At 24.5% G+C, this 72,089-nt stretch overlaps 1 protein-coding gene across 1 annotated transcript; it reads right to left on the bottom strand.

The window, feature by feature from the left end:
• Nucleotides 1-39,568: 39,568 nt before the first annotated feature.
• Nucleotides 39,569-45,631, bottom strand: LOC129607852 (probable cyclin-dependent serine/threonine-protein kinase DDB_G0292550). The gene is made up of 2 exons (XM_055519072.1): nucleotides 45,380-45,631; nucleotides 39,569-44,025 (listed from the first exon to the last, which is right to left on the bottom strand). The coding sequence occupies exon 2, from the start codon at nucleotides 43,779-43,781 to the stop codon at nucleotides 39,951-39,953; it is 3,831 nt and encodes a 1,276-aa protein (XP_055375047.1). The 5' UTR covers nucleotides 43,782-44,025; nucleotides 45,380-45,631; the 3' UTR covers nucleotides 39,569-39,950.
• Between the last annotated feature and the right edge of the window lie 26,458 nt (nucleotides 45,632-72,089).

Here is a 72,089-nt window from a genome sequence, read left to right as displayed (position 1 = left end):
AAGATTGTTACAAAAAATAGCTTTTACCAAAAAATACAACAAATTTTTCGAGCAAAATTAACTCACATAAATATTGTATTTTTAAAACTCCTCATCTCACAGGAGGTCCCGCAGGGCTGATTTTCAAAAATCTTCCGGCACAAAATTTAGGTATAGATTTCACCGCTTCCAAACTTCTTCGAACATTATCCGGTTCGATTACATTTATCGACATTTTTGTATAACATGGTTTAAAAATTCTAGCTATAACTTTCGAAACCACACTGGTGTTCAAATATTTTCTTTTTGAGACCGTCACGAGAGTATTATCCCAACAATTTTGTAATTTCACATTTCATAGAGATTGGATGACTTTATTAATGAAGTGCGGTCACACAAAATTTTGTGCTCCCAATACAAAGTGATCTGTTTTACTATATTGGATGAGAATAGTGGTTTAGTAAGGATAGAACCCTTATTGTATTCCCACTTCCTACTCCAACTTTTCACGAGGACTATAAACAAATTCTTTGTTATTAATATAAATGCCACGAGCCTGTTTTTTTTTTGTTGTTCTACAAAAAAAAAATTACATTCTAAAAAAATATTTTCAACTTAGTTGATCCTACATAAAAAAAAACCTATAATATGGTAGCTCACACAAGTATGAAAAGGATGTATACATCAATTTAAAAATTAATGCGAAAAAACAAAAAAAAAACATTTTCCTATCATTGTTATAATTTTTAGGATATTTCCGGCACAACTTGATGCAATCAAATTTTTTTGAAACAAAAAAAAATTTTTTTTTTAAAAGTTTTTTTTTTGTACAAAGTTTGATTTTTAACAAAATTTTGAATAATTAACATTTTTTTTTTTAACCCTTTCATTCAAGTTGATATTTTAGGCAATCGTTTTCTCTGATTTTGGAAATTCGATAACATGTACTAGATTTCAATTTTTTAACTGGAAAGTGGAGAGTTTGTGAGGTTCCGCTTCTCTTTTCAGAATCCTACCGACTGGAAGCATATATAAGCGATCGCAAGCATATTTTTATTTTTAATCTAAAAGGGTTACTGTTATTGTTTACTGAAATGTTTGTTGCTTATTGTTTTGTTCAACACATGAATTTTGTTTGAATTTTTTTATCACAATCGGTTATCACAGATTTTGTTACAGTTCCCACCGGAAAATTCTAGATTTTTTTGAAATTTGTTTTAATATACAAAAAAACCACCTTTCATTCCAAAAGTGGAGTAGCAAATTATGAAATTATTGTTAAGTTCCTAGTATTGTAAAATTTTTTTTTAAATTATTTTAAAAGAAAATAATTACTGAAAATTGTATAAAATTTTTGTATTTTTTTGGGTATAACAGCATCCTTTCTCTCATTTCATTAATTTTGTATAAGCCTTTATAATAAATAAACACACATCTTGTTATACAAGTTATTAAACTATCTTGATTCGATTATAAAAAAATAATTTTATTTCACACAATGTCACAACTATTACTTAAAAATTAAATTTTACAATTACTTAAATTCGAATTGATAGTTTAATTATAATATTCTATTCTTATTAACACCAATTTTAGACTAAATCATATCTTAAAATCTAACAGTATTTATAGTAATTAAAATTAAGTTCGTTTCCGGCCTCGTGCAAAATTATAGACGTTTCGTCAGCATTTTTGATGGGAACGATAATTTCGTAATTTCTTCATGTTTAAACATGTTCGATTGCAGACGCTGTGTCAGCAATTTTCATGTGAACAGAAATTAGTATCGTACTGAAGATGTAATTTGATACCACTTGAATATGTAACTAAAGACGGTGATAACTCCTCCCCCTTCAAAGATCTGCGTCCCGTAGATCAAGCTGGAATTTTGGTGCTTCTATGACTGAAATTTGCGGAATCTCTATAGTAGGAACCACTGTTGGAGTGCGTTTTCTCACAACCTTGCTGATGTTTTTCTTGATGACCCAAATGATGATGACTGCAATGATGACGAGTCCTATAGTAATATCGGATGCTATAGAGAGTTGGCTCCTTGGTATTAGCTTCTGAAGTTGTTTTGTGTTGCTGATATGAAGATCGTGAATGTAGTCGAGGCTTAGCTTGATCTCTCCTTCTTTTAAATTTTCTTGAAGAACAGGTGGTAAAACTTGCGACGTGGTGGCAGATTCGCTTGTAAATTTCTGACCTTTTATGTGAACGGTTTCGTTGGTATGCTATATCATAAAGCTTCCAGTTAAGTGTTTGCTCGTGTTGCCACTTGTTAGCTCCCCATTGAAATTATTGAGAAAGATGATATTTTCACTTATGGTTTCTATGATTTCTTCCTTATTGTATTGAAGGCTGCAACTGGCGTTTATTCCCTTTAGCAGTTGATACATACAGTGTCCTTCGTCCAGTTTTCGAATTTTACTTCTTTCGCATATGGTGATGTTTCTTAAATTCTCGCATTTTGTCGATATGCCATATACGTCATCTTTCACGAGAAGTTCCTGATATTCGAGGTAGACTTGTTGGGAGTTTCGGATTGTTGCTCTCGCTATAATGTGGTCATAGTACTGGTTGCCTGTCTTCGGTATTGATAATATGTAGAGAATTTCTCGTCCATTGGTTACTACCTGTGGTTTTGCGTATTCTATTGCCTCAATTTCGTTGACGTAGGGTAGTGTATCGATCTCCTTCAGTATTTTTTGGATTTAAATCCTGCTAAGAAGATTTGTGTTGACAATTCCATTTTTTGCTAATTCTGTCGCTAACACGATTTCTCCCAAGGCTTCTTTTATGATTCCAAGTTTGTTAAATATTATTTGTTCGGATCGATGATCTAAGTTCCCTACATGTTCCAAAATGTGGTTAAATCTTTCTACTACTTGGTTTGTTATCCTCATAACTTCACGATTTATTTTGTACTGTTGATTATTATTTTGTATCAGCTTGTCTTGGCTTGTAACGATGTTGTCCCAGTCTGTGGCGTCTGGTGTTCCTGCCAGCCATTTCCATGCTGTACCAATCCAATTTATTGACCGTTGAACTCTTGATTTGCTGCTTCTCAATTTAGTCAGAAATTCCATTATTTGAGCCAGTTGGTGTTCTAACTGTGGTTTCATTATGCTGGTCGAGTTGATTCCATCAACCAAAGGAATGATTTGTTGTATAACCTCGTCATAGCTCTTTAAATCAATGATGTGCATAAAATTGAAATTTCCTTCCAAGATTTGACCTTGTCCTTGTTTAATGGTTGCTATTGCGCCTTTGAATTCGAAGATTTTCGGAAATGCTGTAATTCTAGTGACTGCTAGTCTAAAAAGAAACCTAAGGTTTTGATTATTAACATAATATTCTAATGTTATATGTTCTTGATGTGTGATTTATGGATTCTTTTTCCGGAAGCGGTAATAATGGTAGCTTTATTGTTTTTTGCCACAATCTCTTTCTTGTATATCGGTTTGTGCTTTGCCTTGATTTGCTTGTCTCGAACGTAAATTGTTTCACCTATTGGATAGTTTTTAGGTTCGTCTCTTTTGTTGTTTTCTCTCTTTAATTTCGTTTTCTGATTTTTCTCGATGCGTTCTGTGAGTTCATTATTAATCTTTATTCTTGCTTCGATGAGATTCTGATAGGATGTTCCACTTGGTCTGCCGAAAAAAACGTCGCTGGGCTTCATTTTTGTTACAGAGTGTATTGAATTGTTGTAGCGATCTACTGCTAAGTTGATGATTTCTTTTTGGCAAAGTTGCGGGTATTCTTTCTGAAGACATCTTACTATTTCGATAATAGTTGAATGCACCCTTTCGATTGTCCCGTTTACCTCGCTTTTTTGTGATGGTGTGGTGTAGATTTCTATTCCCAAAGCCCTGATGTAGTTCAGTGTTATAGGGCTCACGAAGCTGCGCTCATTGTCGAATATAATCATTTTCGGGACGGTAAAATAGTGTAATACCTTCGTTATTTTGTCCCTTAGATGAATAGCTGATCGATCCTTGATTCTGAAGAATTTCGCAAATTTAGAGAACTTGTCGACGCATGATATATACTTCTCTCCCTGTATCTCCATCAAGTCCATGTGCAATATCTGTGTTGGATATTTAGGTACTGGAGTTTCTTGCAACTGCGGTTTATGTGGTCGCCTATCGTATTTGTTGCTGCTGCAGATATCACAAGTTTTAGTATATTGTTTTATTAAACTGCTCATATGTGGGAAGTAATATTTTGCTAGTATTTGCTTTCTGTTTTCCTCTGAATTTCGGTGTGCTCGCTTATGTTCGCTCTCGATTATGCTGAATTTCCTTTCCTCTAGAGCTACGTCTTCCACTATGCTTTGCGTTATACGGATTTTGAATCTGTTAAAGTGATCCTTAAAGACCTTCTGCAGTATGCGGATGTAGCATTCTGGGATCTTTATTCCATTCACGAGGTTAGGATTTAATCTTTCTTTCAGTATTTTCGTGAGGGTTCCTTCATTTATTTCTGGTAGATCGATGTAATGCCTGTGGTACCTTGGATGTGGTTCTTCGTGTGCTTCTATGTATTTTCCTTGTCTTATAATGATTTGATTCTGGAAGACATTTATCGGCGTCTCGCAGTGGGGTATGAGATCAGAACTGTCCTCCTCGCCACTATGTGCTGTTTCCGTTACGCTGTCCTCATCTGAACTGCTTGCCGTTTCGGTCGAGCTTGTTGATAAGCTGTTTACTTCGGTTGGCAGCCTGGATAGTGCATCCGCGACAACATTTGTTCTCCCAGGCTTATATATCAGCTCGTAGTTATATTCCTCAATTTTTGATTTCCATCTTTTGAGCTTTGCATTATGATTCCTATTACTCAAGGTGAAAGTGAGTGGTTGGTGATCTGTAAGTATCTTGATTTTGTTAGCCCCATACAAATAATTTCGCAAGTTGTCTAATGCCCATACTATCGCCAACATTTCCTTTTCATTTGTGGCGTAGTTTTCTTCCGTGGTATTGAGCAATCTGGAAATGTACGTAATTGGCTTATCTTTTCCAATCTCACCTTGTGATAACACCGCTCCAATAGCTGTGTCGGAAGCATCGGTTGTTAGGATGAACGGCTTCTCGAAATTTGGAAATATTAGGACTTCTGAAGATATAAGTAATTCTTTCAGCCTGTTAAATGCCTTTAACTCTTCTGCATTCAATTTGATTCCAACTTCCTTAGATTGATTGGCCTTTATTTGTGCGTTTTCGCCTCTTGTTAAGCTCGTTAGTGGTTTCGCCACTTTTGCAAAATCTTGAATAAATCTGCGATAATATGATGTGAGTCCCAAGAATGATTTTAGGTCCTTCAAATTTGTCGGTGGCATGATGTTCTGAATGGCCGCCACTTTTCTGGGATCGGGTTTGATTCCTTCGCTTGTGACTATATATCCAAGAAATTCTGTCTCGGTGTTGAAGAATTTTGTTTTTTCCAGGTTGACCTTCAGGTTAGCTTTTTCCAATATGCTAAAAATCGTTTCAATGTTCCTTAAATGTTCCTCCTCCGTTTTTCCATATATGATAACGTCGTCGATGTATACGTAGCAGCTTTTGCCTATCTGATCCTTTAGAACATCATCTATCATGCGTTGGAATATTGAAGGCGCATTCCTCAGCCCGAATGGTAGTCTTAGGAATTCGTACTTTCCATTCATTGTTGAAAAAGCCGTCTTGGGAATGTCCTTTTTGTGCATCATGATTTGGTGGAATCCGGATGTCAGATCTAATGTTGTAAAGAATTTGGCCTGGCCTAGGCTTGCTAGTGTGCTTGTAATATCCGGTATAGGATATGTGTCTGGTACCGTTACTGCGTTAAGTCGTTTAAAGTCGATAACCATTCTATACTTCTTCACACCTGATGAGTCGGGTTTCTTGGCTACTACCCAGATCGGTGAGTTGTAAGGGCTTTTCGAAGGGCGGATAATTCCATCCTCTAGCAGCTTTTTGATTTGTTCCTCTACTTCCTTCCTCATATTGGCTGGGTATGGATATGACTTGGTGTATATGGGATCATCAGTAGTAGTTTTAATTTCTGCTTTCACTTGTGTGTCTATTATTTCCCTGTCGTTTATTGGGCCAAATATTTTCTCGTATTTCCTTATTATTCCCATAATTTTTTCTTGGATTGCCTTCGGTAAATGGTCTGCCCCGATTTCGATGGTGTTGACTTGAGCTGATGCCTTTGCCTTTAACGGAATTTTTATATCTGGCTTGATCCTTAAGGTGTTGTTCTTTCTGTCTATAATGGCTTCGAGCTTCTTAAGCGTGTCGTCTCCAATTATACCATCAAAGGTCTTCAATCCTGGCAAAACAAAAAATTCAATGAAGGTGTTGTTTCCCAGACTCTGAAAAAATCTTCCTCCGATCTTCTTGGTGATTGTTATATCTCCTCCAGCTGAACGTATCTTGAATGGTTTTGTTGTTGGTTTGGCATTTGTCGCGATCTCTTCTCTTACAAAATTTTTATTAGCTCCTGTGTCGACTAGAAATTTTAGGAGCTGGTTGTTTTTTGTCTTGAATTCTAAGTAAGGAACGCTTGAAAGGCGTCCGTCATAAAATTTACTTCTTGAACCTCATCATCTGCATATGCTGGTTCTTCGTCATATTCGCTGCATTCTTCTGGGTGGTCATCTACGTCGTCTTCAAGTGTTTCCATATTGAATAGCCTTTGGTGCTTATTGCTAGGCATGTTGCCTACTGATGGTGGCCTCTTGTACATTCCCCTGTAGTTGTCTGGCCGGTTCATATAATTAACCTGACGTGTTTGTATGGATCGGTCAACGTCCATCTTCTCTAACGGTTTTGGCGGTCTAGGTGGAGGTTGCGATTCTCTCTGATGTTGAATGTTGTAAGCCAAGTTCCGTTGTTCCACTGTTAATGGCTGTTCTGGTTGATACGACCTTGGGTTCCCAGCACTTGGTTGTTGTCGTTTCATGGACATTTTGTTGAATGGTACAGTGATTCTGTTGTTATCATTCCTGTTGTGTATAGCGAAGTTTCGGCAACTATAGTTCTGGAGCTCTAGACACGTTGAATATGCTTCTGGCAGAGTTGACGGTTTCTGAAGCATCAAGTACCTGGACAATTCCCCATTGAGCCCTCGGATAAATACGTCCAGTGCTCTGTTTCTTTGTGATTCTATCAATACGTCTATAGTTTCTTTTGTATAATTCTCGGTCTTGATCTTATTGATTATGAGGGAGAATTGATGGTTGACTCTGGCGTAGAATTCATCTATGGTTGATCTTCCCTGCGTCAGTGTGCTCATTTGGTGCTCCAATGTGCGTATGTCCCGTTTGTCGGCATAATGCAGGGACAAACACTGCTTGATTGCGGCCCATTCTTCGTCGAACAGGTTGTACGATATTAGAGCTGCATCTGCTCTACCTCTAATTTTTCCTCTAATAGCTTGTAATATTGCTCTGTATATGGGTTTGTTTCTGACAACTTCGTAATCTCGTAGAATTGATTCTACGCTGTGCACCCATGATACATACTGCACTGCATCGCCATCAAAGGTTTGTAAATCTTTGACACAGTCCGGAAGTCTCGATATTTGTTTCAGGTCGTCTTCACTTTTCGGTGCTGCCAAATTTGTTACCTGCGGTTGTGGTGTATTGAACTGAGCCTCTAGTTTTGCTAGGCGAATTTCAAACCGTTTGCTTTGTTCAATTTGAGCATTGATGGCTCCATTTAATTTTTTGAGCTCTTCCATTATTTGTTCCATTTTTAACTTTTTATTAAGGTAATTTCACTAATTAAATTATTCTATTACGCGGTTTTAAACTTTTAAATTATATTTTTCTTTCAAATTTTGTCGATTAATTTAAAATTTTTTGTTAAATTTAAGTTTTTAGTTGGTTAATCTTATTAATTTTTCACTGGTTTTATTTAAATTTCTGATTACTTTTGTTTTATTTTTTAATTAAATATTTCTTGGTAATATAAAATTTAATTGGTTAATCTTATTAATTTTTTACTGGTTTCATTTAAATTTTTAATTACTTTTGTTTTATTTTTTGTATTAAATATTTATTGGTTAAATTTTAATTTTTCAATTTATTATCGGTTAATTGATTAATTTTTCAAATTTTCAATTTAATTTTCATTTATCACTTCAATTTTTTTAAATCTTAATTTTTTTAAAATTAACGAAGCTTCTATATTTTTAAAGCTTATTCAGTGAGATGCAGTTAGTTTCCCTCAGTTAAGTTTTTAAGATTAAGTGTAATGAAAAACTACTTACAGGAAAAAAACGTAATTCATCTGTTTGAGTCTTGGTGAGTAATGCGAATAGCGGTTGAGTTGTGTTTGTCCTTTTTAGACGTGAACTTTTATTCTCGTAAACGTCCTACTGCGGCACAATCTTCAACACTTTTTTGTAAGTACGGTTTGCTTCAGTTCCTTTTTCTTTTTATTTCACTTCGGATTTCCACAATACGCGCACTATAGTTGGGTACACTTTTATCGCGATATGCTTATTTTTCTTCTTTTCTTTTAAAATTTAACGAAGAGTTTTGCGATTTCACGATTCAAGTCACGTTGGGCGCCAGTTATTAAACTATCTTGATTCGATTATAAAAAAATAATTTTATTTCACACAATGTCACAACTATTACTTAAAAATTAAATTTTACAATTACTTAAATTCGAATTGATAGTTTAATTATAATATTCTATTCTTATTAACACCAATTTTAGACTAAATCATATCTTAAAATCTAACAGTATTTATAGTAATTAAAATTAAGTTCGTTTCCGGCCTCGTGCAAAATTATAGACGTTTCGTCAGCATTTTTGATGGGAACGATAATTTCGTAATTTCTTCATGTTTAAACATGTTCGATTGCAGACGCTGTGTCAGCAATTTTCATGTGAACAGAAATTAGTATCGTACTGAAGATGTAATTTGATACCACTTGAATATGTAACTAAAGACGGTGATAACTTACATATAGTCATTTAAAATAAACATGGGGTTTAATTTAACCCAAAATATTTTAATGTCGTCATAAATATTCTTCTATCCATAAGTATAATAATAACATGTTTGCTTGTATATATGCCTACAATTTTTGGACTATATAAATTATTCCATCAAATTTGTTAAATATTTCGGAAATTGTGCCTTAGAAAAAACATTCTTTCTTTTCTGCCAATTTATTTTATAATATTTTGAAAAATTTTGTTCATGTATCGTATAAGTATGTACATAACATAGCTTTTGGGCTAAAAAAAAGTTTTAGGAGAACAAAATTATTTCAACTGGAAGTAATTTGTTTTCTTTTTTTAATAGAAACAATATGAGTAGAAAAAATTAAAGATTAATAATCATTTTAAAAGTTGCAACAAAAATGTTTAAATGAGATTCGGAAGTTTTTTTTTCGATACGATTAAACAATAAAATATGTGATTTAGAGTACAAAAGTCTATAACACAATATAAAGGAATAAGAATTTTTATAATTTGTAAAATGAAAGTCGTGGAAACTCAAATATAAATCCGACATGAGTGCTAATCAAATGTTTGTTTACTAACAAAGTTAATTAACATTTAATAAATATTTTTAATTGAACTTTAGTAATTCTCATATGCTTTCTGTGAATTTCAGATTAATGAAGGTGATTTAGAAAATTTGTCAATTAAAAAAAGCTTATTGCCAAATTGATTTCATCTTTGCTGTTGTAAAATATTTTTAATAGAATAACACCGAAAACACGAGTCTTAGATTAAAAAATGTTTATTCCAAAATATTTTTGTTAGTTTCCAGTTTTATTACAAAATAAATTATAACTCAAGAGTCGCTTGATAAACAAAATTGAATATTAAATTTTTCTCAAAAAAGAAAAATAAATGAATAAAATATAAGAACCTGATTAAATTAATGTTCAAAATGTGTACATGCTCTGCGCCTTTTTATGTTCCATTTAATATTTGTCGCGTGTAACAAAATAAACAAGCAACAAACTGATAAATTTCAAATAAAATTTTAAAACACGAATTGAATAAAATTTAAAAAAAATACTTTTAAAAAAATAATAAAAATTTTATTTTAGAATTTCACCCCGAGTTTACTAACAGCCTGAGTTGAGTCTCCATCACTAATAAATAGTTTTTCCATAGGGCTGGTTCCAATTTCATAATACAAAACAATGGATACTTAGTTTTTACACGCGGAAATTCTTTGGAATATGTACTGTTTTTGTCTAGATCTAGTTGAGAGAGATAATTAAGATAAAAGAGAAAAGTTCTACACTCGCCTTCTTTTTGGAGACTTTTTCGTAACAAAATTGGAGACTTTTTTGGAGACTTTTTCGCAACAAACTTTACACGCGGAAATTCTTTGGAATATGTACTGTTTTTGTCTAGATCTAGTTGAGAGAGATAATTAAGATAAAAGAGAAAAGTTCTACACTCGCCTTCTTTTTGAAGACTTTTTCGCTGCAAAAATCCAATTTTAAAATATTACAGTTAAAAGTTGTGTTATTCAAAAACTTGAGCTTTAAATCAGGTTATATAATTCTTTTAGTATAATCAATACTAAAGATATGTAAATACATTTGTATTTACATATCGTTAGCAATACTATGGTAATCTACTAATATTCAAATCTAACATAAATTTTATTTGTTCAGCAATACAATTTCGATTTGCTATGAATGATTCAAATTGATACAGATCTGTATTTTGGTAGACGTCCAATTTTTTTTTATTCTTACTTCGCTCCTTGGAGACGTATAGGGTTGGTGCACGATATTGTACGTAATCATAAACCAGTTTCTTACATCATTGAATTTACTAGGTAGATGACGAGCCTACCGTAAATTCTATGACTACCGTAAACTTCCAGTAATACAACATAATTCAGAATCATACATTGTAACTTAGGTGGTATCAACGTTTTGGAAACGATATCGAAACTTCGGACGGAAAATATGTTTTTAAGCCCATTAAAATTTTAACAACGTAAAAAATTTTGAATTGTACTTTGTGCGTACTTGTACAATTAATTTACTTTAAAATAATTGTCGTCTTTTTCGTGAAATAGATCGCAATCGAAATGAGAAACGTCATAATATTTACGTTTTAATTTATAATATACTTAGTAAACACCTACATACACACAATCATCCAATCCAAAATAATTGCGTTTTCTTATGTTGAAGTATTTTGTTCTCAACAAAACAACAACAATTTAAAAATTTTCCTCTTTTTTTTCAAATTTTAAAAATGTGATGAAAATTATTCTTAAGTTTTTTAAATTTAATTTGAATCAAAAAAAGGAATATGGAATAAGAGCAATACCTACGTACATATTACTTGCATTCATACACATACACCTTCATGCTTACATATATACATAATATAGAAAATATGTCTGAAAGGCAAAATAATTTCAACTTGAAACAATGTTATCCTCTTAAATTTTTTGTCCTTTTTTTGTATTTAAAAAAATTTTACAAATTTTTACCTTGTTTTTGACATTTAGGTAAAAATAAAAAAAACAAAAAAAATTGTTATTTTTTTTGTTGTTGTTATTGTTGTTTTAAAGGAAGTAAGAGAAAGAAGTTTAAAAAGAAAATATTTTTCGGAATGCTCTAAAGAAATTTTTGTTATGTTTGTAAATGTTTTATTATGTAAATTATGAAATGGATACTCTATTATAGTAGATCCTTAAGGAGAAGAGTCCTTATGTTATAAATTTTCTTTAAATTAAAAGATATTTAATACATTTTGTTATCAAAAGTTGAAGTATATACAAAATTTTGAGATCATAATGAAAAAATTTGAAATTTTACTTGAAATTAAAAAATAATAAAAAAGGAAAAAAACAAAACAGAGAAGTCCTTGTTAAATTTTACCACTCATTTTAAATTTAAAAAAAAAAAAAAATTATGTATAACAAAATTAAAGTAAAAAAAAAAAAGGGATTCCTTGAAATTTATTTATAATATTTTTAATTCAGAATTACTTAGAAATGATGGAAAATTTTTAAATAACTTAAAATTATAAAAATATTTTTGCTTTTTAGATGCCTATAGTAATTGAGATAAGGATTATTGAAATTTCATTAAATTAAAGTTAAATTCTTTGGGTCTATACTCTTTGCTTGCTATCTACATATATGTACGAATCAAATTTCAATTAAATTAGCAACATATCTGAATTACAACTTGACTTCCAAAATGCAGTGACATACGGTACAATCGATTGTATTAGTTGTAACTGCTGAATTAATACTTTATAAATACGGTATTCCTGGGTTGAAATACGGCTTATGAGTTGAAATTACTCAATTGTATATTAATACAATGATACTGCATTTCGGAACAGAATGCATTAGATCAGTATTTGTGTAAACATAGATGAATTTTTTTTTGCAATCCTAAAAATATGCTAAATATTCTTGCTTAGTATTATAAACAATGTTTCTTAAATAATTTTCTGTCTTAATAAATTTTCTATTATTAAAACGGATGCCGACACACTGACATTGTGAATACTGAGCGAATTGTGTACTAATAATTCACAACAATAATTTATATTAAAGGGCGTATTTATACAAAATTTTTTCTGTAATTACTGCCATCATAGAGTATTGATTATTTGATTTATTAATTCGTTTGACATAAACATGACTTATTAAAATGTCAAAATTTATGTCAATTACCGCATTTATGTTAAAAGGTAAACTTGTTTATTTTTATAATTATGCACGTGTGCTATTTAGAATAATAGCTAATGACGTACGATTATAAATTACAAAATACAAACATACATACATATGCAAGTACATTATGTGTTATACATATTCATAAAATCAAAATTTTTTTATTGAATTATTAATTTTTTAAATAAAATTTATTTTTAAAACCAAGAACATCAATCATTAATATTTTTGCCGTCAATTATTTTGCTTTTCATTTAAATAAAAATTAATAGCTTGTCAGGAGTGTTTTAACTGTTTCAATCATCTTAAATTTATTAAAAATACTATTTATATATATATACATGTATATACTACTCGTAATATACTAATTCAGATTTATAGATTTTGAAATGTGGGAAGAAAAGAAAAATAATATTAATTGCAAAATTTTAAGTTTTTATGCTTTTGTCTTTGTCAAAGATCAAAGAAATTTTTTTTTTCCAATTTCAATCTATTTTCGTGTATTTACTATGTGCATTTATGACAGCGGCAATGATTTGTTACATTTCCTATATTTGCATTGATTCACCTAAATCAATATTACAGTGATTAATGAAATTTGGAAATTTTCCATTACAAATTTATGAAATTGGTGCGCAAATTATTTGCAAATCTTAAATTTTTACAGTAAATATGCAAGTATAAAATATACTTGAATGGCATTAACATTTTTGTTATTAAATTTTCCTTAATCACTCTGCCATTGCAACACAAGTACATTGATACTTTCATTGTATTATGGTTGAAACAGATGTTTATTTGGTTGTACATTAGAGGCAACACACCCACAAATTAAACTTAAATCTTCAATCAAATTAAATTTCCTTCAAAAATATTCTTTCTGCAGAGGAGTGTAGGAAATATAGTCTGTTAAACTTCTTTAAAACATGCGTCCTAAAATAATCTGAAGAATTTCTTGAGTAATTTTTTATCTTCTCAGAAATTTTTTAAAACAATAGACCACGTGTTTAACCAAATGTTATTTTTTTATTAATTGTTCTTAGAAATCAACAGAAAAAGCAAAAAATTCTTTATAGTGTTGAGTGTCTAAAGGAGTACTTCTTAGTTTATTTGTTCTATCTTAAAAAACAAGTGAAAATTAATTTTCATTTTTGTTTTATTACTGTATCTAATTATATAATGGGTGATTTTCAAAGTGTTACTTTTTGTATTAGCTGTCATTTATTCTCCATCATTACGTTCCAGGCGGTATATACAGATAGTTCAATTATAAATCATTTTCGTGTACATTTCTGCCAAAATATGATCGATCAGACGTTCATTATTATTTAGCAAATTTGCAGTCATAGCCGGACGGCCAATATTACCAAGAAATTTCATATAAGGATCAACACAGTAACTAACAATTTTAAGCGACATGTTTTCAATATCTATTTGACAGACTCAAAAGTAAATTTAATTGCTTACGACGCTCAATAATTTAAGAAATTAAGTAGTGTTCCATGATTTGGAAGTGCTGTTCGGGCGCCAGTTTTTTTTATAATGAAATGGTAAGCCGAATTTAGTTCATAAAACGCTTGATAACTGTAACAAATTGCACACAAAGTGTTAAAAAAATTAAAATTAAATAACCCGTTACTTTTCCGTGATAACGGGTATTGTATACAATAGTTTAGGAATTTTAAACTTCTTAATTACAAGTAAATTCTTAGTAAGAAAATAAAGATAAAAAATTTAATGGATGATATTGACAAGTTCAATGTATTAAAAATTTTCGAAATGGTGTAAGTTTTTTAATTCATTTTAAGAAGAAAAAAAAGAGAACAAACGCTTAAAGTATTTCTACGCCACCTATTGAGTTTCTCTGTTGCATACCAATAAAATGTGTTTTTAGCACCTATAATAAATAAATTTGTTAAAAATTAAGAAAAATTGTGGTTTACCTATTATAGAGTTTATTTTTAGGAATTTTATTAATTTTCGTAAGGTTCAATGACCGTTTGTTTATGCATGCCATTCTCCGTATCTAATAGAAGTCTCTGTTCTGTAATATTTGGTAAAGACTCTATAGCCGTTATATTACCAATTGTAAGCTGAACATTTTATTAATTAACTTTGTGATTAAGGTCTTCACACAACTCCCAATTAATTATTATTCTATACACTTTCAATGAGTTCAGTTTTCTTTCATTCAATTAGAAAAATCAAAATTAATGAAAATTAAATAAATTTGTAAAACACTCAAAAGTCAATGTTTATATAGTCTGATTTAATAATCTTAAAATTAAAAACCAAAAATTGTGAAAAAACAAAACTTGCTGGGGCAAGAAACTCGTCTATAAGGCACAAGTTATGTTAGTTATGTTGCATTTATTTGCATTAGACTATAAGCTTTCGTAAAATTAAATAAAACTCAATAAATTGAATTAAAATTCTAAGCAAACCTCAGCTGTAACCTCAGCCTTAAATAATGTCTAGGTTCTTTTAATTTATCCCTTTTCGCTATGGCGGAGTTAAAAATAATCTTGCAAATATAAAATTAAAATTTCTTTACTTTTAACAAGTCTTTTCTTTCTCGAATTTAATTTCGTAAAATTTTTGGTTATTTCTTAAAAATAATTTTAATAAAATCTTTTATTAAAATATTGAGATTTTATTTTTTTTATGAGCCCTGGAAATATTTTTGTTTTGATAAATATGGTAAAAACACAAACAAAAATTTAAGAAGAATTTCAAAATTTAAGAAGAATTCACTCAAATATTAAAAAAAAATCATTTTTTTTTTCTATTGTTGTTTGGCATTTAAATTAAATCCTAAAAGTGAGAGTAAATTCTTGTAGACTAAACACTCGTTTCTGTTAATAAGGTTAACCAAGACCTTTAAAATATGCGTGCGGAGACAAATTGTTGAGAATATTCCTAGCATATAATATAGTCTAGTCAGTGATAGTTTACTTAATAGGTTAGGGAAAATGTGTTTTTTGCGTTAGCCGAACGTGTGTGATGAGATTGCATGAGATATAGTAATTAAATACCTAGTATACACGTTATAGGTATATTCCATAAGAAAACTGGCTGTGCTTCGTTAGGATCATTGTAATAGTTTATGCAACATTGAACTGATATCCGAAAAACTGTGGAATGCAAGAATGATAAGATAGAAAAGTCGTCTCTCTTCCGAACCAATGGCAATCTCTGATTTTTAAGAATACGCGCAAATATGAGTTCATGTACTACCAATTGGCATATTTTCGGGTCTATTTTTAGTCTCCATAGCTAGCTGATAACTTAATTTATACTAACAAATATTAAACATCTCATACAGAAAGTATATTATGAAAATCACTTTTAAAAATTTTGTAACTTATTTCATTCGCCTTGTTATATGCAATTTTTTTTTTAGTTTTAAAATTTTAACCGATTCGCTATTATTATTGTTAAAGTGTGTATGTATGCGTAGATACACATATACCCACTAAGTTATTAAAAATATTTTTGATTAAGATCTTGTTGACTTGTTTAACTGTTGGGGTCAAAACACACTTACATGCATACATATATGTGTATACGAATTTATTTATTATTTATTTTTTATTTAAATATTGGTTAATCCTTTAAAGTTATACTGACAAATAATTAAAAAATTTAAAATTAAATTTTTACAAATAAATAAACAAAAGTTAAATGAACGAAAACAAAAAATGTGAAATTTTTAAGCGAAATTAGACTAAAAACTTAAAAGTTTTAACGCAATTGCAGTTTTATATAATAGTGAATGTTACTGATCTGAAGATTGTCCGAAACTTGAAGAAAAGTAGAAAAAACCCCAAATATATATTGTTATTTTGAAAAATATTGGGCAGAACTTTGTAAAATTGTAATAGATCGGCAGATAAATAGCTCGACAGGAGAGATGTCAGCATCAATGTAGAAACTTTCTCTGAACAAGAATATATGAACGATATTCATTACAGAGGGCTTTTTTAAACGATAACAAGTCCCAAATTAAAGTCAATATACCCATCTCAAATTGAGTAATTTAGTATTGAGCCGAAATGCTTCAAGAAGCTGTCGCCATGTGATATACGTGGCTCATATTATATGTGAAATAAATTATGATAAATATGTGATAGCTACATCTACGTACATCATACTTGTTTGCTACTAAGAATGTTTGAAAGGATGTGCAACATGTTTTTAAAATAAAACTACTAGATACCGCCACCTGAATAAGGTTGAGGGCCATTACTGTAGCTATAGAAAAACCTGTAATTCTCAACTACTTACACCCACAAGTATGAATCTTAAGTGATAATTTCAGATCTACAATTACACTAAAAATTTCATAATTATTTAGAAAATATTTCATCATTGTTATTATTTAGCACAAATCTTTTAAAACTTGTTATTATTAAATTGTAAATTTAATAATAACAAGTTTAACACATTCATTATTTGTGCATGTAAATATGTTTGTAAATTATTTTGAAAAATATCACAATACAAAACGAATGTCATCATGTAATCATTTTCGTGTCAACATCATTGTGTTTACGGTTAAAAGTTTTCTTTTTTCTTTTTTTTTTTTTTTATATTAAGATGTCAAGTCATTTCAGTTTACGTTATCCAAGTTATCAGTGCCTCGCAACAGAAAAAAAAAAATAAATTTTTATTTATTTTTTTCATTATATTTATTCACCCTCATATCGCGTTGATGATGCAAAAACTCTCAAATACAATATGAAGTTTATAAAGCTCATATATGATACGCGCACGCACACATACAATAACGGTAACATATGGCATGTCTCTAACGTAATACTGTGTATGTATCATTGTAAATAATATTTATAATTGTATTGTACTATAAATGATGTACCTACCCCCAGCAAAGATTAAAGACCTTTTCGCAAAATAAGAAATTAAGAAAAAAAAATATTTAGAACAAATCTTATCTTGGCATTTAATGTTTGCATATTTATTTCGAGTTTATTTTTTTTTCTGTGTTCTTTAAAGATTATTTAAAAAAAATAATAATAAAGTTTAACTTTTGTGGTTCAATGGCTTCTATAACATTAAAAATAAGTAACGGAAATTATGTCAATAACAAATTGTTGCCTCAAGGTCATCACTCATATCATTAGCTGATATAGAGGTGTAGGATTATCGCAATTAAAAAGACAAATATTTTTTGGAGAAGACGAAATGCCGTGAAGGGGTTACGTTTACTTAAGTTTGAAGGAAAACATCTCATTAGGAATACGAAATCAAAAAAATTTATAATAAAATGGAAAACGGAAACTTTTTGTCAATTTAATAAGGAATTATAGATAAAATCCTTAAGGATATTAAAAAATTTATTATTGCTCACATACGAGTATTATTAAATTAGAAAGTCGTTGAAATGTACTTTGGCTACATGTAATTTTTGCTGTCCGGAGTTGAAAATTTTCATTTTTAATATAAATGGAAACAATAATTTCTCTTGCATTTAAAGTTCTTTATTCTACGTTGAAGCTAATTTATGATTCAAGTAGTATGGAATTCCCAAAAAAAAAATATTTAAACTAGTTGCGATTTAGCAGTGCTGCCAAATTTCAAAATCCTACTTCTTTTCGTTCTTAAATGAGCACTTAAACAACAGATAAACGGGCGGACATAGCTGGTAATAGTAGTAGTAGTAAGAGAGGTGGGGCCCACCCGTACATCCGCGCGAAGCTCATGCACTAAGCCAACAGAAAGGCTCATCGGCTACCCCCAAAAATCAACACTCCATAACCCCCATGTAATCCGAACCCTCAAACCTCCTATCTGAACCACCCAAAAACCCTGGCGAAGCTTAAAAGCCACGCTAGAGACACTCCGGACAGATCCCACAGGCCATCATAAAAGTAAGCCTCCAAGACACGCTTTCTCTTCCATATCAAAGACGGACAGACACAGAGAACGGACGGACGTATCTAGGTTACGTTAGGTTAACGTGGCCCCCCCAAGTGTACACATAGGTCATCTAGGCCCGTTGTGGCACCGCCGAATCTCTCCTTTATCGCCCTTCATTCGAACCAACCGGAACTACTCACAAAACGAACATAGCTTAATTGGCTCAAAATAATATGTTGAGCAAGAATATATTGCATACTTTATGGGACTGAAAATGTTCCTTTTTGCCTTTTTTAGTGTTACATTCGTCATGACAAATTGAATATACTTTTCTGCAAGTTATGGGTACAAAAAGCCAAGTTCTTAATAGTAGTCAATATTTTTTATTGCAATATATAACGCGGTTTCGATAAGACTTTTGGTATAAACAAGAAAATAAGATTTCTGAAATGATATACGAAGATTTTTTTTAAAGTCAACAATATGTCAAACTTTTTAAAACAATTTTTGCTTACCTTAATTTAACTAGGGTTTTAAAATTATTGTCAAAATCATAGCCAGATTAATATAGCAAATTTAAGCCCGATAATGATTAGATTTTCGGCTAAATTGATTTAGGCGATTTTACCTTATTGCCACAGACATAATCGCGTTTTAGAAAATAAATGCTATTTTCTATGATCAATAAAAATAAGAATATTTTTTTGCATACACATAAACGTGTCTAAAATTTTAAATTTTAATTGCCTTAGAAGGATGGTATAACTGCTTCCTATTCTGTTATATTGTAAGTAATAGCAAATCCATGTTATATAAAAAATATTTTCAAGTGCGAAAAAAGTATTGAATTTTTTGCAAAATATTAACGCATTTTTTTTTGTATTTTTAAAATTTTAATGGAATTATTGAAATATTTCTTATGCAATGACGAGCTTGTCAATATTCACATTACAATATTTACCTTGGTAAACGTAAATAATTTTAATTTAACCACAATAAGTTTTTGACTTTATTTTTCTGTTAACCTTGATCATGAGCTAAAAATTTATTCAAGTGATACCATAATTCACGCCTATATGCATATGTAATGGTATTTAAATTTTTAACATTGTAAAAATTAATAAGAATTTTTTTTTTTTTATTATTTAATACAAGTACATTTCAAACCACTCTTTTAACTGTTGTTATGTAATATTCTTACAATGGCTTGCTGTTGAGTATAAAGAGATTTGTGTTTGTACTCATGATTTTGTTTATATATTGCTCGACAAGTTCATAGAACCTACATGATTTTGTAAGCTAAATTTGAAAAACATATAAATAATTTTTTAATAAGTTTGGAGTGCTATAAAGAGAGTCTATAATGCCTGTAGGAACAAATCATGTTTGTTAAATGACGAGGTATTCAAATTTTGTTAATAATTTTAGAGTTAAAAGCATGCATGCTGGTTTAGAAGATGATTTGTTAAAATTGATTTCTCTACGACGTTAAAAGCTTCAACGAATTTTTGTTTTGTAAAATAATATTTTTAATGGTAATTTTTTACACTTTTTAACATTACAATGCATTATTCGATAAAAGAATAATGAAATAAAATTATTCGGATTTGAGTACTTAAATGTTACATAATTTGAAATTTAAAAAAATTTCTTTAGAATAACAAATTGGGCAATCTTATTTTGGAATATTTTGTATATTTGTGCAGCTTCTATTCCGACTTTCAGATAGTGTAATCTTATTCTAAATTATACAAAATTCTTTAGATTAAAACGACACAAATTGCGTTAACAAAACCGAACTCATTACAGAGTTTTGCCCAATGCTCCTGCCTCATTTCTCTATTTAACGTATGGGCCGTTAAACCGAAGAGAGAATCCAATAGTGTCTACAAATTTTTATTATATGCATTATACGCTATAAAATTATGGATGGGGAGCTGTGAGTATTTTAGCGAAGAGAAGTAGATCATTTCAACTACTTTATGTTAAGAAAGAAGATTATGATAAGTAACAATCAAAGTATGAGAGAGTTTTTTTTTTTCTTCATTCTGCCTAATCTGGCTTGGTTTCATCCTTGTATGGATTGTCTTTTTTAGAAAATTTAGGAGTTGCATTTGGCCAATTCACAGTCTTTGGATTCTTTTATAGCGAAATGCAACTATTGCGTTCAGTTGTCAGTAATATTACTCAGGTTCCTTATTAAAGATGACGGTGTTGCTGTCTATTTAGTTGACAATCACTAATTGTACTCAAAATATAAATGGCATGTTTATCTTATAACAGCAAATTTTTTGTTTTAAAAAATTCAATATTTTTTTTTTTGGTTTTGCTCCGTATTATTTGTAAGGAACAATATTATATTCACCTACACAAATATGTTGAACGCCATTATTGCTTTTCAAGAATTCAAAATGTTGAAGGGAACACTTTATACACTATTGAATAACACAATTATAACAGAAATAATTTTTACTGCAACATTAAAGGAAAATTATTTAAGAGTAAAAATCCCAACACATACTCAATTGAATCAATGACACTTTTAAGGTAATTTCTCATTTTTATGTTACTGTTACTCTACTACCTCTTCAATATTATGTGCTGTGTAAATTGTAAAAATTTTACTGTTTCTCTTGTCTCTAATGATGTCTAATTATGGAATTTCCTATCATTGTCTAACAATTGTTGTCATAAATATTTTTGTTGTATAAGACGTCATTCCATGACATTTAAATACAGGTAGGTATACGACAATAATTGAAACATTAATATTATCTTCCGCGCGAAGGTTTTTTTTTGCTTTTTCTAAAGTTATTTCACACTTTTAAATCATGTTAAATTCAATGAGCATAAGCTTAAAAAATTTATTATTATTCTTAGAAATTAACAAATTATGTTTATTTAATACTAATAATGATTGTATTTATGTATATACATATACATATATATTTAACAATTTATTAGCATTTTATTTTGTTAACTTGAAAATTAGGAAAATGTCCCAGAAAAAAAAATATTATAAAAATTTTATTATTATGCTTGTTGGCTTAAAAATTCGTATGTCGCGCATTAAAAATAATCAGGAAAAAAAAATTATTTTTGCTATCCTTGAGCAAAAATTAGCGATAGACAAGCATCCATAAACAAATTATTATAAATTTTTGTTTTTTGTAAAAATATTTCAAAATTCCATAAAGAACAAGATAATCTAAAAATTAGCGCATTATCTTAATCTACTTATTTGTTTGTACAAGCATACATTACACATTTTGTTATTTTTTATAATAAAAATAATTATATATGATAATTTTATTGTATGATTTAAATAAAAGCACAAATATGAAAATTTTCCACACTTGATTTACCTAAAAAAAAATAAACATTATTTATTAGCATAGGTCATATACAACAACTTTTGTCATAATTTGAATGGCACTTATGACAAATTTGTGTACGCAATGTACATAAAATTTGATTTATTTTTGGTTTTTGCCATTATCTTTTATAAGAAAAAAAAAAAATATCTGGAAAATTACCAAAAGAAAAGATCAATTTTGCAAGTGATGCAAAATGTAAAAAGTCGAAGAATTGGCTGATTTTATTCATAAAAAACCCTGATGTGATTGACTTTTGATAGTCAGCTTGCTTGTTTATTATTTTTAGGACTATGCACTACTCGATTGTTTAAGAGCAATAATAACATTATAGTATACATCCACCACATGATAGACGAAGAGGAGGCCAAAGTTCTGCTCGAAATGGTTTTGCAAATCATAAGTATCCGAATGACCCGAACACAAACAACCTCCTCGTGACTTCACCAAAAAAGATTGGAATCAAATACCACCCATAAAATATCTTACCTTTTTCCTGCTAAAAACATCTCCGTTCACATGAATTGTGTGCAGATGTTCTAGCCTCCTTCTCCTAGTGAAATATACCAGCTTAAGTCTGAGATCTACAGCGCTGAACCAAACCTTCGATACCCTTACATATCTTTGGAGTTTCTTTGAATTAAGTCACAAAGAGTCTTTTTTTCTTATTTATACTTCTAGAGATTATGACAATATCATCAGCATATGTCTGGTATTTATAATACTTACCCACCAAAGCTCTTTTTGAACAACAGAAATATCACTCATTATATTTAGAATTTTTCAGTATTTCTAAGGTTTTAAATTTACATTACCCTTAAATTCTGGCCCTGTTCATTCAAATTTTTTATCGAGATATCAAATCGACGTTTGTATATGTACATAATATCGATATATCAAATATATTAATAGCACCTAAAATTTACAATAGTTCTTAAAAATATTCGATTTTCAAATATTTTAAATTCATTATACTTATTTTTTAAATAATATTCTTATATAAAATATAAAAACTATAAGAAAATAGAAAACAATGTCATTTGTCTCCAAACTTTATGCCTGGAAAAATAAATGCCAATGTGAATTACCCTTTCCTGATATTCAAATTCCGAATAATATTTAATCTCACTTTAAAATATTTTTCACTTTGTAGCAAAGCTTGCCTCTTACTCACATCTCTTACCCGATTGTATTTTTATGATTAGAAGTCGTGCAATAAAAAAAATTAAAGTCATAAAAATTAGTTTTATAATTTCTGAGAACCTATGCATTACCTGTAAACAATCTGTAAAATTTTTATTAATGTTGAATTACTGAAAAAAAATTCCCCCTTAAATTTCCAATAAAAAAAATAAAAATTAAATTTTATTATTTTTCAAAAATATTTTATTTTATTTAATTTTTTTTTCTTTTATTTACCATTGTTTTTTTTTTTATTCAAAATCCTATATTATACATAAATATGTATATATATGTATATATATATATATATTTTTAATATTAAAATAAATTCCTTAAATATTTATAAAATAATTTATTCTTAAATTAATAATAATTTATTAATTAAAACAAAAAAAAAAATTGTTATAAAATTGAACATTTTTCATTTATTTTTTTGTTTTTTTTTTTTTTTGCGTGTATAAAAAAATTAATTTTATTCATAAAATAAATTTTAAAGAAAGCTTTGTTGTATAAAAAAAAATTAATTCAGAGTAACTTAATTACAGAATTTTTAATTAAAATAGAGTTTTATTTTTTTTACAATTTTGAATATTTTAATTATTTTTTCATACATTTTCTACTACAAATACAAAGTCTTAAAATTTTCCTCTTTCTTTATACATATGTATGTATGTATGTATATAAATGTACTTAACAATAAATATAAATTTTCTAAAAAGAATTTCGTTTTTTGTTTTTTTGTTAAATTTAATTCAGCAAAAAATTTTGATTTTCAGTATAATAGTTATTATAGAGAACAATACAAAAAAATATTCACAATTAATTTTATTATCATTGTGAATTTAGCGTATATAGTGATACTCGTAATGCAGAAGACAATTTTTGTAATTAACATAAACGAACTACATTTTTTGAGTGTCGCTAGGGTGTAATAAGTTCTAATTTAGAATAGCGTCAATCGTAAAAAATTGTCTTCTGTATATCACTTATTAAAGAAAATTTAAATTTTATAATTCACAATACTCGTATTACAGTTTGCAACTTTTATTAATAATTTTCGAATTTCATTGAACATTTTAGTTTTAGCTAGTTTTATTAAATAATAATCTTATGAGATCTTTTATAATAAACAAACAAATTGTAAAATTTTAAATAAAAATTCAAAAATATTTTTAAATTTTAATATTTTCTGATATACAACTATGTATAAATGTATTGTAGTGTAGGTACATTTTGTATTTTATAATATTATTTTATTACAATTTAATTTACCACAATTTTTATAATTTTATTGAAATTTTAAATTATTTTAATTTTAAAACAAATAATTTTCTCTTTTAAATTACCTTTGGTTTATTAATTTTTATTTAATTAACTTTTGTGTTTGCTATAAAATATTTATATAATTTTGTTATATTAATTTTCTTGATTTTTGAGCTTCATGTATTATATTTGTTATATTACATATTATTATATTATAATTTAATTTATAAAATATTCTAATATGACTTTTATATATGTATATAAATATTAATTGTTATATTTCATTTATTTAAAATTCAACTAATTGTTATATTAATAATATTATAATGAAAAGTGTTATATATAATTTCTGTATAACAAATAAATTTGTTTTTATTTTAAATATGTATTTGAAAAAAAATATGTAATACAGTTTTGATTACTCGATTAATTGTATTTGCTGAAAATTTTTTTTTTTGGTTCTAATTATTGTAAAATTATAATTAACATTGACAATTTTAAATAAATTAAAAAATATTTGATTTTAAAATTAAAAGGGAAAATATTATTATTTTAGAACAGTTGTATTTAACAAAAATTTTCATAAATAATATTGTATAACATATAAATATAACATATTGTATAACAGTAATTTAAAATCAAAAAATTAATTTAAATAATTAAATTTTCTTTTTAATTAACACACATAATTTTGAAAAATATTGTATTGTTACTCCATTTTAAATTATTATTTTAATATACATACATAAATTTTTCTGTATTGTATAACATTTATAATAATATTATAACAGTTAATGATATTATGTATAGATAACTTTATTCTTTTCATTTTATATTCATCTTTTTCTCTTTATTTAACTATTTTATAATTGTGTTATACATATTGTAATTTGTTTTATAATATAGGTTTATTAGGTACCTATACAATGTAGATATAAATTTGAATTTTAAAAGTAGGCCGAAATTTTTAAGTACATTTTATATAAAATTTAATATAGTGCCAAGGCTTTTTATAATAATTTTTTTTTTTCGTTTTAACTTGCCAGTAAATTTGTTATATAACATACCAGAAAGGTTAAAAAAAAAAAATATTGTATAACAGTAAAAAATATATGAAAATTATACGCAGACTTTAAAATATTAAATAATTTAGTATTAAATTTAAATTTTGTTATTAAAAAAAAAAATAATTAAAAAAAAATTAAAAACATTTTCAATATGAAAACGATAAAAATTATTGGTGTTTTTTTTTGCAAATAAATTAAAAATATTTTTATATAAAAAATTTTATATCTCTTATTGTATAGCTTCAAGAAATATTTGATTTTTATTAAATTTCAATTTATTTTTTAAAAAATTAAATTAAAAGAAAATTATTCTTTTATTAAAAATAAATATGCATTTAAATTTAAAAATTTTATACTAAAAAAACTCTCGGTGTTCAAAATTGCAGTAAGACTGTAATAATACACACTTGAGCATATAAACTTTATTTGCTGAATAGCTGAATAGTAGATTTGTTGAATTGAAAAATTTTTGCTTAATTCATTTTTCTTAATATTCCAAGTGTTTTTTGGACCAGAAATTTATGACATTTTAGTATTCGTGTTTGTATTGTACAGGTATTTGTTTTTCGAACAAAACACATTCACTTGTAATCTAATATTGGCGCATAGGTATACATAATATAGAAATACTTCCATTTTTAATAAAATTTTATTATTATTTCATTTGAAATTTTTTTTTTAAATTTTTAATCAAGTTAATATTTTAGCGGTTTTATATTACAATATTGATATTTTATTATATTATACTTTTATAATATTTATGTATAAACTAAAATATTGTCATATCTTATATGAAATGCCATATTCCCCGCCATATTCTATTGTTATAAACTACATGTAAAATATGATTTTATTGTCATTACACCTAACTGTATATAATATTATGTATTATGAACAAACGCATATATACCTAAGTGTTATAACACAATCTATATAATATGTAATGCAATATTGATTGAAAATGTTATACGAGTATATGTATTGTGTTATTTTTGAAATTTAATATTATTATATCTTTTATATAGAATTGACTATACATTATTATAAATTTATATTTAATGAATATATAATAATATAAATAATTCAAATTTTTCAAAATTATTACATTATATTATATGGATATATATAGATATATGTATATTGTATATATAGGAATTATTAAATAATAATAAGAAATAGTAATGACCGCGATTATAAAATTATAATTGCTATTATATGAATAAAAGTTATGAAAATATTTAATTAATATAATATAATAATATTTGGCTATAAGTATGCCATAATAATAATTATATATTATTATAATCTGTTATAAAATATATAGGTATATATATATAATAGTTATATAGTTACAAGGTGTATACGCATTGTTAGAACACTGTTATAAAATCTTAGATTATTCAAAGTTTTATTATTTAGTTATATTTAGAATATTTAATCTAAAATTATTGTTCACCAAATTTCATTTAAATGAAAAAAACTGTTATACCATGAATAAACTGAATATAAATAGTACCAATAGACTGAATAAACTGAATTTGTTTAATATGAGTACAATTATTATTGTTATTGCTCTTATGGTATGCAACTTGTTGTCTCTTAAAATTATTTTTTTTTTTTGAGCATTTCGTTTACTATCAAACATATTTAATGAGTATAACAGACAGATAACAAAGAGATCAAAATATTGTTATGTTTAATAATGGTATAGGTTTTAATTTTGAGTAAATTAATTATTTCGCTTCTTATAATATAAAAACAAATTCTCAAAATTTGCATTAAAGATGATGAGTAATGAGAGATGTGACAAACCAGTTTGACAATGAACAAAATACATGTATATTTTAAAATTAATCTAAGTTCATTTACAATAATTTGCAAAATTCTTAGTATTGTCAGTAATTGAAATTAAAACTTATTTTATTGGAATGCAATTGAGGTTCGAATTTTAAATTTTATATTACGGTCTTCTTTTTATTTTTTTTGGTTTTGTCTATTGTAATTAATCTTATCTAAATTAAATATTTGTTGTTTCGCATACTTTAGGGTTTAAATATAAAACGTATAATAAAATAAAATAGAATTCGTGAAAAATTTTGAAAAAAAAGTTCATTATTATTAAGATTTATACAAAATAATACCCGTGCAAATTGAGATCAACAAAAATTTTAATTGTTATAACAATTTCAGTACCTATATATAGAGATGGTATGTGCACATTTACAAGTTTTCAATTAAATTCATGTATTATATAGTACGTGAGTACTTATATAACAGTATCAATAACAAAATATTGTGTTTATTTATAGAAATTATTGATAAGAGATCGTAACTATTTTAGGTTTGTTATAAAATTTTTGAAATCAACAATTTTTGTTTATCTCGATGCCAACTATAAAATATTTAATAGGGAAATATTCGATAACGATCAACATTTAAAAATTATTATATTTTTTGCAGTATTATAGTTTTTATTCATTAATTCATAGACCACGTATAACATTTACTTATTACTTTCAGCTACTTTAAAATATATAAAAAATTTTAATAAATTACTTGTATATACATACATAAATATCAATAAAATTTTCAAATAAAATTTAATTAACTAAAATTTTGAATTTTAAATAATTTTATTAGGCATAGGTATGTTTGTATTTATATACATATTGCATGTATAAGAAAATCCCTTGAGCGTGTGCTTTTAATTGCTTTTTAAACAATAAAATTTATTTTTTAACATTAAAAATTTCTTGCATAACAGTTACCTTATAATATATCGAAATAATTTCGTACACATATACATATACATACATATATCTTAATGCATTTAAAATATATTAAAGATTTTGGGCAATTTGACTGTTTTTGGGTAAATGAATCTGTTATACAGCATTATTTAATTTAATTAAATTGTTTGTGAAAAATGCAAAGTTCGTAAGCCTTTAACGTTTTCTTCGCGATTTCAATTGCGTTTTTAATTATGTATATTCTTTCTGCAATTACCGAATATTACATAATTCATAGAAAATAATGAATATATTTTTTTGTGATGGTCAAGGCTAATATTGAACGATTGAACGTAAAGTGCATGCGTTCTAACAAACAAATTAAATACATAAATATTAATAATGTGCACGTACCATAGTGTGTGCAACCGCGAATTTAATTCATTTTCCAAATAAAAACACAAAATTTGAAATTCAGAAAAAAAAATAAAAACCGGAGGAAATTTGAACACGTTTTCTTAATTTTTATATTTTTGGTTACTGTTCGTTTCTAAATTTTTGTGACTCACTTAAGTGACTCAAATTTTAAATTGTAAGTACGTTTTGACCTTTCCGTTTTTTTTTTTCGAAAATTTTTATTTTTGCGTAATTTGCGTGCGAATGTTTTTTTTTTTTTTTTAATTTTTTGCTTAATCTTTAAAAATTACCATGTTTTAATAATTTAGTTGGTAATAATTTTAATTTTAGATTACTTCCATATTTATATTGTATTGTAGTTATATGCAGTGAACTCCAACAAAATTGCCACGTGCCAACAGAAAATATATTATAAATTTTTATGAGTACAGGTTGCATTTTGAAATTTTATATATATATACCGACCAAGAATTTGCACGCCCATTTTTGGCAATAAAATAAATGTATGTATAACAGTATGAGATCCCTGTACTATTTTAACTGTATTAAGCGTATATATATATATTTATATATATATAAGAGTTCTTCTAATTTCAAAATTATCGGTACAAAATTTGTGCGTAATGTTATTATATTTGTATTTAACTATGAAATGAATGAAATTTAATTTTATATTTGAAAAATCACAATATATATGTATAAGTATGTATGTAACATTTTTTTTGCTTTTGTGGCAAAAAATTATTGAAAGTGCAAAATTTTTCACCAATATTACATTTTTTGTTTTTTTGGTATTCTCTTGGCAATTTGACAAAAAATATTCAAAAAATCGAAGAAAAATTTTTTAACAAAAATTAATGTATAACAAATAGATACAATTGTTTTATTGTTATATACCTAAAATATAACAATAAAAATATTGTCAAAAATTCTGTCTATAATTTTATTATTTCATTTTCACTTTAAAATAAATCACTTATTATTGAATCAAACAAGTTAAAACCAAATTGATACAAAGGACGTCTGTATTTCCCCCACCACAATTAATAAATTATTAACATATTATAATGTATAACAAATCATGTGCGTTTGTGTGCGTTAAATTTGTTCTCTTTTTAAATTCACAAGTGAATTTTTGTGTTTTCTCTCAAATTATCAATTTGAAAAATAAATCATAGATAATTAATTGACAAAAAGTGTCAATGTCAATGTAAATTATTGACATTTGAAATGATTTCAAATTCTAAAAATAAAAATTTATAAATTTGGTATATTCGTATTAAATTTTATTTTAAAATTAAATTTCATTCAAATTTTTGTTCTCAATTTGTTTTTTCATGGCATACGGAAAATTTTTTTTTCATTACTACCGAAAACAGGGAGGAAATTAGGGGGAAAAATAATGACTTTTTCACTCTTATTATTTCTTGTATTTTCAAATATTTTTAAAATTTTTATTTTTAAATTCATACGATTTAGAAACATTATAGTTGATGTCTACGGGAATGCCTCTATAGCTCTATATAAAATCTTGTATAAAAATAATTTTTTTATTCTTAAATTTATATTAAAGGATTTTAAAAATAATGTTGTGTGGTATTGTTTTTTTTTAAATAAAAGAAAATCTTCAAATAGTAAATGTGAAAAAAACACTCATTTTTCAATTGAAATTGAAAAATCACAATAATAATTTAAGTATTTCCAAGTAGTATCTCTGCCAAAAACACATTAATAGTGTAGTAAATAAATAAATAAATAAATAATTTGAATAATTTGAAATGTTAGAGTAACCAATAGCATCCTTATATTATTTCGGGTTTCTGATATACTCAATTGAATACCATTTTTCTATTTATATTTTGTGTATATATCCGCGTCTATATGTCATTAAAATTCTAAACATTTTGTTAAGAATTTTGTTTTATACAAAATTTATTTATTGCTTCTTTTATAGATAAAAAGAAATTTAAGAATACGAAATTTATTTAGTTTTTCGTTTTATTCACGTTATAATGTTAATTGCCACAATAAAATATTGTATTTGTTCTTATAAATCCCACAAGGTAATGGAAACTGGTATATCAGTTTATATGTACATACGTATATAATTTTACAGCATAATTTATTCAAGAAGATTTTTGTTCTTCACTGCTCTATAATCATTGTTTTAATAGTAAAAATCACTTAGTGATAAAAAAAATATATAAAAATAATTAAAATTCTTTTATACTTAGTTTTGCTATTTTGATTTTAGAAATTCGCATTCATTTATAGAGAAGAAGACAAATTAACAAATTTGAGGTGAAAAATGTTTTAGATAATCATTAAAAAAAAATTTTTCTTTTATGTTTTTATTACACCATAGTAACAATAAAATTTATTGAATAATTTAAAATGAAGTGAATTTTTTATACTACCAACACTTAAAATATAGATGGTATATAACAATAATTAAGATTTATATTGTTATTTAATTGAAATTATAAAAGAGTTATGGAAAATTTTCAAGTAAATATGAATTTTTTTTTTAAAAACAATTTTAATCAACAGGCTAATCAACCATTTTGTTGCTGGGTATAATAATAAACATTTAATAAACATTATTAAAACTGAATATATATTGAGTTCATTTATGTGCAATATTAAAAATTATTATTAATATTATTGTTAATTTGAATAATTTTAATAATTTAAATTAAATCAGTCACTCGCCTAGAGTGACACTCATATTGACAATGAAATTGATATATGACTCTTTTATTATGTCAAAAGCTCAAAATTTGAGCTGTATAATAATTATACAGCTCAAATTTTGAGATTGATTTTTGTGACCCAAAAAGGCTAACAAAATTAAAGCACTCAACTTATAAAATAAATAATATATAAAATAATAAAAGTTACTGAAAATACTGCAATATTGTAATCAAAATTTGAAACAAATTAATTAAAATTTCCTCTTAAATTCAAAATAGTTTTTAAAATAGCTCTGTATATTTGATAATTTTTGCTCATTAATAATGAGCATTTGGACTCTATCAATTTTGAGATGAATTTTTAAATAACAAAGAGAATAATAATATTTTAGTTCAATTTAAATATTTTTCAAAATTGTGATCAAAATTTAATACTCAACTGCTCAATTTTGCTCAACTCAATTCTCATGCTCATGTACTAGATTTTATAGTGCTCAACTTTTTAAAACTGGCATATTATGGAATTTAAATTAAAATATTGAATTGAAATCGTAGTGCTCGATGCAGAGCATTGAAATATTTCGTAAATAAGTTGTATAGAAATCATAGTTTTCTCATGATTGTCGTCGTATTCTTGTTTTTGAATTTAAAATTGTATAATTTTAAAGCTGCTCAAAAATTTTCATTATTTATTTCATTATTTATTTAACTGACAATTGCCATTTTTTCATGAATCATTAAAAATCTATAATAAATTAAATTTTATTTATTTACTTTGTAAAAAATATTCGTACCAAATATGGGAATGGTTTGGTTTTATACAAATTGATTTCTTTAACAAAAATATCTTCATTAAATTCATTAAATAAAATTCAAATATCATTCTTGAAATTTTTTATAATATTAATAAAATTTGGAAAAGATTCTAAAAATAATTCGAAGAAAAAATATTTGAGAAAAATACCAAAAAAACTCAAATTCGAGAAAATTTTTAAAGAATTCACTAAAAAATTCATTTTGTTTATTTATTTTAGTAATTAAAAAAAAAAATTTCCATAATAATTACAGAAAATCAATTAAGTACCAATGTGAGGCCGCATAAAGCCTTTTGTTGTATAATCCATACAAATTTAATGTCTATTTTATTTATGGTTTCTAATAGACTCCCAGATCTCACTTCTTTATGATTTTTTTTTTATTAAAAAAAAGAAAATGAATTTATGGTTTGTGATAATTAAAGGAGAAATAAAAAAAAAATAATTATTATTTTTATCTAAAAATAAAATGATTATTTTCTTTAAATATTTTATTAATGACCTATTCAATTTTATTTTTATTTTTACCATTTATAAATTTTATATATTGAATATTTTGGTTGGACGATGGCAGACTATAATTTTTTATTTATTTTTTATTTTTATATAAAATTAAAAATTAATTCTTAATTTTTTAAGGTGTTTTTTTGTGTCTTTCAAATGAAAATTATAAGTTGCACACGTTGCTTTCTTTTCATTCATAATTATTGTTTGTTCGTTAGTATTGTGTTGTGTGATTGCATTGAATATTATTTTTTAAATAAAGTTGGGTCAAACCAATGGTTTGTATTGTACCACTTTTCCCTTCAACAAGTGAAAATTCTGCTTTTAAATACAGTGTGTTTATAGCTATTTATCACACTATTAAAATTATTTTCATTCATATACAAAGATATTTCTAGGATTGCATATATTTAGGATGAACGATTTATGCAGTCTTTGAAATAAAGCAAAAATTAATATAAAGAGGGGTTAATACAATGCTCGATTTTAAGGATAAATTGTGTGAGTTAAGAAAAATAATTATATTTTTAATGTCATAGAATTTACCGTTAGCTTTTTGTGTTTATAGAAATTTGAAAAAGCTTGTGGTTTCGGAAATATAAGGTGTCAAAAATTCAAATTTTACAAATTTCAAGAGGCGATAACTTGAGAGGAGGTGGAGATGGAAAATAATTTTCTTCTAACGAAATAAACTATTTGCTAATGTCTAAAAGCCCATAAAATTTCAAGCTTCTACAAGCTGGCGTCTAGAAGAAAAACGAAATCAAAAATTTGGAAAAAAAAGACTTCAGATAACTGTAAATTTGAACGGCCATTTTGTTTTTCTAAAGTTTAACTATAATGTACCACGCTAGGGGAAGCAAGCCGCTGCCTTTATGCGTTTGCAAAATTTCAAAAATGCTTATGGTTTCATTGCAACAAATAGTTAAAAAAGACCATTTTTTGTGTTTTGGGGGGGTGTAACTTCTGGAGGGGGGGAGATAGGTAAAAATTTTGTTCTACGGAAATAAGTTTGTAGTAAAGATGTATGTACATATAAAATTTCAGCTTTCTATCTTCAAGGGTGTAGAAGTTTTGTAAACAGACACACGGACAGACGGACGGACGGACGGACAGAGTGAAACTAATAAGCACTTTTTTTCAAAAATTTTTTGGAAAAGTGCTAAAAAATGCTCGGACGTGATCGACAGAAGTGAAAATTAAGGAAAACAAAATTTGTTTTTTATTGTTGTGGTCGGATGTGCTCATAATGAATGTTATTAATTAATAATCTTATATTTATTTATAATTTTATGAATCTAATTGGTTATTCGACTTATTTCTTATTTAAATTTGTTTAGAAAACAAAAGGGAGTTTCGAATTTGTTGAACTCATTCAGAAAAAATGGGAATTTTTGGGAATTCTTTTGATATTTTTTTTTGTCATAATTTGAAGGATTAAAGTAGTAAAGTAAAAATTGCCCGATAATGTAAAATTGAAAAACCTTTATACCATTTATGATGTGAAATACAAATTCTAGCAAGGTACTAGGCGTTATTACTAGCGAACTAAATAGCTCCTTTTACAATTCATTATTTTAATTTATAACAATTAATATTGCCTTTAATTATTACTCTATAATAATATTTAGTATAGAATGTATAGTGAGTAGATAATATTAAATTCTAGAGGTCAAATACCCTATAATTAATTATTGAAAAAAATAGAAATGAATAAAAATTTCAATTCAATTAAAATTATATATTTCAATTATTTTATTTTAATTGAATAACCAATAAAACTCTTATTATTTTTTCAATTTAATAATAATAGTTGTTTTTTTTTTATAACAGAATGCGTGTGTGTGTTTGAGTTTTGAACGTATTTAATGCTTTTCTTTCTGCTCTTCATTGCATGCAAGCGTTTATCTGTAAGAATTCTAAATATAGAAAATGGTTTAATTTTCATTTTCACATTTCACATTTTACACTTTTGTAAAATTCATTTTTTCTCTTTCGTTCTTATTTGATAATTTTTTCTTGATGATTAGAAATCAATTTTTTTTTTTTTTAGTTAATTATTAAATTTATTTATTTTGTGGCTATTTTAATATTGGATTAATAATTATTTTCTGTCTGGATTTATTTATTATCAATTTACTGAATATAGCAGCAAAATTGAAAAAATAAATTAAAGAAAAATTTCAATCACTTTTAAAGTTTCAGTTCTTTTAGTCTCACTCTTTAAAATTTTGCTAAATAATATTGAAGTTTTGAATGCCTAAATTTAATGATATGCCTAATGTAAGGGCCTAATGGAACTATGTTTTCATTATTCATTATTATATTATGTTATGTTATGTACGTCTTTTGAGCATCCCCGTGCCAGATAATTAGCAACAATTCATGATATTCCAAGTTATAGAGCGAGCCAAGCCATCATACTCAAATAGGACATGAGTGGAGTACTCCGTGACTCGGTTGCAGAATCTACATCGCTGCTTGTTTGATCTGCCAAATTTTTGTAAATATGAATTAAAGGGTCGATGCTCAGTGGGAAACCCCGATAGAACCCTCAATGAAGAGCGACTCCTCCTTACATTGTCCCGAATACCCGCGATCCGTCGACCAAAAAAGCCTTTGCACCGCGCCTTTCCATCTAGGCAGGCAAGACCTAGTCAAGAAACCTCATAGAATGGCCCACACTCGGACCAATTTTAAATTATTAAAAAATTAAAAAGAATATTTAAAAATTTATTGGTATTGGCTTTGTTTTTTGGTAATAACTTTCTAATTTATGAATGTAATTCAATTTCGAATGAAATTAAAATAATTTTGTATGTATACGTACATCAATCAAAGAAAATATTTCTTTAGAATACACGGTTGTATAAGAAAGCATTCATTTCGCCCTCAATTCGTTACCCATCTGATAAGATGATGATATTCACTTTTGGCTAAATGATACATTAAAAAAGGCGTTTATTAAGAAATCAAATACCATCAGATAATTGAAAAAAAATAAGAGTAGATGGCAAAAAAAATATTTGTTTTTCCGAATTTTAATATAAAAGTGTTGCCATTATTATTCAAATAGTAGTAAACTCAAACATTGTTTTAGGGAAATTTTTATTTGTATTCAAGTGAGAACAAAATGTTCCAAAAATTTCAATCCTATTTAAGTCTAAATGATTCAAAAATTTCCCTTATTTGAAATAGAATAAAAATTATAGGGCTCGTATGTCTTATTTTTCGTTATTAAATTTTTAAAATCTATTTTTCATTATTTTGCTGGCATATACACTAAAGTACTTTAATGTTAAATTAATTTAATATTTAAAAGAAATTATAGAACATTACAAGTATATTATATAATATTTGAATAGGTGTATGTTAACTTTAAGTATAGGCGAAATTTAAATAGAATTTTCTTTATTTTTAAGGCTTCGCATTAAAAACATTTACGTACCTACAATATAAATATTGTGTACGTCTAATGTATACATTAAAAGTTAAGAAACCATTTTGTCTATCTTTTTTTTGATAATTTTTAATTCTTTAAAAGAATTTCAAAGAATTACATATTGTAATGTTCTTTAAATTCTCTAAATTAATAAAAAAAAAATTCACAATGTTAAGATGACGTAAATTTTTTTCATAGTGTTGGTATACGTAATACGAATTTTCGTTAATGGCGTTCATACACAAAACAAAGACGGTTTCTATGCATAACATGAAAGATATGAGAATCAAGTTGAAAAACATCATTTTAATTCTGTCTTGTTTTGCAGGGTATTAAAAATTTTATGTTAACATGGTTTTCTTGTAATTTTCCTACAGTAACAAGAATACATGCGTAAGTATGTACATGAAAATATAGGCATTTCGTTCCTATTATTATTATTTTTAAAACTTATTTTATTAAAGTTAATTCCCATGTCATTCTTGTTTTATATTTTTAAATAAAATACAAACGATATTAAAATTTTGACAAATTACTTATATTTATGTACACAGAAAAAAAAATTTTTTTTTCCTTCAGATTTTTCATTACTATGGCTGATATTCAAAGAAAATTTTCATTATAGCATACGCATGCAACTTAGATACTATATGAGGGTACCTATATATACAACGAGAGTATGACTATATCGCATATTATTTGAAAAGATGCTTTTCAAATTGAAATGAATGTGTCTACTATTATTAAGATGTTTTTCGGTCGATTAACTATAAAAACAAAAAAAAAAATTCGTTTTACCTCAAAAATGTTGAAAACGTGATATGATTATAAAATGATTTTATTTCAGTTCCTTTTATTATTTTTTTTTGTGCCATAGTAGACAATTCAAAAAAAAAATATATATTCGTATACATATTGTATGTATAACAGTAATTGCATAAAATAAAACGATACCTAAAGTAATTTAAATAAAAAAAATATCGATATAATAAAGTAGAAAATTATCTATCTGAGGTCTAATTTCAATTATTTTCTTCTTTTACTTTGAGTACAAAATTTTGTATATCCATTAGGTTACCCATTTAGGAACATTCAAATATAACAAATTTTCCAATTTTCCATACTCGTACAAGTTTTTTCTCCTTTTTAATATTTTAATGAAAATTAAATTTTATAAAATTATTGGGTTTGAAAAGAGAGACCAAAATGTAATTGTATTTGAAATTGTTATATAAATTGTATAATTTGATTATTTGATTATAAATTGAGAAAATTTCTTATGATGATGGTTGAATTTCTATATAATTTGCCTAAAATTTAATAAGTAGAGTTCTCCAATACGTGCAAATATATCTTCGGAAGTGATGTAGAAATAAGGAAAAATTTATTTCATTTTTTAGTGGCCATTTTGTTTTCCTGACATCAAAATTCCGATAATACCGTTATATTGTAAAATTCAGCAATTATAATTCATAAGCTGAATTACATATCAATACCATATTACTTAAATTTCAAAATCATAATATCTGTATATGAAAATTTCTTTACATATATTAAACAAAAATCTTATATAAAGATGTCCTAACTTTAAAAATACTGTAAAATAGTATAAAAACACAATTCAGCTTATGAATTTTAATTGCTGAATTGTTTAGTAATATAGTATTGCTAAAATTTTGAAGTTATAGATACTCTATTTCATGAGCGGAGTCCACATAATATATCATTTTAAATTAATGATAAGAGAATAAAGCTTGATAACGAATAAATAATTTAGCTACATTTGTTTAAAATCCTAGCCATCTTAATTATGGTAGTACCGTGTAACTATGCAATTTAGCTTATTAGCTTTATTTGCTGAATTGCTCATTGATATAGTTCTGTTGCAATTACAATATTAATGAATGTATAACTTTTAATTTAAGCATTATAGAACATCGAAATTTAATTTACTAATAAACCCATTTATTATAGATTTTTCAGGAACAGCATTATATTCAGTATTACTTTAGTTTTGTATTATAATTATTCATGTTACCAAAATTAAAATTTTAAATTTCTATATTTGGAAAATGTCATAAAAAATTTTCAACAAGAAGAAAAAAAATCTACTATTCGCCAAAAAAAATTTTACTATTAATTAACTTGTTTTACGGTAATATTACCATTATTGGTGTGTTTTAAAATAAAAGAAGTATTTTTTATTTAAATGCTATTTTGTTATACAAATACATGCATATTTACTTTTATATAATTTGTAAGTAGTAGTAGAGAATATTACTTTTTTTTTTTGATTTCCTGATTTTATATTTTTGAATTTTTTTATTTATTTAGTTTTTGTTTTTTTTATTAAATAATTAATTTAAATTTTTTTTAATTATGCTATACTATGTAAATATGAATAGTTTTTCTTTTGTTTAGAGATATTAAGTATTTATTTTTACATACATATACATTTTTCATATATGTATATGCATACAAAATGTCGGCGGAGGAAACGGTTTTCATAAATTGATATTTAAATTTTTTTCTTTTATAGTAATTTGTAAAATATTTTTATTTTATTAAATTTGAAAAGATTCTTTATTATTTTGTATTACTTAATAATTTGTTATACTGTCATGAATAAAATAGAAAATAATTTAAAATAGGTAATTTGTTTGTAAATATATATGTATATAAGTAAGTATGTAAATATTTGAGTTTTGTTTGAATTTTTGGTATAAAAAATTTTTAATTTATAAGTTTTTTTTTTTGTGTTTTCTCTTTGTTTTAAATAAATAAATGTTATTATTATAATATACTTTTTATATTTATAGATTATTGTTTTTATAAATACTAATCTTTGTTGTTCTTAGGTAGAGTAATAAAATTTTAGACTATTATTATCAATAAAATATTTTTTTTTATTATTTTCTTTCGGTTTATTTTTATACATTTTGTTAATGTTAATGCTTTTTTTTCGATATTATTATCAATCTATAAATAATTTTATTTTATGTTGTTTGTTTTTACAATATTAATATTCTGTGACTTCAAAATTGCAATAGCACTGTTATAATAAACAATTCAGCAAATCTAATCTGTAAGCTGAATTGTTTATTAATGCCGCTTACTACGGGTTTTGAAGTTAAAGTTTGTTTTTGTTTTTTCAATTGATTTATTTTTAATAACGAAAAATGAAAGTTATCAAATAAATGTCCAATGGGTTATATAATGCCATTAATAAAACAAAATCAATAAATTGCTTTTATACTTAATTCAAGTGACCTGAATTATGTTAACGCTGAATTAAAATTAATTGCTACACATTATTGCATTTTCGAAATTAATAATTTAAGTTATTTTTAAAATTTTTTTCAATATGAATAAATTTAATATGGAAAAATATTAATATAATGTTTTTTAGAAATAAATGGCAATAATTTTGAATTCAGCAAGAGCTGAATTGTATGAAATAATTATATTACTTCAAACATTTTATATTAAATGTCATAAAAATTTTATTCAGCTTCAGCTGAATAAAAATTTATTAGCTGAATTTGAGAAAAATAAATTTTTTTAATTTTATTTCAATATAAAGCAAATAAAACTTTTGCTTTATATTTAATAAATAATAAACTTTCATTTTTATTATTTCAAAATAAATCATATTTTTACAAATTTTCGAAAATAAATTCAATAAATTTTTAATTTAAAAAAAATAAGGAAAATCATTACCAACTTATTAATGTTATAACGCAAAAAACATCCATATTTATGTATGATAATTTGTTCAGATCCTCCTTATATCCAGTAAATAAAGCTTAACACATTTGTTTAACTCCATTATCTTATTCATTTCTTTTTAAAAAGTATATAAATATAGAGTTTTCTCTGTTTTTTTTCCATTATATTGTATACATACGCAGACATATCTTAACTTTACACATCTGTTGGTTCAATTTCACAATCGCTGCTAGCACACGATTCACCATTAGCACAGCCCAACTTTCTAGAACTATCGCAGACAATTTTTAATATTGAACGTTTTTCATTATTAATATTACTATTACTATTACAATTACTATTATTTTTATTACTATTATTATTATTAATAAAATTATTGGCAACACTATTATCACTTATTATAATTTTAACTGGGTCATGTAATATACCAGCTCCATCAGCAACTATATTATTTTTATCAATATTTCCAATTAATGTATTATCAATTAGAATGTCATTATTAATTTCATTACAATATTTAATTTTTTGTTTTGTTAAATCACATAATTCTTCAACATAATTATCTTCATTAATTTCTTCTTCTTCTTGTACAATTGGCTTATTACTATTACGTTTAACTTTTGATATTTTAATAAAGCTACCACCATTAGTTGATAAACTAACATTCTTCTTTTTTTTTAAATAATTACATTTATCTAAATCAATAAATAGGGAGCCAGCAGCATTTGCTGCAACCGATGGTGATAAAAATTTACATGTATTCAATGTATACGCTGACATTTTATTTGTTGTTATGTTAATACTTGGTTTAGCACCACATTTTTCTTTTTTAATATTGTTATTATTATTATTATTATTATTATTTTGATTTGTACTAGAACTATTGTTATAATTATTATTATTACAAAAATTTTTACTGCTATTTCTATGAAAATTACTGGCACTTGAACGTAAAAAAAATCCTGTAATACTTGATTGATGTTTTTTCTTCTGATGATTATTTTGTTGTTGTTGTTGATGATGTGATGGTGATGTTGATATTTGTATACCACGTTTATGTAATTGACGATCTTTTGCTCTTGAATCTAAATTAAATAAACGTTTGACACCACGTCGAACACGTTTATTACGATAAGCAAATATTATTGGTGAACTTAAATTACCTAATAATACAACAAAAACAGCTAATTGTGTTGCATGATTTGATAATGAAAATATACGACCTTGTAATAGAACTAAAATACCATATGGTAAATATGAGACTAGAAACATTATAACGACTAGTATACTTATACGTGCTGCACGAGATTCTTCACGATATTTAAATAATGATGATGCATTTGATAAACGATGACGTATTGATGTCATATAACTTAAAGCTTTTGTTGATGTATTCTGATGTATATTTGGTGGTAATTGTAATGCATGCTGATGATTACAATGAGTTGAAGATTGTGTTCTATTAAATGGATGACGTACATTATTTGTATTATGAATAATATTTAAATTTTTATGTCTAATACTATTAAAATTTGTATTTAAATCAATATCTGATAATGAATCATCTGATTCATTATTTTCTTTATTATATTTTTGTAAATTTGGTGTTGAATGAACTTGTCTTATACTAGCAAATCTATTTAATTGATTGCTAGCAATTTTATTAATTCCATTACTACCAATTTCAAATTCATTTTCATCTAAATCTAATAAGGCCAATTGACGAGTACTATAATTTCGTTTAAGTTCATCATTAGCTTTTGATAATGTTAATAAAATATTATTTTGGTTTTTATCTTTATTGTTTGATTTATCTGGTGATACACTTGAACGATTTGAATGCTCTGTACTGTCATTATTACTACTGTTATGGTTATTATTATTATTGCTACTAATACTATTCCTATTATCACTTGTATTATTATTTAAAACTGCACCAGATATTAATAATGAAGGTTTTGCAGTAGTATTATCATCATCATTAAAATGATCAATACGCATTTGTAGGCCTTCATCCATTTTATAATCATCTTTATTTAAATGTAATGTTGATGCATTAAAACTATGTAATGGATTTATACATATATGATTATGTGAATTACTTTTTGTATGTGTATAATGATGATTTTTATTTTGATTCATATTATTGTTGTGATGCGCTAAATTTAATGCACTTTGTAATAATGGTGATGAACCATTTTGACGCATTCTTAAACCATTTTCACGTGCTTCTGAAAATATCCTCCAATACATACAACATACTAATATAAATGGTGTTAAGATTATCACAATAAAATATATACATGAAAATATCATATTATATAAGTTTTCATGGCCGAACATAATCATTTCAAATGTTAAACCATCTTTTCTATGGAATGTTGTATTCTCAATGAAATCACCATCTAAATATGTTGATATTGTTGTATAAATTTCTGTATTAACTATTTCTGTATCATTTTGATTATCATCATTAATATTATCATTATTATGAATTTTTAATTTTGGTCTTAATATTGTTTCACTGGTTAAAGTTGTTTCACGTAATGCTGACAATATACCAAATAAAATTGAAAAGAACCATATTATAGCAATTAATAACCAAGCTTTTAAACCTGATATTCTGCTATGATAACGTAATGGATCTGTAACAGCACACCATGTATCACCTACAATTAATAATACTGATAAAGCACCTAATGCTGCAACAAGATCTAATGACCAACATCTAATATCACTTTGTATATGTAATAAATTTTTATTATTTTTATAATCTAAATTATTAACATTATTTAAATTGTAATCACGATCATCGTCATTGCTTTCAACAATATATTCATCAATATCATCAAAATTATTAGAATTTTCAGCACCATTTTGAGAATTTTCAAAGTTATTTTTGTCATTTTTATGATTTTCTGTTATTCTATTTGTATGACTCTTTACTGAAGCCTGTGAATTCAACAATACATCATCATTATTATGTGGTGAAGATTCTGAAATTGAAATAATTTTATCTTTTCTGTCACGATAATGTTTTCTATAATTTTGTAATTTATGATTTTTTATTTCTTTTTCATCATCTTCTGTTAAAAAAATAATTTGTTTTTCGAGTTTTCCATCATTATTCTTTTTACTTTCATACTGCATTTTATTTTCATTATCGTTAATTATTTTACTTTTATCTGATTCAATGTTGTCCAAATCAATTGTATCAACATCATCATCACCAATTCCTTTTTTACTATCTCTTATTGTAGTGTCAGAAGCTAGATTTGAATATGATTCTTCATATGATGAGAAACTTTTACTATTAACACTACTATCAATACTGTCATCAATGTTGTCAGTAATTTTCGAATTTTTATAATTTACATTTTTATTATTTTTATTTTTGTTATGATAATAATTTTTGAATCTTTGTGCATTTTCAATTTTAATAATATTTTTCTCATGTCTTCTCTCATTTTCTTCTAATACTTTTATTGTATTACTGTCATCCAAATTATTACTATTGTTAATAATGATTTTTTTACATAAATTTCCCATACAAATTGCTTCTTCCGCAACATTTTTATTATTGTTGTTGCTATAATTTATGTTGATATCATCATTATTTTCTTCTGTGACGCTAGTAGTAGTGCTATGATTTTTAATATTATCATTATATTTTTCTTCTATTTTTGTATTATTATTGTTACTTAAGTTAAACTGATGATGATGAAATATTTGATTATCATAATAATTATTATGTTGTTCATGTTGATGTTGATGGTGATATTGATGATGATCTAATTTTTTATAAATTTCTGTTTGATCAATTGTTTCATAACTATAACTATTTGAACGTAAGAATAATGTTGGTGCTAATGCTAAACATCCAATAATATTAACAATTAATAAATTTATCACAAAACGATTAGCCGTTGTTCGTAAGCCGGGTGTCACCCAAAATGCTCCCAATGCAAGTACATTTATTGTTAATGATAATAATAATAAACATAAAATTAAAAAATCTATTGCCATATTTGTACATAATATTTTTTAATAAAACTTAATTTTTTATTTTCTATTTTTTTATTGAGAAAAATAAAAAAAAAAAGTAATTTTTGTTAACAGTTTCTCTGTTTGATTGTTTGTTTTTTTTTTTTTTATTCACTTTCTATTAAAATTTATTTGTATTGTTGCCAAATTTTTATAAAAGTTTTTATTTTTGTTTAATTTTAATTTCAATGTTGCCAAATTTTTTCGCAAAACTTTGATACCAAATCTGAAAATAAATAAGAAGAAAATATATTTTAGATGTTAAAATTTAAGAATTTTATTTATAAAATTACAAAGAAAATATTAAATACATCTTATTTTATTAAACTAATTTTAGTGACTGAAATTCCTAATAAGAGCTAAAATATAAAATTGGCATGATTACACTTACATATTGTAATTGTAATATTATTAATGTAACATTGAAAAAAAAAATTTCAAAAGTTCAAGTTCAGTTCAGATTCAAATGAAACATAGGAAAATTTTTAATTTTTCTTTATAAAGTAGAAAAATTTTAAAAGATTAGAGCCGCATCTAACTGTTAGAATGATAAAAAATAATAATAAAAATATTTGAATATAACAAGTAAGAAGAATTTAGGCACAATCGCATAGGCATAGCTTTAATATCTTAAAAAATTCAGAAAAAAAGTTCATCGATATTTGAAAAAGGATTAAGTAAAGTTTATTCAAAAAAAGAAAAAAAAATTTGAAATTAAATAAAGAAATAAAGTACAAATAAAAGGTTTAAATTAAAGTAAACAATTTATTTGAATGCAAAAGATATTTGAATTAAAAACCTTATGCTTTCGCTTGATAGTACAAAATAATTACTACTTACAATACAACCAAAATACTATTTGTATAAAATTATGAAATTTTTAGATTTTAATTTTAATTTACTCATATAAGTTTGAATTTAATAGAAATCATATTGGGATTTAAAGGGATAATTTCATTGTTCTGAATTACTATATTGCATATACTTATTTACTGGTAAGCTAAGAATATAAGTAGTAAAACCATTAATCAAATAACATCTATAAATAATAGTAAGGAATGTTAGTATATAATGCACGTGGTACTTTTGGAAATTAAAATGGTACAAAATACTAAAAATACTTAAAAAATTCAATTAAAAAATAAAAGATTAAAATGATGTTGGTGAAGAGTTTAAGATTAAAATTTCGTTTCTTTAAATAATGTGGCGTTATTATACATAGAATATTTTTATGGGTAAGAATCAAATAAGAACCTAATTTATATTATTCTATACCTAATATTTTAAAAGTGAAATTTTTCCTATCTTTATTATTTTTTCTCTTTTTTTCTAAATTGCGGAGAGGAGACATAAGCCACAGTAGCCAGACATAGCTTATCGTAACTCTCCCATATCCCACTTAAATTAATCTGCTTTCAAGCATATACCCGGAGATATCCCTCAGAGACTGGCCAGAGCAGGACAGTCACATAGAATTTGTATGGCTGATTCCTTGTCGTCCCGACAGAATCTACACAAAAGGGAATCCGATTTAACCTAACTTTACTAAATTTAAAATTTTAATAAATCCCAAAATTTACCTTTAAATTAATTTTTTGTTTTTGGTTTTCTTCGGATTTTTATCAAATATTTTTTTGTTGCTGTTTTAAAATAATTTATAAACTGTAAAATTTATTATTAAAAGTCCTTAAATTTTGAAAAGTCCTTGAATATTTTTCACTTAATTTAGTTGCCATTATTGAATGTTATTTTGAATAAAAATTTTTTAATAATTGTTTTTTTTTTTCTTCTCTTATAAATAATTCAAAAATATTCAAATTTTTTTTTATTTACCCAAAAATTGTATTTTTTTTTTTTTGTAATTATTATCAAAATATTTTAAAATTTTGAATCGTATGTTGTTCGTTCGTCTTCTGTTTATTGTAATTTTATGGTTGAATTATAACAGTTCACTTTTTATTATAAAATATCACTTATTTAAGTGATGATCATTATTCATTATTAGTATATATATTTTGTGTATACACATACAGACATTTTATTCTGATAAGTGATAAGAAATTAATTATATTTAATAATTTTGACAGAAAATACAATATTTTTTCTTTTTTTTATATAATAAGGAATTTAATTATAAAGATTTTCTTTGTTTTTTAGACTCAATGCAAGTTATAATTCATATATATGTATATGTGTATATATATATTTTATGGGTTTTATTTTGTGAATTATCAGTAAAATATTTTTCTAAATATTGATTGACAAAATAAAAATAAATGTTTCCTTTAATCAATTTCAAATAATCAATTATTCATTGAATTGCTGAATCATTTAGAAAAATCTTTATGTATATATATATATATATATTTTTGTATTCACTCAAATTCACTTTAAATAAATTGATAAGCTTTTAAATAATTATGACTGTAACACACTTATTTCTTTTTTTGTTAATAGTTAATAACACTGAAAATTTTATTGACTTGACTTTTTAGAACTATAGCACCTCATTTATTAAACATTTATCAATATTATTAACAATATTTGTTTGATGTGCTAAATTTTCATTTGATTTAATTATTAGATCATTTTAAAATTAATAATTATTATTTTATTATTTTTTTTTTTTTGTACGTTAAATAAATATTTAATTTTTTTTTTATCAATTTAAATTATGAAAATTTTTCAATTATATTTATGATCTATTTTTTTCCATGAATATTAATTTAAAATTATTACAATAATATAATTTTCTTTATTAATTTTAATAATATTTTATAAACATATATATTGTATAATAATTAACATTTCTTTGTATATTTTGCAATAATATTTTTCATATATTTTTTTGTCCAAGTTTTTTTTTTTCCGCTCAAAAATCCAATCCAAAAATAACTTTTTTTTTTCCAAAAATAAACCTGAAAAAATAAAAAATTATTTATTTTATTATTTATCATCATTATTGTAATGTATTAAATTTTAAAAAATATTTTTTTAATTTAAAATATGTGATAAATGGTAGTCGTTAAATACTTAATTGAACTCATAAATACTTAATTGTTTTTCAATAAAAGAGAAAATAAAATATTTATTTTATGAAATATTCATAAATTGAGTGAATTTCTTTTAAAATTTAAATTGTAAATATAAAATAGAACGGGAGCATTACTTGTTTATTTGTTATATTTTGTAAATAATAAATGTACTTATTAAAAAAGTATAATTATAGGTTAATTTATTCGCACATTTATAAAAAAAAATTTTCCATATACAGTAGATTTCCATTAACTATGAGAAATTTTTAATTTTTTTTTTTTTTAAATTAATAAATAATGGAATAGTGTGCTAAATATTTTTTTTGTTATAAAAGTATTACAATAAAATATTTTTGTTTAAATTTTAAATATTTTGAATTTTTCTGTGAAAAATATTTAATTTTAATTGTTAATACACATTTAACAATGTAACAAAAACAAATAGTACATAAAGCAAAACTGTTATACAACTGTTATACAACTGTTATACAAATTGCATTTAACATTAATTTTTACTACAAGATGGAAAAATTTTATTAAATTGTGATCTTGTAATAAAATTTATTTTGTACTTATATATAAAAGTATAATGCACACTTTAGCTTGACTGTAGCAATCATTTTATATTAAAAGTTATAGTGCTTTCAAAAAAAAAAAAAATTATATTTTCGATATCATTTATACCTACGGTCTTGTATTCAAATTAATTTATATTATATTAAGTCAAATTTCAAATGCAAAATTTAAGATCTAAGAGCGCGTTAAAAATTAAAAATCGCAATAAGTACAAAGAGAAAGAATGCCAAATATAGACTAAATCATAATTTTTGCATAACAACATGTTTATTTAAAAACATTTTTTCCAATACATACATACACATTGTTGTTGAATATACGTGAAATGTTTATGTAAAGAAAATTCATGCATGTTACATTAACCTTTTATTTAAAAAAAAAAAAAAGGGCGATTGAATTACGATAATTAATAATGAACACCGTTATATATCATGAAAGAAATAAAATCAAATAAATCAATTAGATAATTATAAAATTATTTTATGCAATAATAAATTTTAATTTATTCCTAATATACACATATAAAGTCCAGCAAACTTATTGAAATTCGAGTATTAATATTATATTGTAATTGAATAAAGTCTGTATAACACTACATATAATAATATTGGAGAAAATATTAACAAATTTTTATTATTGTTGTACATCGGTATAATATAGTTTTATGAGGGTATAGGTGAATAAAATGAGTTTTTATTATTATTATTATTATGATTGTAGGGAGAATGAACTTCAGAAATTAAGGTATATCAAATTAAAAAAATTATGTTTTATTACTTAACTTATATTTGCATTTGCAAATAAAAAACTTATACTAGCATGTTTTTCGCATAATCATTTATACAAAAAATTTAAAAATAAATTTTATATTTATGGAATTTTGGCATGTTATAGTTACGACATCAATTATAATTAAAATAATATTTGTGTTGCTACAAGTAAGTCCATGATTGAATTTCAAAATGAAAATGTACTAAAGAAAATTTTATATAATGTAAAACAGTAAAAATTTCATTATATAATTTCAATTACATAATTTTATATAATCTGTTTGTTATATTTAAATTATGTAAAAATTTAAATTGTTATACAAATTATTCTGATTTGAATTGATATGATAGACTTTGATTTGATATATTTGTAAAACTGTTATATCCCAGTGATAGTAAGAGAATAAATAAAATTTTTAATGTAAATTGCATTGTTTTACCCTAGAGCATCTATAATTTAATCGCTTGCTTGAAATTGTTTCAGTCAACTAAAAATATCATATATTAATTTGCCATTTCATTAAACGGAATAATAATTATTTTTTTAATTAAATGTATACCCATTAATTATCATTGTTGTTGTTGTTGATGATCCAATCTCACTTTTTTATTAAATTTCTCTCTTATCAATTTTTGTCTTCTCATATAACTACTTATTTTAAAACGCATATTTAATTTTAACGTCATTGTTAATTCGCTATACTTAATACAGAAAAACAAAAAATTTTGTTTGCTTACAAAAGGCAATGATAACAAATTCTAAGCTTTTCTTTTACGTGTCAAAAATAATACAGAAAGAAAGAGGGAGAAAGAAATACATTTAATATGGTTTATTAAAGTTTTTGTCATAGAATGATAACATTGCGTTTTAAAGTATGTATGTGTATATAGAAAACTGTAAATTACTCCGTAATAATTGCTAATACACTTTGTATAAATACAGCGATCTTCTATATATATGAAAATTCTGTTATATGTATAACAGTTAAAACTAAGTAATAAAATTAAATATACTGATTTGACGTTAAGCATCTATATGCGAAAATGTTATGCTATCTATAAATAAGATAAATGTATAACTGTTATACAGAGGAGAAAAAGGTGTCATATAATTATTACTTTTAAAAATTATTGTTCTTACAAATTCGTTAAGTGAATTCTCTCACTCTCAATTCATTAAACTAGAAGTATACTCGAAAATTTGAAGCTAATTCACTTTTCATTAACTTTCTTATACTCATTCTACGAATATGCGTATTATATATAATTGTTATACACAAATTCGCAATAATTTGCGTATAACGGATGACATTCCATCTCAAAATTTTCTCAAAATATTTTACGTAGCCAAAGATACTATAAATCAGATTACCAGTGGGTGGTTCACAGGGACTTGCTAAAAATTTTAAAAAATTTATTATAACAATTACATTTAAAAAAAAAAAATTTTATTTACTTTTAAGGGTATTCCAAATAAATTCTTATAAAATTTATAAATAAACATAAATACGAGTAGCCATATTAAACAAAATATTTTGTTTGTGCCTTAACAATATTTTATTTATGTTAGTTACTATTATGATATTTTTAAAGTGTTTTCTTTGGTATTCCTTTGTCAACACAAAAATAAAATCAAACTATAAAAAAAAAAAAATTCTAAATAAATCTCTTTTTCAATAAAATTATATTTGGCATAATACCGACAATATAAATAAATAAAATGCACAAACATATATACCCATATATTATGTAAGTATGTCAAGATAAGGACACAGTTTACGAGTACCTATATGTATATATATATTATGTAATGTGTCTGTATAAGATAAAAATCAAAATATTTATTGTTACAAAATAATGTCAATTTAGAAAAGGATTCCATCATAAACAAATCAATTTTACTCTCTTCATACCACACATACATATCAACTATATTTAAAATTAAATTACGTATAATATACGCGAATAAACAAACAACACACATGAGAATTCTATATAAATTTGATGGGAGCCCCTTTTTTTAAATTCACCGAAATCGGAAATTAATGTAGGTTGTTTTTCTTTTTCATTCACATGATTATACTTACATAACTTTTATACACAAGTATTCATAGGGGATTTTTTGTTTACTAAATATATTATATGTAAGGAATCTGCTATTGAAAATTAGATCAATTCAATATTAATAGAAAGTCTCCTATTATAGTGCAAATAAATTAAATTTTCTATATTTATAAATTATTTTTTGAATCCTAATAAATTTTATTTCTTTTTTTTTTTTTGAAAAATTGAAATTCTTTTGAGATTTGAACGCATCAAATTTAATTTTATAAAATGATTAAAATTTCGAAATGGAAATTTAAATATATGTGTGTGTGTAAATTAAAATTAATTTCAATTCTATAGGTAAAAATTAATGTAGGCCTTCCTCTACGTAAAACTTGATTATCATAAAAAAATTCTTTTGTATCTTAAAATAATTATGAACACTTAACATACATCGCTGTGGAATGTTATTGTTTTTATATAACAGTATTACAGTTCAAAGTTACATTATAGTGTACACTCATAATAAAAACAATTTTATATGGTAATTGCTTTAAATAATTTGAGTTTTTAATTTTAAATCATAAAATAATTAAGAAAAAATAAATAAAGTCTATCTTGTTATAGAAACCACAATCATTCACTCAATCACAGCAATTTCTATCTTTCATAGTATAATAATCACCTTAAGTTGAATTTTATAATTTTATGACATTTTGTTGACGCGCGTCTAATAAAAAAAATTATTACTCGTTTTTTGTGTTAAACACCAAGGTTATAGTAAAAGATTCCGAAATTTCTTTAATTTATTTTAAATTTATACAATAGGCAATAGAAAATTTATTGTAGTGCATGAGCAAAGTGCATAAATATCAAGAAATAACATTTTCAGTTGGGTTACGAAAGGTTGTATATACTCGCAACTAAGAGTGTATACTCACAAACGTATATCATAATAGAATTGATTTAATTCTTAAAAGAGCAAAGATACTTTGCAGCTCAGCTGTTAGAGCTTTCGCCTAGAGTCCAGTTCGAGGAGAAAAATTTTTTTTTGAAATTTTTCTGCCTTTACTCGTTCTTTTGATTTCGTATAATTCATCTGTTCTGCAATTGTATGAAAAAATTTTCATTAGTTATTCTTAGCAAAACTGTCCTAATCTATGATGTTTTTGGTTAGAAAGTGAATGGCGTTTCAATAACTAGGTTATAACAAATTTCAAACTTCATATTTATTTTTTAATTATTAATCTGTTTCATAGCCAAAAATCTTCCAATAATTATTAAAAAATTCAATTTTCAGAAGCGAAAAATTTTTTTATATAATATAGGAGTTCTTTTCTATTTTGCGGTTCATCAATTTTTATCATTTCACTCAAATCAAAAAAATTTCGAAACCAAAGGTGTTTAAATACAACTTTTCATATATGTATAATAATATTATGGTTCAGAGAGAATAACAAATTAAGAGTAAATTAAAATCTGAATTAATTAATTTGATTTTATGTGTTATACACACGTAAACATATAGATATAAATACACATAAAATACCTGATTAAATATTTTAAAATTTAATTTTTAAAAATTTTCTAATTTATAAATATTTTTATTTTTTTCAAATGAATAATTAAATACGGAAATGAACTATTTATTTTACATCCCAATCAATTTTGTTCTTAAATATAGGTGGGTGAAAAATAGTTGATGGTATTTTTCAAAAATCAAATTTCTTATACATATACATACATAAATAAAAATTGTAATTATTTACAGAATATATATTCATAATTTTGTACATAAATATATTAGTAATAAGCTCTTGTATTCGAGTGCCAAATAATAACAAATCTAAAATACATAGGGGAGGAGTAAATAATTTTTGTTTTCATATTAAGTGAAATTATTTTAAATTGAGCGGAAATTTTTTAAAATTAAAAATATTTTAATTTTAATATTTAAATTTAATATTTTCATTAAAATTTTATACAAAATCTAATAATAAATTTGTTTTGGTACAATAATTAAAATTAATTAATTAGGGGGGTAATTAATTAGCTGGTATATAAATTTTGTTAAGAAAAATTTTAATAAGAAATTTAAAGACTAGTTATTAAAATTGTCTAGCATAAAATTTATTTCGGCCAATTTTGCAAAATATTCCGGCAAATTGTAAGTAATTGAGTCAATTGTTGGTATATAAACGTACTGGCTATTAGTTAACAAGTACAGTTTATATTTTTGTTGAACAATTTTATTTTATTCAGGTTGTTTTTGAAATATGGGGTTGTTTTATGATTTTTATTAAAAAATATTAAATTTATCAATTAAAACTCTTATAATATTAATACAGAAATTCAAAAAAATTGCAAAAATTAAACGATTGAATTTTATTTTATATTAATTTCTAGAACCTTTTATTACTCGTAAATGGAACAAATTTGATCTAATTGTATATATATACAAAAATAATTGATTTACAATTTGATTCTTTAAATTTAAGATAACATTCGATTATTATTCACGCTATCATTAAACAACAAAATTTTATTCATATTCTTAAAATATTTTTGTTGTACACAAGTAAATTAAATATAAAGACATTCATTATTGAAAACGCCTGTATAATTTTAGATCAATTGACGTATATTTTACTAAAAATATTATTTTATTCGTCCTTGCAATATAACTTGTTAAAATAATGTTAAACAATAATATATATAATAAAATTTATTTGGTCTAAATCTGAACTATAATGCATGCACTCCTTAAATATTATAGGAGTGTGGTACAAAACATTAATTGGAAAATACTAAATAAACAATTTTCTTTTGTTATTACATTTTTGTTACTATTTTTATTAAAATAAAATTTTTTTTACTCTACATTATTAACAATTATATAATAACTTTGAAACTTGATACTTGAAGAGTAAATAAAATAAGAAAATGTGATAAAAATGGTGCCTATATTTTTTTTATATTTTTTGTTAAAAAAATTTTTTTATGAGGTGATAAAAGTAAATTTTATACACACTATACAAATTTTTGTAATTATAACAAAATATTAAGTATGTAAAACAATAATATTTGCAAAAAAAAAATAAACAATAACATACTTATAGGCGTTAAAATTCGCTACATATTTGTATGTATATTGTAAAATGTAGCTGAACAAGTGTTCATAAAATTTTTATTGTTTAAAATCACAATATTGTTATATTGTGGATAGGAGCTGATACGGGAAAGTGTATATATTAGTTGCATATGTAATGTGAATAATGAGACTTTAGCTCAGTTAAAGTTCAGAAAAGTGAATAATGAAATTTACATTTATTTTAATAAATGTTAAATTAATCAACAGTTTTTCAAAATATTAAAAGAGAATATTAAGAGAATTAGTATTTATCATGGAATTGATTACTAGCCTTATCATAATGATTTTAGCGAATATTTGGTACTATAATAGATGAATTCGCTTTAATGTCAAAAGATTGGCGAATGAAAATGGCAAAATTAAAATAACAATCAAATTATTTTGATGTTATAATAGTGTCATTTTTGCTGTGTAGAGGTAAAAATATTTGAAATCTGCTAAGTTAAATCCTTCATCGATTCTAATTTGATATGTTTCTGAAATTCGCTAAGTTCATCACGTTTCGCTGATCATATTAAGACCTCAAATAATAAGAATAGTGAAGTAATCTAGTTATTGTTGATTTCTTATTTTAAAATAGAGAAAATTTAAAATAATTTAATAACTATATTATTAGGTGGGATACAGTAACAACCTATGGTCGATATAATGAACTTCTACTGTATCAACATTTAATCAATTTTATACTAGTCGCAATTTATGTACTTAAAAAAAATTCACAGTAAATTTTATAATAAACAAGTATGGGGATATTAAAAATTAGAGAATAACACTATTGTTTTTTGTTTTAGCATTCAAAATTAACATTTTTAAAGGTGGTTACAACAAGTTTATGCAATAACAATTATATTTACCAAAAATTTATATACTAAAAGTCATCATAAATATTATCGAGAATACGCCTATTAAAAACAACAACAAAGCGTATTCTTACAATTTTAATAAAAAAAAAAATCCAATTAGTTAAACATGACAGTGTTGTGTGTTCCTTAAACAATAAATTTTTTTTTTTTTAATAAAGCATCTATAAATATTGTCTAAAATCTGAAAAAATTTACACAATTAATTTAAAAATAACAAGAGAAAAATATTTATTGAATCATTTATGCTTTTTTCTTATATGAGTTTAATTATTTATAATTTATAGCGCCTATATGAAAACCAGAAATTTTTATTTTTTTTGTAAAACTCCAGCTGATTGAACACCTTTTTAGTCAAAAACAAAATTCCTTAAATTCATTCAATCTATATACTTCCGTATATTTAAAAAAAAAATGTTCGTAGATATTTACGAAATTTCTTTTATAAATTTTTGGTATTTTTGGTACTTAATCTTAATAAGCATTGGTCATTAGCATGTGTTATGATTTTAACACTGAAATAATTAAATAAATTTTTTAAATATATCATTTTCAATAATAACAATAACACCATTAAATACAATGTAAATTTGGAATTAAAAGAAAAATTTCACAAAATATTTGAAAACTACCAAAATTAGATATTAATTGGGACCATATAATATTCAGATTATATTGCGGATTTAAATTTATGTAATAAATCCAAAAATTATAATTTAGAGAGATTCAGCAACTTTATTGACATATATAAACTGTAACCAACTGTTTAAAATCAAACAATTTATCAAATACTGAAGTTTCAGTTGAAAGTATTGGATTTATAGTTTGCATTCCATAAAATCATACCTTAATTATGGGGCCGAATTCTTCTTATTATACTAAAGTACAATTTATAAATAATGAAAATTTTGAAATTACACAAGAAAATTAAAATACCCTTAATATACGGGACAAAAGATTGAAATTTTTTATTCATTATAACACAAATTTCATTCCTTTATATTGAGAAGAAAATACAGAAAACTACTCCACTACCGTATAAACTAAATAACTTTCAAATGAAAGTTAAAATTAAAGTGTAAATTTGTAAATATTAAATTTTCACTTGGCCGTGATTCACATTATAAAATGAATCAACTTTCAAAATGTCTACATATTCACATATATAAACACAAAATCTCTAAATGTACATATATGCTAATCAATTGATTTATATCAAACAATATTGTTATATATGTATATATGCATGTTTGCTAATTAGCAAGATTATAAATTGAAAAATATGTAAGATCTGCAAGTTTTTTCACATATTTTTTTTTTTAGTTTGTAAGATTTTACTATAGGCACTACTACTCGTATAGTTCCTAATTTATTACCATATTTAAACAATTTCCTGAGAATTATTTTTGTTTTGTTTGAAAAAAATTATGTAAATATTTTCATAACCTAAATTACTAACTATACTAACTTGTATTTGAATGTATGTATGTATAACATGTGAATAACTAAATTTATTGTAAATAGTATAAATTGTGTAAAATATATAAACATTGTAACTAATGTTCCATTCAATTGGAACAAAAACTAATTAAAACTAGTTTATATGTTCGAATTTTTTTTAGTACAATAAATTAATGTTAAAGAAAAATTCTTTTTAAAAAAGTAAGTAACAAGTACAAAACTAAAAAAATTTAAGTATGTAAGTAAAGTAATTAAAGTTCACTATGCCGTTAATATACCAAAAAACATTCCAAAAAAAAAAAACTTACTAAACAGGTTTTTTTTTCTATTTTTTCGGTATAAGTACGAGAATGACTGTGTTTTTAAAAAAAAGAATTGTTGTTTTAACAAACAATATTTTTTTTTTGCATTGCTCTGCTTTTGTTTTCATTTTCTATAAATAAGAATAAAATAATAATTTTTTTTTTAATTTAGTGTAATTATTTTAGTTGTAATTAGACAAAAGTTCAATAAGATATTTGCGATTCTAAAACTTAAAAATTAATTATTTTTTTTGTAAATTTGCAAATATTTTTTTATTACAGAATGGATTTTAGTTGAGATGTTATGATTTACTATGGAAGCCATTTTAATTTTTTGTTTTTTTAATTTATTGCAATATAAATTGGAATAGTTATAAAAGATTTATGAATTCAATAAATTATTTAAGAATTTTTACTTCGGCAATAATAATCAATAAAAATCATATAAGCGATCTCTAATATTTAATTTACTTACATAGTAAGTTTTAGTGATAGTCAAATTATTAAGATCCGGGGTAAAATTTTAATTTTTAGAACTTTTATACAACAAAATAAAATAAGCACTCCTAAAAATACTTATTATTAATTTAAATATGTATGTTCCGCCAATCGTTCTTGTTTAACATAGAAAGCCGAATTTTTGTATATAAATGTATCTATGCTACAATCATACTTTATCTCTCTCCTACCCTGTAATAATTATGGCCTCTCGCAAAATTCTCATTTTTTACATTTTATTTTATTGAAATCACAAATTGATTTTCACATTCTGCACATGCTGAAAAGTAATGAATGACTTCTTCTATTATAAAATTATCCGCTTTATTTTAAACTCGTTTTTTTTCTTCAAATTTGTGATATGGCATTTCTCTTAAATGGCAAGTTATAGGAATCTTAAATTTTAGCAACTTTAAGAAATTAAAAAATTATTTGTTTCTTTTCCTTCAAAATCACCTAAATCACTTAATTATAGCCCTCGAATTCCGCCTTTATATTAACACTTTTCTTTTAATTTCTGTTCCTTACGCCTAATAGTATGCAATATTTTCATCTTTTATTCAAAATATAATTTTTGTATATTAATAAAATATTTCAAGTATTTCGTTGTTTTTATCAAAATTTATTACAATAAATATCACTACTTACACCACTTAGTGACTTACTAAATAAATCGGACTATTATACTAAATCACTATAAGAAATAAAAACGCAAGAATATGCAATTGACTATAGACTTTGATACAGGATTTTAAATTGCAAACTTATATATACACTTATATAAAATTAATTAAGAATATTAACTAGACTATAAAAATATTTATAAAACGCAATATAGTTAAGTATCTGCAATTAAAAAAATCGGATACAAATCATGCAAAATATAAAATCAATCAAATATAAAATGGTAACGATGACAATTGAAAAATTTAAAAATTAATTTACACTTTATTGCTGCTATTCTATAAATAACCACAGTGATCATTTGATATACATATACGAAATTATTTTAACTACCTGCTTTATAAAGCACTTGTTTATAAAAACAAGAATTAACTAACTATTACCAGGTATTAAAAATCATGTATAGTTATTTTTACATACATTTGTTTTATACACACAATATTATATTTTGATCATGGATCGGTCACTCACTTTTTTATAAAACCGGATTTATGACGTCAAAGTAATCATTTTCCCCTGTGTATATTTAAGATATTAAATTTAATAATAAGACAAACGTAAAAATTTTATATTGATTCAAATATACACACGTATATTTATAATTATAAACGTATATATTTTGTAAGTATTTCCAATATTTAAATTAAGTGTAAGTTAATTCCATAGTGTTATTATAGATTTTCAAATTAATCATACACAATAGCTTAATAGTTTAATTTGGAATACCTACGTGTCTGTACAAAATTTTCTCATATTTAAGATTCAAATTTTTCAAAAGTTGAGCATATACAGGCGTTTTCAAAATTATTTTATACTTTGATTAATTTTTAAAACATGTTTTTTCTTCTCTTAATGTGATCATTTGTGATCGCGATCATAATCTAGTTAAAAGGTATAATTAAATAAGTAGGTGATATTTAAAAAAAATTTTTATTAAATACTGGAATAAATTTTAATAATTTATTGTATAAAATAATCGAATTTCATAAGAATTTGTTTTCTTTGTTAATCTCATAAAGTCGAGATCTTATTTAAACATTTTCCGGTTTATTCCAAATATTGTTGCTTTTTTTTTTTTTTGACAATAAGTTTAAAAATAAACTACAAATTTTTTTTATCTCTTTTATTCTTTTTTGACTTATCAACAAAAAAAAACGTCAACATTAAGTTAAAAAGAATGAAATGGTGAATGAAATGTGGTTTTATAAGACGCCGTAAATTTTGTGTTAAATCGATGTTTTGTAATATTTTGTTAATAATCTGCCGTAATTTCAATTGTAGAACTAAATTTTAATAAGCCAATATAAATTCATTTCAATTTCCTGCAATAGGAATTTGCATTCGCCTAAAATTCGAAATTTGGGTCTTGTTAATGCACACTCATTCACTAATTTTTAATTCTGATAAATTATTTTATATTTTATTGAAAATCTCAAGCTGAATAATGTAACTTAACTTGGAAGAGTTACGATATTGTGTGACAATAATTATTAATATTAAAAAGATTTGTAAACTTGGTATGTATCACGAATTCGCCAACAAATCTGACGCATATAACAGTTTAAAATTGTGTACATAGCAAACTCGCCAAATTTGTTTACGAATACGATAAAAATATGATAAAGTAAAATAAGAATGTACAAAAAAAAATAAATACTCGTAATATACAAATACGATCGAATTCGGCAGCTCAAGAGAGTTTAACAAGTTGGCGGTCTCACCAATAAGTTCATTGATTTTAACAAAAACTATTCTCGTATTTACAATATGTCTAGTATTTCAGACTGCTATTTTGCACCATACTACTCGATTCGAACTTCAACATTTTAATTTTGAACAAAAGTCGAATGAAGACTCACTCTCTTATTATTGTTTCTTACACTATTTTGCCTGTTACTAAACCAAATAACTGTTTTGTTAATATTTTTTATTGTACTCATTTTAAAGAGAATTAAAAAATTAAAATTAATTATTTTTTTCATTTCTTTTCCTGCCAAATAAATAAAATTAGTTTTAAGTTATACATCAAAAAAACAAAAAATTAATTATGACCTTGAAATAGATTGTTTATCAATGATTTTATTTGAATTTAGATTTAAGCAATGTCATAAATCCCAAGTTATTTCCCAAATACCTAAATTTGTTGTGACAAAAACAGTTAAACAATTAATATTATTGATTTTGCAAATCTGCAGTTTTAAAAATGTTTGTTTTTCTTTATGTTGATTTTTTATTATTAAATATTAATTAAACAGAAAATTTTAGAATACAAGAGAAGAAATTTGTTAAAATTAACAGAAAATCATTTGACTGAAATAATTTCCAAGTTTTTTCTTGAAAAATTTCTAATAAACTTGATAAATTTGTAAAACTTGGTGTATATAATATGAAAATACTAGAATGAATTTTTTTTTGTACTCATATAAAATTTTAAATATTTTAAATTGAACCCTACAAACCAATTTCATTTGTTACATGATCAAATTAAAAATTTTTTTTTTCTAATTACAAATGCGTGTATTTAAATTATTTTTTAAAAATTTAAAATATGCAATTAATTTATTAAATATTTTCATATAATTTAAAATGCTAAGAATATTTTAATAAATTTTCTAAAACAAATGAAAAATATAGGGGAATTTATTAACAAAATAAAATTATACATTTCACGCTTAGCTATCAAATATTCGTGTAACAGTCATTGTTTTCAAATTAAAATACAAAATTGTTAACAAATTAAAAAAGTTTAAAATCGCTCAGTATTACAATTTTGAAAATGAAATATAACAAAAAATTTTGTTCCAATAAAGTCTTCATCTAAGCTTAGCATTCAAAATCCATGTATATAGATAATATGATAGTATTTAATTATAGCAATTACAAGTTCTTGTTACCCACAATTTGAACATTTTATAATATAATGTATGGTTTCAATTAAAAAATAATAATGAAATTATCAAAATTTTTATGTCCTCTATAATCTATGTCATATATAGCCCCCTGACATATTATAATCTTACGTAATATAATCAAATATCTAAATAATAATTTCAAAGTATGGTTACAATTTTTATAAACAAAGTATCAATTTAAATTACTAAAACATGTACCTAGTCTGCCAAAAAAAATTCTGTAATAAAGTATAGATAAATTGCATAGAATAGGGTGTTTGCCAAAAATTAATATGAATATAATTTTTGGAACTGAAACTAAATTTTCTTTTATAATATTTTATCAAAAAAAAAAAAAATAATAATAATATAGGTTATGTTAATTAATGAATTACAATAAATTTGGGTTTCAAAATATCAAGTTGTTGTATAGTAGGCAAGCAGAATATTCAATTTTTATTATGCTTTAATAAGCGGGCATGGGAAAAAAAAAAACAACAAAATGGCAAAATTAAATAACTACCTCTTTATTTCTGTTATTTTCTGCCTTCTTTTCTTGCTTATTTTTTTGTTTTTTTTTTTGTATGCTTGTAAAGGTGTTGAAATAATCCAATGTTAACGTTGAAGGTTAAATTTTAAAAGTTTGAGTCAAATAAAATAAAGTGGTTTTAGGTTTTTTTTTTTTTTTTCGTTTTCTTTGCAAAAGTCTTGTTTAAAAGCTTTGCTTTTTTTGTTTCGTTTTTCTTTTATACTCTTTTTTGTTTTTGTTGTTGTGTACTTTGTACTTTACGGCTTAATTTATTTTATATACACTTTGTATTTTAAGGTATATATACATGTATGTATATTGAAAACAAAATGAAGAAACTATAAAATTCACCGTTTCTTATTTCTTAGTTTTGAACTTTAATATTGGCTTTATTAATTCGATTAATTGCATCACAACATTCTTCGAAAAATATTCACACAAAAACCAACACCAATATAACAATAAAATTAAATTTAATTTTCTAATTTTGAAATATTTTTTTTTTGATTTTGGTTAATTTAATCTTTCTTTTTTATTAAATTATTTGGTAATTTTTATAATTTTCTTAAATCGGAAATTTCTCAACCACAAAATTTTCTATTTCATTTTATCGAAAATAGCAATTTTAATTTTTTTATTTTTTTTAACTAAACTCTTAAATTCAGCAATTTTCTTTCATTACACATTTATTTTTTTTAAAATTCCATAATATTTTCAATTTATTAAATGAATTAATTATAATAATACAAAATTTTTATTCTTCATTTAATCGAATTTCAATTTTTTTTTTCAATTTTTCTTTAATTAACGGAATACGGTCAAAAAAATTTTTTTCTCTCTTTTCAATTGTTTAATTTTATTCTTTTATTTATTTTGTTTTTTAACAGTACATTCATATTTGTAATCCGTTATAATTGAATAATTTTGTAAAATAATTTCAAATTTATTTTTTTTTTAATATTTAAATTATTTTCAAAATTTTGTTTTTTTTTAATATTTATGCGCTTAATAACCGTTATAGTTATTTCCCGTTATTTTTAATTTTATTGAGAAATCCTATCTCGAGTACGTTTTAACCGCAACTGAATAAATTTTTGAATAAATTTCACTTTAAAAATAAAAATAAATACACCATTTTAATACACACGCAAAATCCATAGAGTCTAAATAATAATTGTTGAGTATATAAAATGTGTTGGATTTTGTATTAGGTGAAGATGAAATAAATGCAGAAATATGGTGAAATTATTGAACATATGGTTGGTTTTTTTAAATAAAAGAATTGGAAAATTAATACATACATACTTGTGTAATTGTGAAATATTTATGTGTATGTTGTGTTTTGTATATACGCGAAAGAGAGTAAATAAGAAATTATAAAATAAATAAAAAATTAAAAATTGTTGCAATGCAAGAATTTTCAATATTTTTTTTTTGTTTTTGTGCGTGTTGAGTATTTTATTCACCATTATTTCATTTTAAATATTTTATTATTAATGATAGTAACTTGTCTCTCTTATAGTTCTTTTTTTGCTTTTGTTTTTAATTGCATTTATTTAATTGCATATACTATAAATAAGTATAACACTATATATTGAACATTAATCTACCATAAATTAATTTAGTCGAATTTTATGATTGTTAAATATAAAATATAAATAATGTATGTATATATATAATTGAGTATAATATATAATTTTCAACATTAATAAAACTGCGATAGTGTTGTTGACATATCAAACTGCATTATTATTATACTAATAAGTTCTGTGTGATAGTTACTGGCATATAAATTTGTAAATATTATTATGATAGCAATATAAAGCATACGCAATATAAATCATTATGTATAACTAAATAAGCCTACATATTCAAGAAGAACTATGTATGTACATATTTGAAATTCGAATAATTTTTGAAAAATTCAATTTCTAATTTCATTCATAAAATTAAATTTTTATAAGTATGTAAATAAGAAAAATATAAAATGTGTATTTTATACAGATTTTTTGTGTTATTTAAAAAATTCTCTTTTTCTCTACTTTTTTTACTAATATGGTGAGTTTTTTGTTTTTGTTTTGATAACACTATTTTCGAAATTTTTTTTTATTCAACATTTTCATTTTAATTCAACAAATTGCGGGAAATTATTTAAGAATATGTTTGTGACTTGTAATGGTAATGGAGCTACATGCGAATATACTCTTATATTATACATTATAATGTATATTAATATTTTGTTTACAATAAATTTTATTTCGAATAAAATAAAACTCTCTCTTCTGTTTTGTTTTGATTACACTGTTTCGCATTGTTATTTTTTCTATTTTGTTGAATACCATGTTGAATATCGTTTATGTATTTTATATTGTTGTTATATATACACAGTATTGAAGTTATTAATATACTCATATAAGAATTTGTGATAATTATATATTTGATATATGTACATACCCGTCGTACATATTTATTTTTCATAACGTATAAAATAGAATGAAAAATGTAGACAATTTGACTAAAAAATATTTTACATTGCTGCAGTGCTGAAACGCACGATTGCATTTGAACATTTTAAAATTTGAATTTTATTTTATATTTTGTATTGAAAAGAATGAATTATAAATTTTTAATTAATCGGTATTATTTGTAATATATTCCAATAAATTCTAAATAATTTTTTTCTTTTGGAATTTTTGAACTTCCTGTGTCAATAACCTAAATCTGTTCATATAACTGTTTGAAATTTTACATTGATAAATTATTTTTACTTTTTAATAATTAATTACATTATTAAAGAAATGACCATGAATTTAAAAAAAAAATTAAAATGACGTCTTTGATTTATAATACCGTCATCATTAAAATTATTGTATTGAAAGTAAATTATTATTCTTATAGTAGAGCTATATGATTTATACTGGCATATGCTTACCTAATTTGATATAAAATAAAATATTCACAAAAAACTCAAAAATACAATCATATTTTGCTAAAATTGTACTATGAATAAAATTGCATATATCAGGGAGCTGACGACTTTTATTTATTTTTGAATTTACCATTTAAGGGCCTACAATAAAAATCATATTTATATACTTAGAAAATACTGGAGAACTAAGCGATTCTGAACAAGTTTCCAAATTTTTTAATTATGAAAATTTTATGTTTCTTGCCAAAATTTAATACTGCCCCCATATAAAGTTTCAAGACTAACAATTTACAACTAACTTTAGTCAAATTTCTAATTGCCACGTGACAAACATGTTACATATGTCTTTATAAAATTTATGTCATAAAATAACACAACCCGATAACATTTCAAATAAAAATAATATAATTATGCACATACAAGTGTATATGTTGTATATCTTGTTACGGGCCCAATGTCTGACACAATATATAAATTGAAATTAATGCAAAATATAAATACTAAATGTGCACTGAGAGACTTCTTCATACAATGATTAAAATTAAAGTGATACCTTAATATGCTATAGGTAGTTCTCAAATTAACAGAATATTCCTACGAAATCCAAACTTAAACTTCTAAAATTACTTATTCTAACACTTGTCATAAAAGTAATATAGTTTTTATTCTTTATCTGTAATAATGTAGGTACATATTCAAATATATACCAAGACTAGTAATATGATGCTAAATAAAGACGCTTAGATCAACAGTCTACTTACATTAGAATATTAAAATAATTCTATATAATAATAACATACACCTTTCGGTTTCATTTACAAATTTGCATATTTTATTCAAAACATTAGGCTTTTCATGCACTTATATGAATTTCTTTATTATACTTAGAATTTGTATATATATATATATATATATATATATATAGCTTCCTCGTTCAAAAATTCTTAGCATGCTTACAACATAATATAATTGTAATAAATACACAAATGTAAAATTAAAAGCTGCTTGAATTTATTCACTTGTGATTCAAATGAATATTAAAGTAGCACATTTCCTTTTAATACATGAAAGAATTGTACTCTAAGGAAATTACACACATTGTGTCATATTATTGTGTCATGTTATTGCACATATTTTAAAGGGGATGCAAGAATTAAAACAAATTCTAACATAATAATAAAATTATTTTGGTTAAATCATGCAAGTTATAAAATTATATTTTCGGATAAAAATAAAACTTGCCGTAACTTACTTGTAAAATGAATTGTGAATTATTGAAATTTTATTATAACTCAGGAGGAAAGTCAAGAGGCCATTTCTCCGTTATTGCATGGTTTTCTGGAACTGAAAGAAAAAATTTATAATTTTCTCCGTACTGTGAAATTTTAAAAGGTTTTGATGATTTGAATATAGAAAGATGTCGACTGACATCAATGACTATTGATTTTCAATGATTTGATTAGCTGTCATGAAATGTCATGTTTGCTCATCAATTAATTTGATTAGCTGTCATGAAATGTCATGTTTGAGTTGTCACAAAATGACAACTATTGAACTTTCACTGGAAATAATTTTCAGAGAACTAAAAGTAGGTAAAAGCTTTCTTATAGAAATTGTATGAATAAATTAATCTCGGAGAGTTCTTTTTACACAAAATTTTAGTCTTCAATTTTAAAGAATTCATAAATTCCATGAGTAGATGACGAGGCGAACGGAGAACAAACTAAGCAAAATTAATGAGCAAAATTTTTTTTCAAACTTATGAAAATTTGCTAAAAATGAGAAAAAAAATAATATTATCAAATGTATGGTGCCGGAGAGGAACACGCCAAGTATTATTATAATTTCATAATTCAATTCAAAATAATTTCAACATCATATTACCAGTCTTATACAAAAAAAAAAAACTATATTTCCACATATGTGTTATACATACTCGTATACACATATTACATACATATTATTATTATATTGCTCGTAAGTTGTATAAAACTTAAAAATTCTCATATTCAACGATGTCATTTGAATGCTCGATTATAATATAATATTGTTGTTCTTTTGTCTGAAATGCGATTATTATAATATGCGATTTGTACATATATATGTACGTTATAAAGAAACCGTGGATTGAATATAAAATCGCGGGAATTTTATTATTCATTCATATTTTAAATTCACTTAAACTGATTACATTATTAAAATTGGCTCATATTATATAAATTGAATAGTTTCTTAGTACATATACATTTTTTTTTCCTAATTTTTTTTTTGTGATCTCATTTATTGGAAAAAAAGAAGACATTGAAACGGCTAATTTTATGAAATTTGATTAAATTTAACGTAACATAAGAACACCTACAGAAAGCATGATTTCATTAATATTTTACTGTTCTATATGAAAAAATTATTTGGAAAACATGAGATTTGATAGTGAAAAATTATTATATATAATGTCAATATACATAATATGGGAATTATGAATTTTATAATGATATATTTAATTACATACATATTTGGAACCTGATGCCAAGACAGAAAGTTAAATGGAGAAAATGTTTTAAATATGTGAGAAATAAAATTGGCTCCACATTAAACATTTTCGTCATATTTCAAATAAGAATTTTGTTAAAATAAAGTTTAGCTTTGGAAAAAATAGAACTGCGGCAAATAAGCATTCTTGTATTTACTCGTGAATAATTTCGAAGTTCAGATGATTTTAATATCGTTCGCTCTCTTTAGAATTTTAACAGCTATCACCTAATTTCTCATATGTGATAATGACATTAGAACTTCGGACTTTTAACTTCTGTTACTGTGCCATTTTTGCTTATTCCATAATAAGAAATTATCCTCAATAATCCTTATGAAATTCTTTATAAATTTAAAAATTTAATAAATTTTAAACTTTGTATCAAATAATCTTTTAAGCTGTCTGAATTCTTAACAACATTTTATCCACGTGCATATCAATTATTCTTCTTACAGTTTTAAAACTTCTTATACAATTTGCATTAAATTTTACATAAATTTATTAAAATATTGTAATTTTTAATTTAATGAGAAAATTAATTCTAAATTATGGTAATAAACACTTTTACACACAGCGTTTTTAGTGAAAATACTTGAATCACCTCTAAAAAAATTCAATTTAAAATAAATTTTGAACGTATTTCACATTAATAATAAAAGCGAATTTTAAAATTACTTTGTTGAATTAACGAAATTTGTAATTTAAATCGCCCATCTTAACGTAAGTCATAATGTACTTAAATCAATTTTTTTTTTGTTCACTTTCAAAGAAATTGAAAATAAAATCTTATATATTTTGTAATTTAAACTAAATGCTTTTAAAAAGAATATTTTCGCATAATTTTTTTTCTTCGTTTTGAAATAACAAAAAAAATTCTTTGAATAACTTAAAAAATATTATTAAAAAGATTGAGAAATATTCAATTGGAAAAGGAAATAAAAGTCAATTGGAAAAGGATATAAAATGTTTTGGAGTGCTCTCTAGGAAAAAAAAGAAGAAATGTCTCTTTGCATATTTCAGCAATACACACTTATGCGTACAACCATTAGCATAACGCACATACACATACATCTTTTGTTAATAACATACAATCATAGTACGTAAAATTTTAATGCACGTGTACTTTAAGTACTTACTGCATGTTTTATTGAAATTTAAAATCCTTTTTCAATTGAATTACAAGATTTTCACTTTTTACGCTCATTTTATGACTGTTGTAATGAATTCTGTTCTTTTTTTTCCAATGCTCATTAAAATTTAATTTGACGTTACAAGTTTTTTTTATTTATTATTAATTTTTTTTTTTTTAATATAATGGAATTTCAATGTTTTTAAGTAGATATTTTGAAAATATAAAAGAAAAATTTTCGCCATTTTTTGTATTTTATACCTTAGGGTGTATTCTTGCTTAACGTAAAATTTTTGTGTTTATTTTGACATGTTTTTCCGACCGTCTCCTTGTCCAACCGTTTGCACAATAACTCGAAAACAAAAAAAGTAAACACCACCAAACTTGAAGAAATTTGTTTTTTTTTCTGCCAACAATGACTTCTGTTGTGCTTAGACTATGATTCAAAAAAATTGTTCCTGCGGGTTCGTTATGTGCGTCAGTTATTTGTTGGTCATGTATATTTGTCATTCATGTTGGTCATGCAAGTTGATCATGCATGTTTGTCATGGAAGATGGTCATGCATGTTGGTCATACATGTCGGTCATGCAAGTTGGTCATGCATAATTGTGATTTATGATGGTCATGCATGTTGGTCAGGCAAGTTGGTCATGCATGTTGGTCATGCAAGATGGTCATCAAGGGTTTATGTAACTCAGTCAGATGTTTGCACAAAACACTTTCGATCAGACCGAGAAAATTTACGCTGTGCTGCCAAACTTAAGCTCTAATTTTATTCAAAGCTGATTTACTTTAATAAAATCAATAAAAACATGAAATTTGTATACAAAATTTTGAATAAAAATTTTTTATCACTCTAGAACATTAGACAAACAGCATCATGCTATTTTGCATTATTTATTTATAATTCAACATGATTGGCTTATGTATCATAAAATCACTAAGCCTTTTAACAGTATTTTTACATAAAAAATTAAAAGTTTGATGTGGAAAAGAAAGGGAGGCACGGGTGTCAGTTAGCCTTTTGACGAGTATTTCTTTCTAATACTTTCTAAGTATTTTTTGCTATTACTAGTAATTTACGAAATTCAACGATTATTAATAAAAATCCGTGAGAGCAAAATTTTCCAAGATATTTGAAAAAATCTTTTAGAAAACTTTCAACGTGTTTCCGGCTAAACTAGATGGAGCTATTCAGAGTGTCTTTTGTGTTTACTAATGATTTGCAGCCAATCTATATCCATTAGAATTACATATCCACATTCTGTAAAGTTATAAAGTTCACATTTTCGCGCTGCCTCACTTTTAGGAAATGAGTTTTCGAAAAATTTTCGACATCATACGGTAGTACATTACAATTATCGTTTATGGCTACAGTGATCCATATTTCAGCAGGAATATGTCAATTCATAACAATATAATAAAGAAAAATTACATGAACACTATGAAATACGACGAATTCGCGCTAGTTTGTATTTTGTTCTTAATGTTTTCGTTATCATAACTCACAATTTTTTAGAAATAATACTGTCATAATACTAAATAATACCCATTAATACAACCATAAACCGTAATGACTAATCATAATAATAATTTTTATTACAAATATCTGACCATACCAAATACAACTTTCACATATTTTAACAAATTGCTGTAAGTGAAATTTTTAAAATTGGATAATCAAAATTCTTTATTTTTTCCAGCAATGCATTCATTACCAACTTAAATCAAGAATCAAATGAAACTATTCCAAGTTAAATGTAAATTGTAACCAATATTATCTGTCTATAACCAATTTATGCGAGATTATTGAGTGAAATTGTTTTTAAAATCATTTACAACAATAAATCCAAGGTTAACAACAAAATTAATTCAAGACCATTTTAAAATTTTGTGGAACTATGAAAAAAACACAAAATTTTAACCATTACTTAACAAGATATTTAACTGATATGATAACAGCATTTGTGTAATTTTAGCGGTAATTGTATTAAAATATAGTTAACAAAATAACTTAGATTGTTGTACATATGCACAGTTAAAATCAACAGAGCAACTTAACAAAATCAGTTAAAAACCTGGTAATTTTGGTCGCATATTTGAATAGATAAATATGCAATTAAAACTGGTATGCAATAAATTTCATTGTATAGAAACTTGAAAATATTATAAAATATTTTATAAACTTCTTGTGTAAGATTAATCCACTATAAGCTTTTTGCTATATTTTTTTCCATTTTTGCATAATAAAATTTTTTTTTTGACTTAACAAGTCTCTTAGTTATATAATTTTAGTTGGAATTCCAAAGGTATTAATTAAAATTGTTTAAAAAGGTCAGTTATATTTTATAATTCAACACAGTGAAATACAATTTTGAAGACGAATTATTTAACAGTTCAATTGCACAACAAGAACAGTTCAATTTATTTTAGGAGGAAACGTAATTAATTGTGCGTTGTGAAAATCAATTTGAATTCGATTCAAACTCTTATTATTTAAAAATTTTCAATGAGTGTTTGTAAATAATTTTGTATAACAATATTTTTGAGTGATGTAATTTAGTTTGAATAATCTATAATTTGACATGCAATCAAAATAAATCCACAACAAACTGAATTGAAGTTGATTGAGAAGAGTAAAGTGACTATAGTAAAAATTTAAAATCACTACTATCACAACATTTAAAATAAATTTCTGAACGTACATTATCATTATCTATCATTATCAAAGGGTCTTTGAACTACTCTTAAAATCTACATCATTTTTTGAAATATTTTCTTTTATATTCTAAATATTGAGATAGAACCAATGCATTTGATGTAAAACGCATTTTAAAATTTAATCAATAACAAAATATTTATTTTCATCGCTCACTTATTTAATTGAAAAATTACAAATAAATATTAAAAACTCTTAATAAATAAATTATTTATATAAAACAAAATTCATTGATAATCGAAAAAAAACATATGATAAGTTTAGTATGGGAGTAAATAAGTTCGATCGTTTCTTTGTAAATCTTTTGTATGCTAGTGAATTTGTATTCAAAATTCAGAACGATGCGCAGAATTCTGTTAACAAAACAAAAGATTTCCAATATTTCTAATCAAATTTTGGTACAAATACAAAATAATATATTCAATTTAAACAAATTATACGTATTTTATTGAAAAATGTACTTTGATCTTTGGAATTCATACATCGAATCTCATCTCATGTAGTTTCATATGCAAAAGCTTTGATAATAATTGTAAGTACATTGAAAACTACTACGTACTCTTATTAGTTTTTTAATCTATATACAAAAGAAATATAGTAGAATGATAATTAAATAATAAATTTATTTAGGTCACTTTAATATTTTCATGATTAATTAATTTTTTAATTACAATTTAATTATTTTGTTACACGCACAGCAATATTAGACTGTGTAGAAATTGTGTATAAAATAAATACGGAAATTTATTTAAGAAAAAAATTTTCAAATTTTTCTAAATTTTTTCGACAACACTATATTAATTAAATACCAAATAAATTATGCACTATATATAATATTTAAATAGTATCACGTGGCTTTAAAATGTGATTTTAGATAATCATGAAAATTGCGTCAATTTAAAAAAGAAAAAAATATGACTGTATGCGTATAAATCCTACGTTATATTATTTTAATTCTTTAAAAATTAATTTTTTAATTTATTCGAATATTTTTTAGGATTATAATGTACATAATCTATTTTTGAAAAAGAATAAATACCACAAATTGGTAATGACATGCATTGATCGGAAGATTAAAGAGATTTTATCACAAATTAAAAAACAGTAACAGCTATAATTGTAATGTGCACTATACAGGGTAGTCCAGGCCAAATGATAAAGTTCTCGGGAAGTGATTCGTTGGGAATTTTTTCAGGAAAAGAAAAGAAAGAGGGGGAGAGGACAAAAAAACCTGATTGAAAAAATTTTCAACGACGAATATCCGTTATAGCTTCAAATCTGTTAAAGATAGAGCAAAGTCATGTTCGGAAACTTTTTTATCAACTAATAGGCACAACAGTATGACAATAGTTAGTGTTAGACTTGCTGTTTTTAAGCAGTAGCTGCTGAAAATTGTATGGCAGCCACCCGAACCGGTGCAGCTATCCCATTAAAATTTTTAGAGCATATGTAGAATATAATTGGACACATGTATACAAAATTTTATATTTGTACCTTTATTAGTTTTTGAAATATTTAAAATAAACTCTATGAGTTGTATGGCAGCTACCCGAACCCCTTGTCCGAATAACAATAGGGTTCGTCCTTGGCACAAAAGAAACAACTTGTGAAAGTTTGGTGTCGATTGCATTATTCGTTTTTGAGTTATCGTGCGATCGGACGGACGGACGGACATGTCTAAATCAACGCAGAATTTTACGCTGAGCAAGAATATATATATATGTCCATACCGTAATTAAATTTAAAATTGTTTTTAATAATTTTCCTTACTCTTTTTACTGAAATTTTATATAACCCTTTATATTTATTTTTTCTTTTTTTATTTGGCCATAATTTAATTCACATTGATCGCTGATTACTTATGAATTTTTCAAATTTTCTTATAACATTTCTGCGTCTAAATGTTACAGTATAAAAAACTAAAATTATCTATTGCAATTTTTAAAGGTTTTGTTATTAATTATTGAAGATACGATTAATGAAGTGGATTGGAGTTTATTTATCACAAATTAATTTAAAAAACAAAAATTCTTATTAAATAAAAAATTATATTAATTTTATATTAATTCAATTCCCATTGCAATACATACAAAATATAACCTTGAATTAAATTTGAAAAGAAAGACGAGACCTGCTTTTCAGACATTCTTCACAAACAAAGAAAAATTTAAAAAGTTAA

This window comes from Condylostylus longicornis, unplaced genomic scaffold (assembly GCF_029603195.1).
Source record: "Condylostylus longicornis isolate FDR11 unplaced genomic scaffold, ASM2960319v2 ptg000030l, whole genome shotgun sequence".
Taxonomy (NCBI): domain Eukaryota; kingdom Metazoa; phylum Arthropoda; class Insecta; order Diptera; family Dolichopodidae; genus Condylostylus; species Condylostylus longicornis.
Note: the sequence above shows the minus strand (reverse complement) of the source record. Positions and strands in the feature narration are given on the sequence as shown.

Excerpts from the sequence above, each read along its gene's own strand:
- LOC129607852 (XM_055519072.1), bottom strand. The coding sequence starts at position 43,781 with ATGGCAATAGATTTTTTAATTTTATGTTTATTATTATTATCATTAACA.